Here is a 60,948-nt window from a genome sequence, read left to right on the forward strand (position 1 = left end):
AACACATACAAGAGGCCAAAACTGAATTTATTCCTCAAAGTCTATGCTACATACCTTAAGCAACTCTGAGGCTGACAGCAGATTCATATGCTACAGATACCTCAGGATCCCAGCATCATCCTTATTGGATTCTTTATGTAAGTAAAGATTCATACATTTATTGTACCCCCCAGGATTGAAAGTCGATGAACAGAGAACTTACAGTCCTGTCTTTATCTTCTCTTAGAAATCACTAAAAAACAATGAGCATAACTGAGGAAACACAATTAAAAATACTTTTATCTTTCCAAAATTACAGAACATTGTAACCCTAAACTCTAATATTTGCTGAAGAACCACCAAATGTACCAAAGGAGGGACAGGTATGGGAAAACACCAAATGAGAAAGTCTGCAGATCCCAAACACAGCCAGCAGAGCATAGTTATTCATAAGTAAAAACTTCATCTGAGGAGTGAAAGCAATGATCTTCTTTAAAATCATTTGTTTTAAAACAGAAGAAACGGAATGCCCAGGCTAGTGGGAAAATGCCATATGGTACCATGATGTATCAGGAACTCCTCAAGGAAACACAAAAACATATTTGGCATGATTGGAGAGATTGGAGACAGATTGGAGGAGAGAAACTTGGGATTTAAGAGTCTCCTATAGCTGTTGATCTTTATTGGCTCTGGAGTCACGACTAAAATAAATCTCTCACACATCCAACAAAGCATCTTGGGTTTCCTTGTATACCAAGGTGAATTCTTACCACCCCATAGTATTACCATGATCCCTTTTTCACAAAAGCTTCTTGCAAAAAGCCATGCCAAGAAGAATTCATTCAAACAATCAAACTGAACCAGTACAGAATCTCCCCTCCCCCAAATACAAAAAAGTAATAACTGAAGGCTAGAAACAACTAGAAAAAAATAATAATCACAATGCCAAACAATTTTTCAAAATTAACAAAATAGCCAAAAGAGTTCAAGGTAAGTATAACGTAGGCCTTAAGGAAAATATATGATGGGTACAGAGAAAAAGGAGCAGAAAGAGCTCAGGAAAGTTGAGTTAAAAAAAAAACAACAACCAACAATTGCTAAAGTGTCACTGATCACACCGCAAATGGAAAACATCACGCTAACCAGACAAAAGAAGTAAATGGAGGTCAAGATTGGGGGGGGGGGGGGAAATGTGCTATATATAGAAACGATGACTTTCAAAAGCAGTAGCAATGATTGGGACGGAAAAATATTTTAAAATGTAATTCAAGAATATTTTTTTAGAATTCTAAGACTAACCTACAGAGTAAAAGGGTAGAGCCACTCTCCAGGAAAACATGGATACAGAATGATCAATGCTGAAACACAGACCATAAAGGTGTCAGTCTTCTCTAAACAAAACAAATCAGAAAATTCTATTGGGCTTAAAGTCAAAAGTACAAAGTCACCACATTAAGTGAAGATTCAGGCCAGCCTTAGAGGCTTCTGCTCAGCATTCTCCAATGGTAATTGAGATTGGCAAATGTGTACAGTGTTTTCAGGGAAAAAAAGTATAACACAAAAACTTGATAACCAGTAAACTGTGAATGAAAACAAAGCCAGAAGACAGGCATCTTTACATGTGCAAGAATTCCAACTCCCATGAGTCCTTCTTTAAGGAAACCAATGGAGCCAAGGAAAAGATTAATAAAGAAACTATGGGAAATGATTGGTTAGTACATTGAATTCAAACAACTGAGAATAAGACCAAATATTTGATAAAATTACAGTTATAAAATCAAAAGAAAATATAACAAACCACAAAAATAAAGCAAATGTATATGAGCAAAAAATTCAACACGAAAGGAAGAAATAAGAAAAGGAGTAATATAAGTATTTTATTTCTTCATTGTTAAGCTGGTAACTAAAATATATTTTTTAAAATGGATAAAAATATAATAGAAATACAATTGTGTTTAAGTATATAAAGGTATAGAACAGACTAAGAAAAAATGCTGTTTACCTATAATTTCAAATGGAAATAAAAAGAAGAGATTGGGGAATTATGGCAATTTTGTTATTGCACAAAATGGAGATTCAATAGTTACACCTAAAGATGCAGAGTAGTAAGTATGTTATATAAAATGATGGTATAAATGTAATCACTAAAAGAACTGACAATACAGATACAACTTACAACTTACCAGAGAGAATCTACATACAAGACAAAGCCAAGGAGAAAAACCACCATATAATACAGGAAAAAAAAATCAAAGACGTCATAAAAAGTGAAAGTATCATATAAAAGACTATGAAAGAAGTGAAAGTATCATATAAAAGACTATGAAAGAACTAAGCCCAAACAAATCTGTCACCTCAAGAAATATAGATAGGCTAAGCACTCCTATTAAAAGAAAAAGAATTTCAGGTTGAACAAAGCTTACAGAAACACAAACAAAAACACAATGTGTCAAAAAAATTGAAAATAACATGATAGGGAGACATACAAAGTAAACGCAAAGAAAAATAAGGCAGGATTAGCAATCTTAATAACCAGACAAGGTTACATTCAGGGCAAAAAGAAAAAAGAGTCAAAGCAAATCAGAAAACTGGAAACTATTAAAAATCATAACACTTGGGGAAATAAGGCTTTTAGATTATCTCTATACAAATGGTATGACAATATAACTAGAAAATCAAAGAGAATTAATGCTAAAACTAGCTTACAGAACAGGAATTCATTAAGATGACAGGATTAAAATCAGTATGTAAATATATATACTAATATATACTTACTATATGTTACTATACAAAATTATATAGAGATATATAAAATAACCAATTGAAGAGAAAACCATTTATAATAATAGCACAAAAATTAAACATTTAGGAATAAGCTGAATAAGAAATGTGGAACAAAAGAGAAAACTGTAAAAACACTCCTGAAGACACAAAAGTAGACTAGAACAAATAGAAAGCATTCCTCGCCATTAGAAAAGATTATTTTGGGGGGCACCTGGGTGGCTCAGTTGGTTAAGTGTCCAACTCTTGGTTTTGGCTCAGGTCATGATCTCATAGTACATGAGTTCAAGCCCCAAATGGGGCTCTGTGCTGACAGTGCAGAGCCTGCTTGGGATTCTCTCCTTCTCTCTCTCTCTCTCTCTCTCTCTCTCTCTCTCTGCCCCACCCCAAGTCACACTGTCTCTGTCTCTGTCAAAATAAATAAACTTAAAAAAAAAAAGATTACTTTTCAAATGTATTTTTCCCAAATAATATAGATTAAAAATTATTTCAAAAACATGTCACCAGTTTTGTTTGGGCTTTTGTTTTGAAGATAGACAAGTTTATTCCAAAGTTCATTTGGGAAAAATAAATGCAAGAAAAACTGGCAAAAAAGAAAACCCTACTGCTACTGAACTCTCACCAGATTAACCAAAATTTAGAAACAAAAACAAAAATTAAGCAATTGAAATTCACATACATTAGATAAAAGAATTGGCAGTTCTTTATTATACAACTAACCATTCACCTGTCTCATGCCCCCCCCCACCAATTTTACTGCTAGGTACTTACATAAGAGAAATAAAAACATATATCCCCTAAATAGTTATTTAACAGTGTTCATTACAGCTTTGTACATAATAGCCAAATATTAGAAACAATCCAAGTGTCCATCAGTAAAAGATACATAACCAAAGTTTGGTATAATTATACAATGGAATACTACTCGGCAATTAAAAGAAATAATTTAGGGGCGCCTGGGTGGCTCAGTCGGTTAAGCAGCCGACTTCAACTCAGGTCACGATCTCGTGGTCAGTGAGTTCAAGGCCCACGTCGGGCTCTGTGCTGACAGCTCAGAGCCTGGAGCCTGTTTCAGATTCTGTGTCTCCCTCTCTCTGACCCTCCCCCATTCATGCTCTGTCTCTCTGTCTCAAAAATAAAGAAACGTTAAAAAAAATTTTTTTAAAGAAATAATTTACTCATGCACACAACATGGATGACTATCAAAACATACTGCCAAACAAAAGAAATTTGAAACAAAAGTTTACATAGTGTATGACTCAATTGCATGAAGTCCAAGAACAGGCAAAACTAACCTATAGTGTGAAAAAATCTAAATAGCAATTATCTTTAGAACATTACTAGGCATTTGCTGGGAAAGACAATGAGAGAACTTTACTGTATCACAAGGCATATGGATTTGTGAGAACTTAATGGATGCTGCACTAAAGATTTATGCATTTCATTATATGAAAATTTATTTTAAAGATAAGACTCCAACCAATATTTAATTCTATTTGATATTATAGATACTGAAGTATTTGGGAGGATGATAGTGATGTCTATAATTTACTTTGGAATGCACCCCAAAAATAAGATGGGCTGATGTATACACAGAGGGATGGACAAATGAACATATATGTAATAAAGTAAGATTAAAAGAAAATTAATATTATACTATGTGCGCTGCTGTATGAGTGCTCACTGTAAAATTCTTCCAAATTTTCTAAACATTTGAAGTTTTTAAGTGATAAGATGACCAAATTTGGGGGCGAGGGGAGAACAGAAGTGAAGGGCAGTAGCCCTATCAGAAATGAAAATGTATTATAATGTTCCTAAAATTTAGCAAGTAAGGTCTTATTGTTGCAAGAATACATATGCCGGTAGAATAGAACAGGCTATCTAGAAATTGACTTAAGTAGAGATGAAAGTTTATATATATGATAAAAGTGACCTCTCAAATCATTGAGAAAGGATAGACATTTTAACAAATGATGCTGACATACTAGATAACCATTTGAGTAACAGATAAGACAGGAAACATGTCACCAAACATCATAATAAATTCCAAACGGATAAGGTATGTATGTTAGGGTTCTCCAGAGAAACAGAATCAGTCGGGTATGTCTATATACATAGAGGGAGATTTATTTTAAGGAATTAACTCTCGCAATTGTGGAGGCTTAGTGATATGATGATATGATGATATGATGATATGATGATATGATGGGGTGGGTTGGCAGGCTGGAGACTCAGGGAAAAGTTACAGTTTGGGACCAAAGACAGTCAGCTGGGAGTATTTCTTCTTGTTTGGGGGAGGTCAGTCTTTGTTCTTTTATTTATTTATTTGCTTGTTTTTATTTTTTAGTCTTGTTTTGTTTTGTTTTGTTTTGTTTTTTAGTCTTTGTCCTATTAATGCCTTCAGCTGACTGGATGAAACACACCCACACTATGGAGCAATCTACTTTACTCAAAATCCAGTGATTGAAATGTTAATCTCATCCCCAAAACACCTTCATAGAAGCATCCAGAATAATGTCTAACCAAATATCTGGGCTCTAGATATAATACAAGTAAAATATTAATAATTTTGAATACTTACAACATTTTGCATAGCAAAAAACAAAACAAAACAAAAACAACCACAAAAGAACATTATAAGCAAATTCAAAAGAAAAATAACCAAGAAGGAATGAACACTTGAATATACATAACAAATAAAACAATCTTCCTGATATATAAAGAATTCCTAAAAATTGAGGAGACAAATAGTTAAAACCAAAGAGTGAAAAGAATAAACAAATAGTTCATGGGGAAGGTGTAAAGCTTACCCTTACACATATAAAAAATATTCAAACATAATGAGAGAAATTCACATTAAAACTAAGCTGTAAAGATACAGTTTCTTATCTGTCAGATTGAGCAAAATATTCAAAAGCTTGAGAATACACTATTTCTGCAAACTTTGGGTAAACAGATTCTCTTTATACTGTTGGAAAATGTGCAAAATGAGACAATTGCTATAAAAAGAATTTGGCAATATCTAACAACACTCTATATATGTTTACCTTTTAACTTAGAAATCTCACTTTTAGAAATTTTTTCTTGAAGGTATAGCTCCAAAAATGTGGGAATAAAACTATGTACACATTTTTTCATAGCTGCATTATTTGTAATAAAGAATACTGGAAACAACCCAAATGTCTGGTTATAGGAGAATGACTGAATGACTATGGTAATTCACATGATGAAATACATTACAGATTTTGTAAAAAAAAAAAAAAAAAAAAATCCTTATGAAAAGACATCACTTCTTACACACAGGTTTAGATTTAATTATAAATATAGATAAATATCTTTTTTTTGAAATGAAATATAGAAAGGATATGGTGAAATATAGTAAATTGGTTACCTACAGGTGCCTACATAGGTGTGTGTGGATATAAAAACGTTAGGGAATGACTAAGACTATTCTTAGTATACCTATGTGTTAGCATCCTGTCAGGAAAACAGAAACCACATAAATTATATTCACAATACAATTTAGGAGCTTGTCTAGATTGTTGGAAGAATGAAAAGGCAACCATGGAACACTTAGGTAACATAGAGATTATAACTGCCTGAAGCAGCTCCTACCCAAAAAGCTGGGATAAAAGGAAGGAAACTGAAGGGGGAAATTCGCAAAGTTGGAACACATTTTTCTGAAGACAGAGCATTCCCCAGATGGTGCTAGAACTTCAGGAGCTCTGAGGAGGGGCATCATGAAACCCGGACTCAGACCACTGAAAAAATAGAGTTCTTAGTGGTAGTCTAAAAGTATTGGAATAAGTAATAAGCTGAAACAACTACTACTAGAAAGATCTCTGTCTGGGTAAAGGGTTATTGCTGGAGAAACTCAGAAAGGATCAAGTAAACGAAAAGAAGCAAGTCCTTTCTCCATCTTCCTTCTTTTCTCTAGTCTCCCGTGATGCCCTATGGTAGAACCTAACAGGACAATGGGGGTGGCAAGGGTGAAATACAGTTTAGAGAGTGCCAGCATCATAGAGAGGAACATGAAGGGGGTATTTGGAACTGAGAGACAATAGCCGGCACAGCCCACGTTTTTGGCTACTCAACAGCCTTACACACATTTCTATACACATGTGATATCCTATGTAACAAAGTAATAATTTTAGGCTTTGATGAACTTGATAAAATGTATTAAAATTTTATGTACCTAAACCTTCATTCAAATATGAATCTTCCCTCTTTCTCCCCTAAAAAGGTAAACACAAAGTCTTCATTGTATAGACATACATTTCTGGACAATGTTAATTACCCCCAAAGGCGATCACAGTAAACCTGAACATTAAGTAACCTAAGCCAACTATTCTTATATAAAATAAGAAAAGGAGAAGGGATTAAAAAAATTTTTTTGAATAATGAAAACATTTTATAGTTTCAAAAAGAAATCAACAAAGATGTACTAAAACCAGCAAAATTAGTTATACACAGAGACAAATGGAGACAACCATATCAAATGGAAAATATAATTACATAGGAATAACAGAACTAATTAAATATCTTTGACCATAGTATTTCAGCTGTGCACCCTGGATATATTCTAACTACAAAAACAGCAAGAATAGCTTCATCTTTACTCAGCAGGGGTGTGTTTTGAAGGGTTTTATTTAAGCCTCCTAATAAGTGAAAGAAGATGATCATGATCATGATGATGAGGGAGGAGGAGGAGGAAGAGATGATGACGGATAAGTGATAGATAGATGATAGATAAGTCAATAGATAAATCGACAGATGATAGACAATAGATAGATAGATAGATTGATAGATAGATAGATAGACAGACAGCTAGATAGCTAGATAGATACAGGGCCAATGAGTAAACAGATGAATGTTACTTGGGAACCAGAGTTCTCACTGAGGAAAGAAGTATATGAGAGAAGGATGGGAAGAAACTGGAGGTCCCTGCAAGAACACGTGATTTTTATATTTTGTTGGTTTCCTGGATCTGTTCAAAGAAAAGCCCTAGAAATGGAATGAATCCCAGGAACAATGAACAAAGTGGCACCAGATCTTGGCCTGTAAATGCCATTTTGGTTTGTAAATACCATTTGAAGGACATAACTGATCACAAATGTGGGCAAAGAAATAAAATACCTTTTTATGCCTGAAAGCAAACGATCAAAGGATTTAAGAGGTTTCCACTGACTAAATTGGGGGAATCATAAACATATAAAACTAAAATAATTTTAATAAATTACACATCAAATTTTTAAAATCCCTGATTTCTACCCTTTGCTGCCCCTCTCCCCAAAAAAGGCAGAGAAGAAAAAAGGAAAGAAGGAAGGCCCATCATTACATCTTTACAGAAGACTTCCAGCTAATAAACATAGAAGGAAAAAATTAAACAACGATTTTGCAAACTCTAGGATAAAAATAGATTTAGGCAAGGATTTTCAATGGATGTTAAAACCATTAGAGAAGGTTATTGAGAACATAAAATCCAAAGTTTTAAAGCCTTGGTGAAACAGAGTTCCCTACAGATTATGTATTAATTATGAAGGATAATAGATAGCTTACCAGTGAAGAAGTCTCATTGACACTACCTTAACTAAGTCATCAACTTAATATCACCTAGATGCACTGAGGACACAATATCACATTTTTAGTATTATTTACAAAAATGTTGAATATGAACATACTCATGAGGAAACACTCACACAAACCCAGGTTGTGTGGCATTCCACAAAACAATTTTCTGAACTCTTAAAAAATATGATTAAGAAAGAGGAAAGTGGGAGAGCTATTGTAAATTAGAGAAGACTAAAGACACAAATACAATCTGTGATCCTTGACGGATTCCCAGTGAGAAAAAAACAGCTATCAAAGACATTACTAGGACACTGGGGAAATTCGAATATGGACTGTATATCAGGCAGTTGTATAGTATCAACGTTACATCCCTTGAGAGCGACAGTATTATTACGGCTATGCAGCGGAGTGTCCTTATTCTTGGAAAATAACTGCTGACATATTTCAGGGTGATGTATCGTAATTTCTGAAACATTCTTCTCAAAGTTTAGCAATTTGCACGTGTACGTATCTATATGAAGATAAACGTGGCAAATGGGCGAATTTAAGAGATGCTTATATGCCTGTTCGTTGTACTTCTCTTTCATCTTTTCACAGGCAACTCTTAGAATGGCCCTTCAAAATTCCAAGCTGGGCTAAGGTATCCAGGCTTTTATGTCCCTCCACCCATATCATCAGTCATCTGATGGGGGCTGACCTAAAAAAAGCTTGGTGTGAGCAGGGTCACTCTCCACCTGAGGCAGTCCCGGAAGGGGATTCCTGAAAGCTTTCTGTCGGCAGCACTCCCAGCAGCTGGGCTAACAAGTGCCCCTTATAGGGGCATCTGGGCAGCACATCACAGTGTCCACTCTGAATACTTCAAAATACACAAAGAAACTTCAGAAGTTATTGCCAGAGGGGACGTTATTTCCCCAGCCAAAGAAAAACAAATGGGAAGGCGGATCCTCTGCCCTGATGCGACTCTTGATAACACTCCACATTCTCTCCTGGTATTGTTATTGCTGCCAAGGATTTATTTTTGCAGCTATCCATTTAAGCCAACTTGTGTTTAGGTGATTCTAAAGAAAACAACTCTTTTCACCCTGAAATTATGTGCCTGGTTTAGCTGAAAGAAATATGGTAATACATAATCTTAACTGAAACATAGTACAGCAATTTTCCTCTGAGAAGGTCAGGGTTAACCTTCAACGCCCTTACTCGCATAAAGAAACATCTTTAACTTGTATCAGCATATTTTCATTAAGTTCACATCGCCCTTCAAGGTGCAAAAGGGCTTTCATCTCTAAGAAGGCAACAACTAATTAGAAATAAAGTTGCAAGAAAGGCACACGCATTAAGCTGTAAGAATGGCACAGCCATTGCAGGCAAAGCATTCCAAAGGATCTAGAAAACACTTAGAAGTGCAAAATAGAAACCAGAAACTGGGCTCTTTCACGTGAAACATTTCAAAGGTGCAGTGGCCTTTTTGTTACAATTCTAACATTCATAAAGGATGGGGGTGGGGGGACGCACACTAATTAAAAGGCATTTTTTTTTCTGGGGGTTTAATGGGATGAGGTCTGTGAATTTCAGTTTGTGTAGGACAATCACAACTCCAAGTGTTCTATCCTTTTGTTCCCAGAGCATAATCCATTATTTCATCTGGAAATTCCAAGTTCGACATTCAGAATACAAGTATCGGTTGGTATCTGTGACCTGAAAATTAACTTACCATTCACTGCATATTTAGAGGTTGGAGATTACAGATGATATACAGGAAACTGCAAGACCATGGAAAGTACAAAAAATTCTACTTCCAGACTATGTGTCCGGTTTAAAATTTTTACTTAGAAAAACAGCAATTATGTTGACACACTATGACAATTATGCCTGGCACATTATAGGTGTGCGATATGTATTTGTTGCATAAATTTTCAAGAGAGAAAAAGCAGAGAAAACCCTATCATTTTTTAGGAAGTATAAAAAAAATGTTACTAATTAACATGCTTTACATGTTCTGAGCAATTTTAAGGGGTAGAATCTCATTAAGAGGACCTTATTTAACTATTGATGTTTTATTCTTCATAAGCTCCATCAAATAAATATTTGCCTAGCTTTTTGGATAATATTGTCTATCTTTGTTTAACAAAATATAATTTCCAAAAATCAACAAGCACATTGAGTGTCTACTTCATATCTTGGTCCAGTGAGTTTTTGTGTTATTTTATGGCCATGTGACTAGTTCAGAAGATGAAGGAACTACAAATATATTTTTTCTTTCTTTTTTCTTTTTTCCCCCAAAACCCCTATGGAGTAGGGAAAAGCTTTCTGATTATTTTTCAGTCTGATATCAAAGGTACATAAGATCATACTTAGAAGTTGTCAAATTGAATCAACTTTCCCAGTTTACCTTAAAGTGGCTGTTTATACAAATTGAATAAATATGTCCACATAGAGATAGGGGAAAAAAGTCAATAGATTGGAAAATTCCTACATATATGTATCTTGAAACAAGTTGCAAAAGCTATCGAAAGGTTAATATTTGTGAGATATAGTTTTAATCACAAATTTTAGAACTACTGAGATTGACAAAACAGTCTTAGGGCAATGTGAGTTATTACTATTTACTTTCTAAATTTATTTGGTACTGTCTTGACAGGACAGAAAAGATGAGTTGTTTGAACTTGAGTATAAAAGTCTGTTTTCTATCAATTAAATCTGCTCCTTTCCATCGCCGCCCCCCACCCCCCACCCCCTGTCTCCTTAAAATGTTTCTCAGTATGGTACTTGTTCTGGTGTGTTTGATTTTATTTTGAAATGAATTTTTTTGTAGTTTGTTTTGTTTTGTTTTCCTGCTTGAGGTATTCATTTTGAATCTCTGTGTCAGGAAATAGAAGTGTTATCTGTAAATGAGAAGCGTATGCAAGAAACTCAGCCAATGTTGAATTTCAATGAGCTTAGTGGTTCTAATGTCATGAAACTCTGTCAAATGTTAACAGAAATTACAGATAGAATTCTTAAGGAAGCTTTCAAATCACAGCCTTTCCTGTCAGATTTGATAATAACCTAACATCTATGATATCTATCAAGATACTGAAGTGTGATACTGAGCCCCTGCGGAAGAATCATGACATTGTTAGGCCAGTATAATAATAATATTCATTTCAAATTTCAATCATTTCTAAATTTTCTGTGTTTTTTTAATCTACTGCATGGTAAATATGAAAAATAATGAGAAATTAAAATATTATTGCATTTGATATTTGGAAATACTTCTCATTAAAGTGACTGTATGTTTACTTAATGGTTCTCTCTTTTCACATGTTAAGAAAGAAAAACATACGAAATTGTATAGGCTTTTCTTTATTCAAATGTTCTAAATGGAAGCACAATAAATGTTATTTAATAACTCAACCACAGTGTTAAAATACACATTTTTAAATAGTCTTTTCCACTTTATGTGTCAACACCATTAGATTTCCTTAAAGACAAGTTTGTCGTATAGATAATGTTGCTTACCTTAAGTTAGTCTGGTTTTTTTAAATGATGCAAAAATCTGTGGAAATCAATAACCAAGTGGTAGTGAATGCCTTGGAATTCTTGTCACGGTTTGCAGAGTTCAAAAGTCTGTCACTTTTACTTAACTAAAACCAACCTCATACTTCTTCTGCTTCAACTAATTAACCTCCTATATTCTTGAATATTCAAGCTGGAGAAGAAGAGCCATGAACAGAAATTAGGAAGCAATGATGATTCAAAGAAAACCGAGACCAAGGACTATCTTTTTTCCTACCCTATTGGGCCCAATAGCAAATGATTTCGTGGCTGCTCATCTTGGTCCAAGTCATTACTTCCATCACTGTGAGGGAAGCTCTGGAATACAGAATAGCTATCTCCAAGAACAGGTGATGGAATTGAAGAGCCAACTTATAATGAACTGCTCCATAAACAGCTGCAGCAACAGCGCTACACCATCCCATTCTTATATGCAGGGATAGGGTTTTACAGCAATATATTCAGGTGAATTCAAAAGAAGATATGCTGTAAGCTCTGAAACAAGGAGGTCTCAGCTAAGTTCTGTTTACTGCTATCCTCTGTAATCACTGCTCCTAGAACAGTGCCTGAGACACTAAATAGACGTTCAAAGAAAAAAAATGCAGCAAGGCTCAAGAATTTCTGTTACCAGCTGTTTGGGTCCCTTCTTTCCTCATGGGAAAAATTCCAATGAATTCCAATTCTCCAGGTCAATTTCCTGAAGCCAAGCATACAACCACAGTAAATATTCTCAGGTAGATATACTGCGTGCATGTGACTATTATGAATGGGACACAGCAGTGATATATGAATTAGCAAGAATATGAATTAGCATCTGCTGATAATGCTTTAAGATACAGCTGTTAAAGTTATGCAACTTGAAATCAAAAGCACAGAACGATGCCATATTTAGAATTAAGTCAGATTTTCCCCGATTTAAAGGTATTATTGGAATTATTTACATTTTTCAAAACTCCATTACTAGTTAACAGGGATTTAGGTTTCAATCTTAACACTACTTGGAAGACTTGGGAAATTATTGCAACCAAAATAATGATTAGTTTTTAGAAGACTTTAAGCCGAAAATCAAATCACAGATTGAAATTGAAATCAAAGAGAATAAAATATTTACGTACAATGGGGATAAATCTTTGCAATGAGATTTATTTGGTAAATCACAATACAAACATAATTTACTATTTATTTAGAGAATTGAGTCAAACTCACAACTAGTGTATTATTTGAATTATATTTTTATATACATCAATAAGAAGGAAGGGCTGTCTTCTTCTACTCATACTTTAAATGACAATGCTTCCTACCTTTTATTTGTATGAGGCGTTTTTTGCTATCTTCACAGTTTACATTAATTAGGTAACTTCTCTCACAGCTCTAACTCTTGCCCATATTCCTGAATAACTTCAAACTGTTCTTGTCCAAGAACTCTTTTGAGACATTCAGGCTTATATATCTACCTAGACATCTCCATCTGGATGTTCTACAGGCTTTAAAGTCTTCATGTCAAAACTTACCATGTCATCTCCTGCCCAACCCCTAGATCCCAGTACTTTTACTGTATTTATCTCGTTATCTACTTAGTTACTCCAAATACTGCAAAGCCAACACCAACCACTTTCCTTTCCTCACTCTCTATACACAATTTAACCATCACTTCCTATCAATTCTACTCCCTAAAGGTCTCCTTAATTTATCCACTGCTGACTCAGGCCATCATTGTCCCTGGCCTGGCAGGCTTCCCTGCTCTGTTAACCTGTCTCTCTGCATCTGAGCTTGTCTCTGCCACTGGCCCCGCCTTCATTGCTCTCGCATCCTGCAGCAAGAACGATCCTTAAAAAGGGCAAATCTGATCACAGTAGCCCATTTGACAAAATCCTCAGTGGTTCCCCAGTGCCCTAAAATTTATTAACTTAGACACACAGTCTGACATTCAAGCATTATATGATCTTTCTCATTCCTTTACTTCATTCACTAGACTTGAGTCCTTTACTCTCTGTTATGGATGAACTGTGTCACCCCTACTTCCACCAAAATTCATATGCTGAAGCCCTAACTCCCAATGTAACTTAAGCAAGATAATCAAGCTAAAATAATATCATAAGGGTAGGGCTCTAATCCAGTAGGACTGGTGTCCTTATAAGAGGAAGAGACACTAGGAAGTCCATGCAGACAGAGTTTAGGTTATGTGAGGACACATTTGCAAGCCAGAGAGAGAGGCCTCACAGAAACCAATACTGGCGATGCCTTGAACTTGGACTTCCAGTCTCCATAACTACAAAAAAAAAACACAAATTTTTGCCATTTAAGCCACTAGTTTGTGGTATTCTTTTATGGTCACCCTAGCAAACTAATACACCCTTCCTCTATTCTGACCCTAGAAATACCCCACTTCCCCTTTTCTGAATCCCCTATGGCCTCCCCTCCCCCCTCCACTGGACAGGCTAATTCCTACTGGTCTTCCATGCCTCAGTGAAACTACTAATACACTTAACAATTTTGACCCCCCCTCTAAGGCAACACTGATTTTAATTTTTTAATGTTTATTTATTTTTGAAGGAGAGAGAGACAGAATGTGAGTGGGGGAGGGGCAGAGAGAGAGAGAGACAGAGAGAGAGACAGAATCTGAAGCAGGCTCCAGGCTCTGAGCTGTCAGCACAGAGCCGGACGCGGGGCTGGAACTCACAAACCACGAGATCATGACCTGAGCCAAAGTCGGATGTTCAACCGACTGAGCCACCCAGGCGACTCTAGGCAACACTGAATTAGTTGTTCTTTGTAGATTACAGACACTGTAGCTCCATATTGTTGTATTTCAACGGTCTAAATTTAAAATTCTAACTGCAAGTTATTTGCAAGCAGGGAATGTATTTGATACATTCTTTTATCCTCAGGGCCTAGAACAGGCAACTCCTCATATCTGTACAGCATCCCAGCACACAGTGGATGCCCAATAACTAAAAAGTAAGAGGAAGACAAGGATATCAAAACTTTCATCAAAACTAAAGAGAGCGTCAACGGACTGTTGTTGTTAAAGAGCTACAAGTACCTGCAAAAGTTCAGTAAAATGAGCAAGTGAAGGAAAAATCAAGCACTTCAGTTTGGTGTCCAGACATACAGGTAGCACAGAATGCATAAGTAACAGCAAAGCAGAGATCAGACAGCAAATTTGGAATCGATTTAGACATAAGTAATTGTTCTACATCAAATAGCGTCGTGCATTTGTACAAGAGTGCAAATTTTATCTCCTTGGTTTCTTTTTCCTCTATATACACCTTTAGGAAAAATGGTTATAAAATAAACCTGTTAAGATTTCATGAGATATTTCATGTTTGGTCCTTCTAATGGTTCTATTAAGTCTCTTCAAAGGGGCACTTTTGTACCAGAGCAAACTTGAAAGAACAGAACATTTATCCCAAAAGCAATTTCCTTCCTCAGTTATTTTCTGTATTCCCTTGGCAGTGTTTTTCAACAGTTTTACTTGAATAAGAGCTTATTTGGTCCCAAACCAGTTTCTCCTGCTGCTTGAACCTATATTCAAGTCTCAGACCTTTGTGTGTCATCCCCGATCTGCTACCCTGGAAATGATTACAATCACACGAGTACATATTTTATTGCAAGATGAGCTCAGATATTTATAAAGAAAAAAATTAAAGCAAACTCTGACAATTTTTTTTCATTCATTGTGCGTCTCTCTTTTAATCCATTCAAAGAAACTGAACGGTTTTCCAAATGGAACTTTTTATATTTATAGGAAGATGTTAAAAACAAAGTTTCAATGGTGATGATAAGTACGATACTGATGATAATGTTTCCTTTTAATTATATAATGTAGGAAAGTTGGCAACAGGATGGTTTACAACACCCCTAGGAAGAAAGATGGATTAATTTCAATATCCCTATTTTGTGGATAAGAAAACAGATTCAGAGAAGTTGATTTACTTAAAATTTTTAAGTTTTCCAATCAGAAGAGGCATTATAGAAATGTCTGGTGCCAGTACCTTCAATCTGATATAAGTAACTTTCCCACGATGAAACATCTAGTAAGTTGTGAGCCTCTCTCCTGACTGCTGTGTACAGAGAGCTGTGTAGGCAGCTGGGCTCTTCCGGTACATAAGCTCCACACCAGGAATAAAGCCAGTCTTAGGAAAGGTATGTTTATTATGTCTTGGCCACTATTTACAAGATCTGAAGCAGCCAAGTGGCCCCAAGTAGCCATGAGTGTCAGTAAAAGAAATCTTCCTGGAAAGTATAGACAGCAATTAACAAAAAGAATCTATAGACGATTAAAGCCTTTGAGGGTCTTTTGACGCAGATCTTGTGTCCCAATAACTGGTTTTCAGCACAGTGTTTCCTGAGTCTTCTGGAATGCCCCTCTGGGAGGAGAGCACATGAACTGCAGGTGGGTTCTTCAATTTCTTCCAGCTTTGCATTTTCACCCTCACTCCCTTATTACCACTCCTACTGGAGGTTTCAAAAAAGTTTGTAGGAAAGGAAAATGAGCTCCTCATTAGAAAATGGTCATGGGTTCATGGTTTCTGAAAGCTTTCTGAATGCAATCAAGTTCAGCAAGCCTCCAAGGAATACAGTAGTTCCCCCTTATCCATGGTTTCACTTTCCTTGGTTTCAGTCACTTGTGGTCAGTTGCAGCCAGGAAGCAGATCATCCTTCTGACGTATGGCCTGAAGGTCAATAGTAGCACAATGCCTACCTCATTCACCTCACTTCACATCATCACAGAGGCATCTCACGTTATCACAAGAAGAAGAGTGAGAAGTACAATATCTTGGGGGGGGCGGGGGGAGAGGGAGACCATGTTCATTTAACTTTTTTATAGTATTATTGTGATCATTCTCTTTTATTAGTACTTGTTGCTAATCTCTTACTGTGCCTGATTTATAAATTAAACTTTGTCAGAGGTATGTATATGTAAGAAAAAGACAGTATATATACTGTTTAGTATTATCTACAGTTTCAGGCATCTATAGGAGGTCTTGGAACAGATATATGGGGACTACTGTACTTTTATGTATTCACAAAAGTATTTTAAACTATACCACTAATAGCCTGGCAGAAATAGTGTGATTTTTAAAAAAAAATATGCATATATTTTCCATACAAGGAGCTATGTAACAACTTGCTTCTGTCTAAAACCAAACTCCAAATCTGTTGTCTCACTCAAACACAGACCATAACTTTATTTTTTTATTTTTTAATGGTTATTTATTTTTGAGAGAGACAGACAGAGTGCGAGTGGGGGAAGGACAGAGAGAGAGGGAGACAGAATCCGAAGCAGGCTCCAGGCTCTGAGCTGTCTCAAACCCACGAACTGTGAGACGGTGACCTGAGCCAAAGTTGGATGCTTAACCGACTGAGCCACCCAGGCACCCCTGCCCATAACTTTAGAATTTATTTCTAATGTTAAGAGTCTACCTTCCAGTCAGGCAGAGATTTCCATCAAGGGCAGCAAAAGCAAGCAGTGCAATCCCTTCATGGTATACCTTTAGGTTTTTAGGCTACTCTAGGACGTTTCCAGATCATTTCCCTTTCTAACCAATCACATATGCCAAAGTAGCTTGGATCTCATCAGGTAGGGAATAATTACCATTTGGTTCTAGACATACACTTTGCATATCACTCAGCAGACTCCACCTGCCCCCTAGTTGTGAATTCTGGGAAGGAAATGGAGGCATTTTCCATGCTTCCAGCTCCACAGTAACACTATCTTTATGAAAAGACAACACAGGTACTATTGAATGCAAGATTCTAGATCCTCTACCGTGGTTCCCCAAAGTCAGCCTCAGCCTTTGAATATGCTTCCCCAAATCACCTTTCCTACTACATCTCCTCCTCCCTTCTTTTTTCAGCCCCTTGAAATAGTGTTGCTAGTGTTTGCTTTCCAAATGGTGTTTTAAGGTTGCAGTCCCAAGACGCTCAAGTTAAAATTCCTGGGGCAGAGAACATTTATAGTTCAGCATATGTTTTCATAGTCAGTGGGAAAAATGTCTTCCTCTACTCCTAACGGACTTTCTTTAGTAATATGCTTCATGGCACCCCTGGATGTGTGGGGAGACTGACGTTGCCAGAATATTTCTTTTTTACGGCTTTTGTTGCTTTGACAGCTTTGATTTTATGGCAACTTTAATCATGTGTGTCCTATTCCTTCACCTCTGGCATTTTGCAAATATTCCATTTTTCTATCGCTGCTACCATTACTGCCTTCAACAAATTGTGATTCATCAAACTGTTTCCCCTATGTCCTTCTACTACATCCACAGAGGAAACCCCCAAAGGGAATTGCATCAAGCAAACAAGGTGATGCTAAATGCTCATGAATGAGAAGATCTATTAATTAAAAAGGGGAGGCGAGAGGGAAGAGGAAGAAAGAAAAATTACATGTCTAAGTTAACGCAGCCCCAAGACACCATCGGCAGTAACTTACATGCTGACACTTTAAACAGGCTTTATGAGTCTGTTTACTCTATTCACGACTATTCATGAAAAAAAAAAAAAAACGTGCTATCAAGTATAACAACACAATGTACATGTGTTATCTTAAAGATACAGTGAGTCAATAAATCATACCTGAGCTTTAACAATATTATATTTCCCTTTCTTGTATATTCATAGAATAATGGAAGTGGAAATGAACAAGAGCTAGAGATGGAAAGACCAAATTGGTTATCCATTCAATCTTGCTCCGACAGAGGATCAGTCTAGAGCAATAATACATCTTAGGTTTTGTCATCTGGAAATGAGTGCCTTCTCTGTGTCTTAGCTTTCAACTGCTTTTCCTAGCAGCTTATTTCTGAGAAAGCAGAGTTCTTAGACTCTAGTTGTTTTCCCTTAAAGCCTGAACTTAACTTTGACTTTCCTAATTTTCTCTCCCTCTCTCATTCGAATTCCCTGCAATCTGTATAAAAATTTTCTCTGTTGTGTGTATTTGTACTCTTCTAATATGCCTTGGATTATTCCCTGGTTCTTATTACTTATCCAAGATAAATCCAGTGGCTGGTTATATATAGCAAGTATATATCACCCTTCATGCCTACTGATCTGTGTGTACTGTTTTCCCAAAAGGGTGGGAGGTGAGATTAGGACAATTCCAGAAGATCTTTGTGAAAGGCAATGCCTCTTCTCAGCCACCCTGACTCCAGCACTTACAAAACTAGGGAGAGATTTGGCCACGAGCCCCTGCAGCTAACTCTCTTCTCCCCAGAAGCCATTTCTGCCTGTTGCACATCTAGGTTTCTGATGAATTTGTCCCACTTTGCATTTAAAACTTACCTAGTGGTAAGCCCCGTTCCTGGTCTAAGGCAGTGTGGTCCATGTTTAAGAGTCTCCTTTTCTTGCAAATATTGGCATCGTCTTCAAATTCCATTAAAATGCTATCTGCTCCCCTTTATAGATCATTAAAGATTTTCTCACTGAGAGTGAAGTTAATGCTACAGTTTACTAACTACCTCTTCAAATTGATCAATTCATGCCATTTTAAAGCATTGTGATGTTTTGTTTGCAAAGCTAAGCCAGTTTTCAAGTTGTTGGCTTTGAGGCCACTCATAAAAAGGAAAAAAAAGAAGATATCATGCTACAAAATACTTTACAGAAGTCATTATTATTATCAAAAGTATATAAATTTCTAGTAAATGTTTTAGAGTGTGTCAGTGATGCAAAAAATATAGATTAAATGCCAATAGTTTATTCACTTTTTACCTCCAGATCTGGCACAAGGTAGTTATTCAATAAATACAAAATTAAATGTGTATTTTTAAATAAGTCCATTATTTGTTCAGAGCCAAATAATTCCAAGTGTGTTCATTTTGCCATACAAAAACTTAGTCATAACTTCACAAACATGAAATCGGGGTTTGAAGATGCCTGTGTAGATGTCCAGAAATTGTGCTGTTCAATTTACATGTATTAAGTCTAAACCTTGCAAGAGCCCTACAAGTCAAAGCAGCAAACCAAGGTACAGGAAGGTAACTTGCCTAAGATCACTAGAAAGATTAGGAGACACAGACAGAATTCGAATGCAGTTGTGTCTCCCTAAATCAGGCAGAGTGTACAGAATGTCAATTAAAAGAAAAGATTGGAGCTAGGCGTCAAATGAGGGAGCTCTGTCCGTGGGCCACAGTGGTGCAGAAGCATGAGGCAGCCTGGTACATATTGGGAACATGATAAATTAAAGATAGGTATGAATGGGAGCTGCAGTGATTACAGTGGGAGAAATAAATAAATGGAAGCTTGGGTAGAAAGACCTTGCTCTTTGCTGCTAAAAAGAGTTTAGAGTTATCTTATTGGGAAACAGAGCCATTAAACACCTTAAGCAAAGACTCCTGACTGGTAGCATCAAGAACTGATTTGAAGAGAATAAGGAGAGATGAGAATAACAGTGATTATGCAATAGTCCAGGTAAAGAATGAGGAAGCCTTGCATTAAGGCAGGGACTTTGATAGCAGAAATAATGAGTAATGTTAATTCATTTGTGGAGGGGAAATGAGTGAAGACAAACCAGCTTATTGCTGAGTATATGGTGACAGCCTCTACTGACACAAATGTAGAACCTAGAAACTCTTACAGAACAAAACATATACATATGGGGGTGGGGACATTGAAGGGAAAGGAAAAGATGGACTGGACGAGTTTGTTTGGAGATTTTAAGGTCAATTTGGTACATGTTGAGTCTGATGGATAGTCCAGTAGAATACTGATGGTTGGAAGATCACAGGATTGACTGCAATTACTCACGAAATATTTAAAACATTGTGCTCTCAATTGTGAGGATTTTCTAAAATATGTATGCCCATGCCTTTTCTTAGATATCATGATTCAGTATTTCTGAGGTAAAGCTTAGGCTAATAAAAACAAACCAATAATAATAACAACAACAGCAACAAAACACTGCCCAGCCCTAACAAAACACATCTGTAGGATTTCCACTGGATAGAGCCCCAAAGTCTCTAGGCTATCCCTGTTTCACTGTGTTTTTTTTTAATGTTTATTTTTGAGAGAGAGAGAGAGAGACAGAATGAGAGAGAGTGGGAGAGGAGCAGAGAGCGAGGGAGACAGAGGATCCAAAGTGGGTTCCGTGATGACAGCAGAGAACCTAGCGTGAGGCAGAGAGCCCGATGTGGGGCTCAAACTCACAAGCTATGAGATCACGACCTGAGCTGAAGTCAGATGCTTAACTGACTGAGCCACCCAGATGCCCTCACTGCTTTTATACTAGTAGAAGGAGTAGCACTGGTAGAACGTAGTAGTGTGTTAGAAACTATGGGTCACAAACTATTGGTCATAAAATCAACTTAATAAGTTGCAACAAAGGTTTTAGTCAAACTTAACAAAAAAATGTCAGAACTAATTGCACATAGAATAAGTACGTTTAATAGTTTTTTATCTGTTTTCTATATTTCTATTTGTGTAGATGTATATGTAGTCTGTGTGTACAGGCACCTGCACGCATGTACTGGCTTATAATGTAAAATTATTATTTTTTCTTTCACAATCAAAAAGTTGTAAAGCCACTGTTATCCATGACAAAAGGAATTATAGCTAAATGTTACAATTTATTTTTAATGTCAAGGTAGTCAAATCTTATGAAGAAAACTGAGCCAGGTATGAGGTGTGATTCTATTTCTAGCTTGGTTACCTATACAATGTTGGTTCCATGAAAATCAAGATTTCCAAATGGCTTTATTTGTAAACAAGAAATACCATAGCACTTGTAAACCACCTCACTAACATTAACTTAATAAGACCACTTATGTCAAGTGCTTTGAAATCTGAGAGAAATAGACTAACAACTTTTGAATTTCATTTTATTGTTTACAATGAACCTTCACAGATGTAATCATTTTGGCTCACAAAGGAAGTCTATGAGATAGCTAGGAAAGGTTGCTTTATCCACATTTTACAAATGAGGAAATCAATCACAGAGACGTTAAATGTACCTAGGTAATCATAACATTAACACTTCTCAAATATTAATAGATATTTCTGAAAAAAAATTGCTTCCATTTGTATTCAATAATCACATTAATCAACGCCTACAAAGCTAATGATCTCATGACATTTTTCCTCCATCACCCACAGAAGCCAATATTGTAGACACATAATCTAACCCTATTTTGCTAAGAAAATATTTTTCCTTCATATTTTTGTTCAACTCTTACAAGATAGATTAATAGTTGCCTACCCATAATTTCCTCATTCTTATTTGCTAAGGAGACCCCAGTTTTATGCATGTACCTATACCTCAGAAAATATATTTCTGTTCTCAGCTCAAGAGCAAATCATGAACAATTTAACTCTATCAAGTTTATACAATTCTCCTTAACAATGATTGGCTTACAAATGGATATGACCCATTCGGGACAATGGGCTGCGAAGAGAGGTCTCCTACATCAAAGGGGAGGGACTTAGAGTAAGAAACACAGAGAAGAGACTGTCATTTTATTCCTCTGGATGGTCACATATCTGAATGCCTCCTGGAACTGTAGCATCCATACTGGGACCACAGGAGCAGCTGGCCTGACAACCAAGGCAATTCCCTGAAATCGTGGGAGTGGGAAGATGCAGAGAACCTTAATCTCTGCTGGCATTGTTGAACTGCTTAACTACTTGACTTTGGAGTCATCTTGCATGCCAGTGACTTACATGTGAAGTGATAAACTTTCTCTAGAGTTAAACATTTTGAGATATGTTTTTGGTACTGGCAGCCAAACACATCCTAATCACTAAAAGTCCCCATCCATTTGGCAAACTTTTGAGATTAAATACTTTAAGTTTCCACCTAACTGATTTTTGTTTACCACTTTAACAGTAAGTTAGGAATATTCTAATTTTGCCTATGTTTTTTTTTAATCCAGTTAATCTAAAATACTATTCTACACCTATTATGTTTATTTATTGAGGGACTATTTTCCAAGATTTTTTATATATTCAGGGAATCCAATGTTTTTATAAATCATTCAGAGACACACTGGATAAATAATGGCATCCAATGTATAAAACGCATTCATATGCTAATAATATCACCGAAGTGTGTAATTTTGAAAATATTTAGTTGACTCATTTCATACTACTTTGACTTACTACCCTTTGAGTAACGTGGTATATGTGTGAGAAACATGATATATGTGTAACCGAGCCAATGGACATAAAAGAGACACGAATGGCCGCAGGGTGCATCTAACACTTTTTAAAATTTTATTCAAAACTGTTTATGTGTGTTTACACATATTTCTCTAGGTAGACGGTCCATAGCATTTATCAGTCTCAAAGGATTAAGAGCCACTATGTATGAGAAAATTAATCTTTTCCTTTACTATTTTTGAATCAGATTGACACAAGCCAACAACCATTCATTCAAATAGAGAAGGATTTGATCTCTGATTTGCCACTTCATATGAGCATAGCTCATATACATAGATTATATAGGAGGCTATACCACTTGGTAGAGTCTGAAAAATACTACTAAAAGCATTCGACGCTTTTTAAGAAAGGAAGACATAAATTAGGCAATTGGATTTTTGGTTCTGCATCATTTCGTCCACAGCAATATAGAGTGGTTTAATTTTCTTTCCAATAAAATTTCTTTCTCAATAAAATAAGCATATGAAAAATGTAGAAAAAATCCTTGGAATGGTACAGTATTCATACAGTTATACTGCTAAACTTTGCAAGAATAAACCTAACACATTTATCATGGTGTCTACCATTCAAGGTTTATCTCTGAAAACTCCATCACACTCCCTACTCCATCCATACTTGGGCACTAGCTATAAAGAAAGTGCTCTTCCCCCTAGAATTAAAACTTCCATTTCTCTGTGCACCTGAACATACCATTCCCTCTTCTACAATGTCCTCTCCTCTCTTCTTTACCTGTTGCCTGCCATATGTCCCATTATTCAGTACTTGTTTCAGAACCACCTCCGCTGAAAAGAATCTCCTAGGGAATATATGGCACTCCCTGCTCTTTGCTCTCATAAGATCCCAGGCACTCATTCAACAAATATTTACCTAATGCCTCTAAGCACTGGGAACACAGCAGTGATCAAGCGACATTCTTGTTCTCATAGAGATAATATTGTAGTGGGAGTAGATAGATAATATGCAAATAAACACATAAAACAGAAGAGGTAATAAATTCTCTGAGGAAAAAGAAATCAGGGTAAGAAAGGGTGTTAGGGGCAGAAGACAACCATTGCAGGTAAGGTAAGGAGAAAAATCCTCCAAGAGAGCAGAGCATTTGAGCAAATCTCAAAATTAAGTGACTACCTAGAAGAAGAGTATCCGAGGAAGAAGGGGCAGTGAACGCACAGGCTTGGATGTAAAGGCATTCGTGGAAGTTTAGAGAAAAAAGAAGGAACAGAGGTAGTGGAAGAGGGTGAGAGAAATGGGAGATAAGGTCAAAAAAGTAGCCTGGTGCCAAATGGCAAGGACTTGCAACTTGTATGTTAGTTAAGATAAAAGCATTGGGAAATTCTGAGCAAGATGTGACTTGACCTTATTTCTAAAATCTCACCACAGCTGCTTTGAGTAGAGCACGTATTTGTCAGTGAGAAAGCAAAGAGACATACAAGAGGCTACCGTGGTGGTCCAGATGGAAACTGGTGGTGGCAGCTTGTCCTGGGATGGCTGCACAGGCAGGGATGTGAAAACTATGAATACTGGCAACTCTTGAGGGAGTTTGTTTTAGCAGAGAGAAGGGAAATGGTTAATTCACTGGAGAGGGCAGTGAGGGCAATGGATAATTATCGTTACAATATATTACAACATACATTATGCCAATGGGAAAGAATGCTGGTGATGTGGAGTTGAGAGGGGCTAACTGCCATGTCCTTTAGTAGGAGAGAGAGGGTGGGATCCAGGATGAAAAAAAACCGAGATGGCCTTTGTGGGCCAGGGACATATAGTTCAACTACTGTAGTGGACAGAGATGCAGAATACTTGAGTGCAGTGCCAGTGGGGTAGTAGACTTTGTGGTATAACTATATAGCCATCCTGTAGACGAGGAGAAGAGAGGAGAGAGAAGAAAAGATCGTAAGAAGCCTTTTATTGGGTGTTCTGTTACTCTTAGAAGGAGAAACATACTATGGAACAATAGTAGGCAATTCACAGGATTTTGGGGAAGGTCAGAGAATCACTGGAGGTGATCTAACTAGGACAATATCCAAATTACAATGACATAATTGCTCACAGAACAGTTTTCCGCTGCTGGGAACCCCAGATTTTCCTGCCTATAAATCCCCAGGCCTAACTGTTAGAACTGGGACATATAACACTGGCTACTTCTCAGTCACCTTCACCAGAAAAATAGATACTGCGGGGCGCCTGGGTGGCGCAGTCGGTTAAGCGTCCGACTTCAGCCAGGTCACGATCTCGCGGTCTGTGAGTTCGAGCCCCGCGTCAGGCTCTGGGCTGATGGCTCGGAGCCTGGAGCCTGTTTCCGATTCTGTGTCTCCCTCTCTCTCTGCCCCTCCCCTGTTCATGCTCTGTCTCTCTCTGTCCCAAAAATAAATAAAAAACGTTGAAAAAAAAAAAAAAAAAAAAAAAAAAGAAAAATAGATACTGCACCGTGCTTCTTTCTTCCTGCAGTATGTTTCCTAATCAAAACCTTGCTTGGGAACATTTGATGGGAGAAATCTACAACAAATTCTTGAGCTATAGCTGTAAACGAAGTTTAAAATTTAAGTTTCTGGTGTCTGCCTTGGAGATTGAGATCTCATAAAGGGAGAGACTCCCCATGCATAAAAAGGGTACCCAGAAGACGGTGGGCAACCAAAAATACAACAAACTTAAACTACAAGTGTTTACATATTTGCTGTTATACCCCCCCCCACCCCAAATGTTTTCAACACACAATAAAAATAAGCATGTGATAATTTTTGTTGCATAAAAAAAGATAAATGAAATGAGGAACTTCATTTTTATGCACGGCCATTTGTTATTTCTTTAAATCTTGGTTCCCACCCCAAATTATACAAATAATATAAACTAGGGGCACCTGGGTGGCTCAGTTGGTCAAGTGTCTGACTTCGGCTCAGGTCATGATCTCACAGTTTGTGAGTTCAAGCCCCACATTGGGCTCGCTGCTGTCAGCATGGAGCCCGCTTGGGATTCTCTCTCTCCCTCTCTCTCTCTGCCCCGCCCTGCTCACGTGCCCTCCCTCTTTCAAAAATAGAATAGATGTTAAAAATAATAATAATATAAACTAAACTGGGGTATTAGAGCATAAATTGGGGAATCTTAGAGCATTAAAATATGACCTTCAGTCTCTAGGACTGTTCTAGAAATTAAGACTATTTTGGGGGGCTGGATCATTTTGAGCTTCTGTTCATTTCAACACAACTGTCCTAAGAAGGTGCTGGCTCTCTGGTATGGTAATGTTTGAGAATAACAGAACAGAGTGAGAATTCATTCATTAAACAGATATTTATTAAGCCCCTAATTATAGTTACACATTCTTCTAGGTGTTGAACACACAGCAATGAACAAAAGAGATAAAAATCACTGCTGATGGCATTACAATTCTAGAAAAAAGGGATGTGCTCAATATCACAATTACCTTTAAGTGATGACAAAATTAACACCTGTTTATGACAGAAAAGCATAAGAAAAAAAATCACCTATTATAGCACTAATGTAACTCTTGTGCTTTTTGACACATGGTACTGTGGGGTTTTTTTAAGTATCTAAATCTGCATATTTGTTACAAAAATAGAATGCTACCTAAACTTACAGTTTTCCATTTTGCTTTTTTCACTTGATACTAGTTCATGAATATTTTCCTATATGATTATGCATTTTTTTATAAAATTTTGTAATGTGTACATATTACTCTGTCATGGAAAAGTATCATAATAAGGTCCTTTTTACTGACCATTTAGGTAGGTTTCCAATTTTCCATTATTATAAACAATGCTACAGTGAACATCCTTGGACTTCTATATTTGCACATTTATCTGATTATTTCTTCTGAATAATTTCACAAATGTGAAACTGCAAGGTCAAAGAGTAACCACATTTAAAGGCTGCTAATATATAGGCCAACTCTTGTCCAGAAAAAAATTGTGCCAATTTTGTTCTCAGCTGTACTGTGTAAGTGAGCGCCTATTTCCTACACCCTAGCAGATTCTACTTGTTTGATTATTAATCAACTTCTGATGATTCAGCCAGGGACTCTCGCAGTAGGGAGAAAGGTAGTTGGGCAGCTGTCGCTAAATGATAAGTCAACAGATTTTTCGATATGTACCATTTATCCACAAGGATTACCCTGTGCCCAGTGGGATCCTCACCTGTTTCGTGCTGATAGGAATGCTTACGAAACTTCTGAGGGAAGAAAGGAAAAGAGGAGAGAAAATATGTCAGTAATTCTCACCCTTCCAATCCATTTTTTCATTGATAAACAATATTAATTGCATTGAAAAAATATTTAAATAACATCAATACTGACAAGTACAATTTAGCTCTATGGGTATGTTTGTATGTAGTACACAGAGTTATCGAAGGCAAATGGAAATACAGTTGGGATGACATATTATGCATCATTAAATAATAAACACTGAACAATGTGAGAAAGCATCTTCTATCTCTTGGAATGCCTATATCTTAACTTGACATAATCTGTAGAATCCAAAGGAAGAGATGATACTAAATGGATAGTCATTTTTCTTAATGTCTGCTCCACTTCCCAAATTGTACTAGTTTATACTTACTGATTTTAGTTCATTAAGTTAATGCTTATTGTTTAAGCTTTAGGTCAGACTGTTTCCTGAGATGTGGCCAATAACCACTTAACAGCAGGGATAAAAGGATGTTCTAGTGAGACAACTCTAGAAGTCACTGGCTTCTAATTCAGAATTAGTACCCCTAATTCAGAAATCTCTATCACATAAGATCCCATGAAAACAAACAAACAAAAAAAAGAGATCTCCCTCAGCTAGGAGAACCTAGCTAAGTTGTGTCAACTGGGAAAACCACTCAGAGTACACAGCCCTTTATTGTTATTATTGGTGCTGGCAGGATCCCATCTCTCTCCGCACAGCCTAAACCCACAGCCTTTAACCTCTCATACCAAGAAAGCTGTTCATAACCAGAACAAAGGTTAGAAAGCCCCTATCGTCATCCCAAGTGACATCTCTGCATCTTTATAGATCCACTAAATAGGTAAGTCCTAGTTATATCTGTATCCAGGCTCCTAGTCAAAATCCTCTTGTTTCTTATTAACTACACCCTTCTCCCTGGCTTGAACTTGTGCTTACTGAACAAACCCCACCAAGTTAAACCAAAATCTGTTTATGGCTTCCACTTTGGCCTCAGCCTTTCCCATCCATTTGCCACAGACCCCAGTGTCTCCAACAGTATAAACAGGTCCTCTGCTGGCACATTAACTCTCTGCATGTCTTAGCAGAACTAGATGATTATACAGCCTTTAGAAAGTGGAAGTTCAGTCTGAACTGCTTCAGGATTCAGACCGAGCATCTTCTGGATGAGTATGGTGTTAAATAAATTTCTACAAATTTCCTCCCTTAACTTTCATAACAATTCTAAGCAATCGATTCTTACTCTACAAATGAGAAAACCGAGACACGGGCAGATTAAGGGACTTGTCTAGCTTTTACATAATGGAGCCACGATTTGAATCTAGGGTCTCCTGAATACAAACCAGTGTTCTTCTGCCTTATGATATTGAGATGGAATCACTCAGCCCAGGCTTTAACACCTTTTGAAACAGAGGTGGTTTTCTCCCGTGGCTTGATTTAGTAATTTTCAGCTGAATAAAAAATTCCTGTGTCCTGCCCATGTGAGTCCCTCGCCCACGGCACCAGACCAAAAGACAGACTCAGGAATCTGACAGGCAGCCACCCCCTTGCACATGATCTATAATGTCAGATATGAAGCACAATTAACAAACAAAAGCAGATCTGGCCAATGCTTAATAATAGATGGAGGAGTTAATTGACCTATGCAAAACTTAAAAAGCGCAGAGAAATTATTAAAGTGTAAAAAGTATTTTCCCGCCTGTCTTATACCCAACATGGTCCCCTCAGCAAGATATGTCATCCCTACAGGAGTCCCACGCAAAGGTATCCCAATTAGTAAGAGACCTTAGGCATGTGAACATGTAAAATAGCATTCAGAAGGACTGTGATTATATAACATACCAAATTTTTTCCCCCCAAAAAATGAGCAAAAGAATAATTCTACTTTATGGCTCTTGCTTAATTGCCCTCATGGACTAATCAGGAAAGAGAATGATGCTATCTCCTCTTGCTAACCTTTGATCTGCTCCCTGCCAAGGTTTGTTTCATTTCCTCAAAACCGCAAAAAAGAGTAAAATGAGGTGATCAAGGCTGAAGTCACCCCCTTTGCAGTTTTTCCCGGCTTAATCATGGAAGATTTCTGTTTAATAAACCACAGGGTTATTGCTGCTGATTGTCACAAAATCTCTTAACAAAATGCTCCTTTATTTCGGCTAAACAATGTTTTTCTTAAACCCGTTGCAGCAGTTACGTTAACTGACTACAATTAAAATTCTACCTTGTAGTAACATGGTTTGACCTCTATCTCAACATACTCAAGAGTCTTGGAGTTGACATAGCTAGCTTACGGTAAAAGACGAGTCAGTTTCTGAGACAGTCCTTATGCCAGGCAGAATATTACTGGAAATTCTATTAGGCTTTAAGAAGACACTGTGCTGTATTATGAATACCAATACTATTATTCCCCAAGTTTGCACACAAATTGTATAATCACTCAAGACACTACAGGGGTTACTTAGAAAACAAATGTGACATCATTTATCATATTGATCCTTGTCTATAAACAAAGAACTTGTATCTTTCCTCACAACAGCATTTTCCTAAATGTCATTCAGCATTAACCAGAGAAACAAAATAATAACATTTTCAAAATCAGGATTAGCATTTAGGTTGTTGCTGGACATTTTAAGATATGACGGAAGTAGCCTTTAGTCCTTGTCTGGGGGAAGAGAAGAGAAGGAGACTTTACCAATGCTCATGCTTATCTTAGTCTAGAAAATCTGTATTATACTTCTTTCCTCTAACATCAGAGAATGGTCACCTGCTTACCTGTTTTTGTCTGATTGAGTAATCTTCTCTGTAAGTTTAAAATAAATGAAAAGTGCTATACCTGTGGAATTAGAGAGTTCTTTTCATACCTTGAGTGCACCTTGGTGATTAGTGAATCTACATTGGAAAACTAAGATCCAGAGGGCAAATATGTCTGATTCTGCCTTTATTTTACCAAATACATGATTTTCCTAATCTCACTAGCAGCTTAATGAAGAGATTTCCAAGAAAACAACAACAACAACAAAACAAACAAAAAAACAAGAAGTGATAAACATGGTCAGTTATTGTTCACCAACTTACTATGGCTGAATAAGAACACATTAGGTTAAGAGAATTGCTTTCCTTAGGGCTCCCGGGTGGCTCAGTGAATTAAGCATCCAACTTTGGCTCAGGTCATGATCTTGCGGCCATGAGTTCGAGCCCCACATTGGGCTCTATGCTGATAGCTCAGAGCATGGAGCCTGCTTCAAATTCTGTGTCTCCCTCTCTCTCTGCCCCTCCCCCCGCATGCTCTGTCTCTCTCAAAAATAAACATTAAAAAAAAAATTGAATCCCCTGCTCGCACTCTGTCTCTCTCAAAAAAAAAAAAAAAAAAAAATCAAAGACAGTGTTTTAAAAAAGGGGGTGGGGGGTGGCGCATGGGTGGCTCAGTCAGTTAAGCATCCGACTTCAGCTCAGGTCATGATCTCATGGTTCATGAGTTCAAGCCCTGTATTGGCTCTGTGCTGACAGCTCGGAGCCTGGAGTCCGCTTTGGATTCTGTGTCTCCCTCTCTCTCTGCCCCTCCCCTGCTTGCACTCTGTCTCTCTCTCTCTCTCTCTCAAAAATAAATAAACATCAAATATGTGGGGAAAAAATGAAAAAAAAAATGTTTAAGAATTGCTTATCATTGCCATTTACTGGACATTTTACTTGATAAAAGAAAATATGTCTTTATGCTATTTGTCCACAATTCTTCACACCAATATAGCTACCCAAGTCAAATTAGCTGTCTAATTAGAACTGGAAGAGATGGATGTATTTTAAATGGCTCCAAAATACATTATGGTACATATAAATTTTCTTCTTTGATTCTACATTTCTATTTGTAATTGGAAATGGTCACAGTTCACATCAAGAAGGTTTTAGAATTCCCTCGTGACCCTTTCACAGAAGAGCTCTAATCCATACTGACCAATGTGTTATTTTCCATTCCCAAATTCAGTCAGAACACTGCCTCTTTATTATCTTGAAAAAAAAAAAGGAACATAAAACATGTTCTGCATCAAGATGGTTCTCTTTTTTCTTATCTTTCTCTTCAAAGTTTCTCTCTTCCTAATTTATACTTTTTACCTGTACTATAAACATTATTCCTTTGCATTTTTTATGATGATTTAATATCACAGTTCTCTCCCTTGTTTGTTCAGTTAACCTCTCCATATTGGCTCTTGTGTTTCCATTTTCAAAAGTTTGTTTTTTAGTAACTAGATGTTTGTACCTTTTAATTTCTTTTACCTATTTCACCTACCTCCCACCCTGCCCCAGAACTATCAGTTCATTCTCTATATTTACGACTCTTTGTTTTGTTTTTTAGATTCCACATATAAGTAAAATCCGATGGTATTTGTCTTTGTCTGGCTTATTTCAGTTAGTATAATATTCTCTCGGTCCATCCCTGTAGTCACAAATGGCAAAATTTCAATCTTTTTTATGGCTGAATAATATTCCATTGTATATACCACATCTTTTTCCATTCATCTATCAATGGACACTTAGGTTATTTCCGTATCTTGACTACTGTAAATAATGTTGCAATAAACATAGGAGTGCATGCATCTTTTTGAATTAATGCTTTCATTTTCTTCATGTAAATACCCAGAAGTGGAATTACTAGATCATATGATATTTCTATTTTTAATTATTTTAAGGAACCTCCATACTATTTTCCATAGTGGCTACACAATTTACATTCCCATCAATGGTACACAAGGGTTCCCTTTCTTTAAAGCCTTGCCAACATTTGTTATTTCTTTTTGATACTAGCCATCCTGACTAATGTGAGGTGATATTTCATTGTGGTTTTGATTCACATTTCCCTAAGATTAATGATTTTTGAGCATTTTGTGTATCTGTTGGCCATCTATATATCTTCTTTGGAAAGATGTCCTCTAGCCAGAAATACACACACACATATATGGTCAATTAATCTACAACAAAGAAGGCAAGGCAAGGCAAGGCAAGGCAAGGATATACAACGGGGAAAAGACAGTCTTTTCAATAAAAAGTATTGGGAAAAACTAGAAAGCTACATGCAAAAGAATGAAACTGGACTATTCTTTTACATCAAACACAAAAAAATAAACTAAAACTGGATTAAAGACCTAAATGTAAAATCTGAAGCCATTAAACTCTTAAAAGAAAACATAGGCAGTAAATTCTTGAATGTTGTCCTTAGCAATATTTTTCTGGATCTGTCTCCCCAAGCAAGGGAAACAAAAGCAAAAATAAACAACTGCAACTAAATCAGACTAAAAGGCTTTTGCACATGGAAGAAATCATCAACAAAATGAAAAGGCAACCTACGAAATGGGAAAAGATATTTGCAAATGATATAGCTGATAAGGAATTAATATCCAAAATATATAAAGAACTCATACAACTTAACACCAAAAAAACCCCACATAAATAATCTAATTTTAAAAGGTTACTGTGGTTTTAAATAAACTTCTAGCAATTATGTTCCATTAATTTAGCAGTAACCTCTTTCCAGTAATTCTAAATGGCATTTTCTGACTGATCTTAACATACTTTTTATGGAGATTTTTTTGTGCTTTGATTTCAGTGACAATAAACAATCTTAAGTTATTGTCTACTTTTATCTCTTTGATTGGCTTTTCAATCTCTTACATTCAGTTGTGTTTCTCAGGACCCTGCCCTGAGTTCTTTATTCTTCAATCTTTTTTTGAATCTTTCACTGATTTTAATCACTATCTTCAACTATCCCCTCTATATGAACGATTCTTGTGTTATTCATGGAAGGCCAACCCCTAAATTTTTGGACTGTTCATGCAATGATCCCATGAAGGTGTTCCTGGTCAGTCACTGAGTCATTTCTCCCACAATTTTCCCATTCCATCCATAAAGATCTCAGAGTTCTTCACTAGATCCTCTGTGAGAAAGGAAAGAATATAAAGTCTGAGTAGGAATTTTATATTTCCTTGTGTTTTGGTTCTGTTTTCGTTTTGGACACACCCTACAAGTTTTACTCATCACATTGAGCCTACATCATTTTGGCCAATACTTTGTGAGACAGAGAATCTAAAAGATTAATAAGTAACAGACGTAGAATGTGGACATGGTGAGAGGCTGCCTAATAGGGTGGTAAGGAGCACAACTTACAAAGCCATCTAGACAGTGGATGGGTCACTTAACCAATCCAGTTTCCAGTTTTCTCATATCTAAAATGGGACTAATGATATTGCCAAGCTCAAAGGGTTGTTATTATGATCATTAAATAAGCTAATATTTTCTGCAGAGCCTAGAACAGTGCCTTGCTCATGGAAAGTCCTGTCTAAGGACTTGTTATCTAGGTAAGTGCTAAGTGAAACAATAAAGCAGGGAAGATGGGAAGACAGTAGTTTTTAGAACTGCAGATCAGGTAGCCAGGGAATGGTTCACTGGGAAGGTGAAATTTGGGCAGAGTTGACAGAAGTCAGACAGCAAATTGTTTTGCTGTCTTAGGGAAAAACATTCTAGGGGGAGAAAGCTGCAAGTACAAAAGAACTGAGGCAGGAGTTTGCCTGCTATGTTTGAGGAACTCTAAGGAGGTCAGGTCAGTGAAAAGGTAAGAGTCCCATTAGACAAATCAGAGTGGAAATGAGAGTGGGGTGGGGCACAGGCCTATTAGGCTTTTTGATTGATGATTACACAGGTTCATTCTGGCTGTGATACTGAAAATAGTTTGAAATGAGGCAACAAACTACTTACGAGGCCTACTGCAACATAATCAGATGATAGACATTGATGGGTATGACCAGACAGGGAATGGCAAAGTGGTAACAAGGGGTAAGATTTGAGATGTATTTTTAAATGAAAGTCCATAGAGTCTGCTGTCAGAATAAATGTGAGGTGTGAGGCAAAGAGATGAACCAGGGATTATAAGAAGTTTAGCCTAAGCAACTGGAAAACAGAATTGCAATTAAATTAGATGAGAACCATTATAAGAAGCATAGGTTGAGGAGGAAGATTGGGAATGTGGTTTTCGATATATTAAGTGTGAGATGCCAACTGTTTCTCTGAATTAAGATGTAAAGTACACAGTTGAGTCTAGAGTTAAAAGGGATAACTAGACTGAAAATATATACTTGGGAGTTATCAGTGATATACAGCAATTAGAGCCACAAGAATAGATAAGATAATCTAGGAAGTGAGCATAATTTAATGAAATAGAGAAAGAACATATCCAAGCATTGATCCCTGGAGTGCTCAAAGGTTTACAATAGAAATGACAACAAACATAGGAAACTGGAAAGGACCAGTCAGTGAAGTTGAAGGAAAACCAAGGAAATGTGGTGTCCTAGAAGTCAAGTGAAAAAAAAATCATTTTAAGAGGAAGTGATCATCAAGTGATCAACTTCATCAAATAGGTTAGTTAGAAAGAGGACCAAGAATTATGAGTTAGAATTAATAACTAAAAGGTCTTTGGTGAACTTGAAAAGATGAATTTGCAATGGAGTCATGGAAACAAAATCTTGGGATGAAGGGACAATGGAAAAGAAAAATTAAACAGAATGAACATAAATTTTTCAAGGAGTTTGTTATAAAAGTAAGGAAAGAAATGGGGTGGTAGATGGAGAGTTAAGTAAACAAAGAAAAATTAAATTTTTTTGTGCAAAAGAATTTTTTGCTAATGGGAAGGGTCCAGCAGAAAAAGAAAGAAAGAAAGGAAGAGATCAGTAACATTTACTTCCAATTGAATCAATGAGCCCATCCCATCCCTGTGAACTACACTTTTACTGCTGCTCCTATCTACCTATTAATTTATTCAGTCCAATCATCAAAGGTCCAAAGCCAAAGCATTGGCATACCAATTTTACAAGCACTCCCATTTTTTGCTAACAAACTTGGAAATCATGAGAATCTTTTCCTAAAACATTACCTCTACTCTTTACTCTGCATGAAGACTGATTTTCCCAAGATGGTGCCTCTTCTCCAGAAATTTACACAAGTGAAGAATGCTCATGGTCTCAGGCTCACCTTGATCAGTTGGTCAATCTTGATTCATTTATCTGACTACTCTCTGGGACCCTTTGGACAATCACTTTGACCAAATCATTGTTACCAAAAGTTTAAATTCTCTTTTCTCCCCTTTTTATTAGGTCACACTTACCTCCAGCACTGGTTATACCCATAAGAAAGGTCTCCAATCTCAGTTGAACTTATTCCTATTCAACATTTTTCCCCCATAGTCTGCAGTGACTGCTCAAATCTCTTAGGTTTCCATTTTCATGTCTCTCTCTCATTCTAAGATTATTTGGTTCACTCATTTTACCATTACAGAGGCCCTGCTACATTTTCAATTTGGTGCTTGGCACTAGTTATACAAAGGTCCTTGACTTCAAAGATCTTACAGGATCAAAAGGAAGAGAACAGGATTAAAAGAAAAAGTCAAAGAGAAATAATGGAAGAGAAAAGAATAAACAGAATCAAATAAACAAAAACATCTAATACAAACTGGTTCATGTTTTAACAAAGGCATTAAGCAAATTAAATCAATGTAGAAGAAAAAAGAACTCTGTAAGAGGAGAAGAAGAGAAGTCTGACAGAAGACATGGTATTTGGTTTGGGAGTTAAAAGATAACCATATGTTTTACAAGTTCCATATGAAGAGATTGGACAGAAGGTAATTCTAAGAGGAAGGAATTTCTAGAGCAAGAAAATGAGGCATAAAATCATGCCTTTCTCATGAAATAACCACTAACTTCAATGTTCCTGGAGTGTGCAGTACAAGCTAAGGATTTTGGACTACTTCTTTAATAATGTAAGAACCATGAAAAGTTTTTGCAAAGAATGAGTAGAGATGTGTATGTCTGTTTAGGAAATATTCCTGGGAGAAATGTGGAACACAGACATAAGAAGGAAAGAGACTCAATACAGTTACTGGAACTGGAATACTGGAAACTGTGGCGGGACACCTGGGTGGCTCAGTCAGTTGAGCATCTGACTTCAGCTCAGGTCATGATGTCACAGCTCATGAGTGCAAGCCCCATGTCGGACTCTATACTGAGCTCAGAGTCTGGAGCCTGTTTCAGATTCTGTCTCTCTCTCTCTCTCTGCTCCTAATCCACTTGCATTCTGTCTCTGTCTCTCTCAAAAATAAGTAAGCATTTAAAAAAAAGAAAAAAGAAACTGTGGCAAGTGTCTAGAAAATAAATGGCAAAGGTCTCTAGAGCAATGTCATAAAAAAAAAAAAAAAACCCAGAAAGAGTTTGGCTTGGTAATTTTTAATGAAAATATATAATTGAAAAGATTTGTTGATAAATTGGATTTAGCAAACTATGAAAAGAGAAGAGTTAAGCTTCACTTTGATACTCTTAGCTTGGGCGATTAGGTATATGGCAGGTGCATTAATTACAGTAATGAACACAGGAAGCTTTGAAATAGAGGGAATAGGAATGCAACAAATAGGTTAGGTCTGAGATGCCTTTAAAACATCTAAGTACATATGTCCAGTCAAATTCAGAGCTGGAGTTTCTGAGAGATATTGAGGCTGGAAATATTTATTTAGATGTCATCAGGACCTAGGTGCAAGTTAAACTGGAAACATTGGACTAAATCCTCTGAGAGAATGTCAAGTAAGGGGGAGAAAAAGGATATCATGAAAAAGATATACGCTTGGAAGGCCGTTAGGGCTGTATCCAGAATATAGTCTCCTTACCACCTATCCTTGGCACCTATTTCCTCCATCTTATTAACCAATAAAAACTGACAAGGCTTAGCTCCTAAACTTAAATCTTAAAAGTACTAGTCCCTAGCTTTTTTTTTCTCCTAGCTTTCTTCTTTTTTTCCTTTTAAAAAATTTATTTATATTTTCAAAGAGGATCAGATGATTTCTTCAAGTATCTCTCCCATAACAGCTAGCAGAAATGCCCTAGTAGTTGCATATTAGAGAATCCTTTTATCATTTGTTCCTACTAACACTGTTTAATTTGACAATTCCATGATTTTAGCACATTATCACCTGTTTTGTTTTTCTAATGGAGACAAGTACTTTATTTTCAGATTCTTCTATATACCAGCACATTTAACGCTCCACATCGGGTCACATCTCCATCAGACACCCAGTAACCTAAGCAGCTTTTTTACTATAAACTTTCTGGATAAATTAGCCAATGTCACAAAGTACACAATCACAAAAACAACATTTTTTTTCAGTAAGACATACAAAGTTTACACCCTCGCATACAGTACAGAAAGGCTACACCTAGATAGAGTATGACTTGATTTCAGCAATCAAATGTCAGTCGACACAAATAGGCAAAAAAAAGAAACCACTGCAGTCTTGAACTGGGATATTTTTAGGCTTTCATTTGAGCACATTCAGATGAGAACCCATCCTTATTAATGGATTAGAAAGTTAATTGATCTGTATTATGCCTGAAAGTGGCCAGAGAAAATGAAAAATAAGGGTACTCATTCTGTGCCCTACTCATATATTTAAACTCTCTCTATGTACTTTTAACTTACACCATCAGCACTTAATATACAGATAACTCATTTTAAAATTGAAAGGGTTATAGGGTTATAATTTTTATAATTTCTCCTCAGTAATGCTTTATATATTACATTTAAAGCACCCGGTAAAATACATCCAAGGATTTCAGTACCTCACAAACTTTACAGAAATTTCTTGGCCAGTGACTAAAACCCTGGCTTATTTGAGACTGAATATAGTATCTACTAAATGAGGTAAGCAGTAAAATTATTCTTATGTGTATGCGTTCTCAATAATTTTTAAACTCCTTACATATCTTAGGAATTTAAAAATATGTATTTTAAATCTGAAATTGGGTTCTGGGCTTCTACCAATACTCAATCTAAATAGTCTTGTATCACTAGCAGATTTTGCAATTCACCCCTCCCTCTCTTCCCTCCTTCTCTCTCCACCCCCGCCCCCTGCCCCCAGGTCATAAATATCCTGAACCACTTTACTCACACCGCAGCCTTCAGAGTATCCATTTACCTTGTATCACATACACAGTGGCCCAAAGCATCTTGTTTTTTCTTCAATAAGTGGTTTTTAAATCCCTAATAGTACCTTCAATTTCTGATCTTCTTTCACTACTTGATCTCTAAGGGCTTTATGAAAATTCTGTTAAAGTTTTCATCAATCATATCCTGTAACTTTTTTTTGCATGTAAAGCTTTTCAAAAACAGCCTTTCATGTGAGTGAAGCAAAATTATTTTAGAGGAAATCTCCCATAGTTGTGAGTGGTTACACACAGCCACGTTTGATAACCAATTCCTACTTGTGGTACTGTGGTTTTGAGAATATACACATGAGGAATGGGGAGAACCAATGTTGGGCTGGTTATTGCTGAACAGACTCAAGGCTACTTCGGTACTATTTTCAGCATCAGTGATTTCAATATTGTGTGATCTAAAATTCTTTCCTGCCAGGATCCTGTCTTTCCTTCCAGAAGATAGTGTTTCTCCGCCAACACGAAATGACAACATTCCCTTCCTTCACCAACAGCTGTACATCTTTCAATTCTTGCGTTGGATGTCACAGGCTCTACCCGGTGCCTCCCACTCTTCCTGCCATTGTACGGTGAATGTGGAGAACGTAATTCTCTTAGTCGTTCATAAAGGCTCAAATGACAAATGAATTTTTCTACCCCTGCTGCTCTCTAAACTTTGGGAAGTATCAAGTGAACCATTAGCCATTTCATGATATTCAACTTGGGTGACCATGCTGGGAAGAGTTGCAATTTAATGCCTTTTTAAATGTATGGTTATGGGTTATATTGTATGTAGTTCTATTACATTTTTCTACCATGTTTTCCTTTTATTGTGCCATTAAAAATTTATTTTTTATTTTCATCATCACATTATGATAATTGTTACATTTCCATTATTGTTTTCTCATTTCTTTTTATAATGGTTGTAAGATTAATAAAATCTTTGACATTGTCTTGGGAGGTCAGTAGTCCATGAATTGCCCTCTGCAAGCTTGCCATTTTGCATACCTTGCTTAGGTCTTATGTGGGCATCTCCTGTATGTTTAACAGTGAACAATGGGTTACTCACTCAATTTACTATTTTTTTCATCTGTAAATTGTACATACTATATAAATCTAACAGCCAGGTGATGGTATTTATAAAGTGAAACCATTTTTCCTGGCAACCTAAAAAAGGCTATTGTTTCTAGGAAAAATAAAGATATGTGTGAAAACTAGATACCTCAAAGATATTACTTAATGACATCTAAAGAATGTTAAACCACATAACAGCTAACCCATTGTTGGTAATAACATTAACAGTGCAGCTGAGGTCTATTTTTAAAATTATAAATTAAGGATCAGAGGAAAGGAGAAGTTTAACTTTTGTTAACAGTAGGGAACGATACTGATTCAAAATAGGAATGAAAAAAAAGATGCCCAGGCATGGTATTTAAATTTATTTGAGATTAGTTTCTTTCTAAACTAAAGAGGCAGTCCACTGTTTTAAAAAGACCTTGATTAACAGGAGTTCTATTTTTCCATTTCTGTCTAAATTGTCCTAAATGGTTGCATTCTTTGTGGAGAAAACTGTTCACATCTACAGCAAATGCTTAAGCGTGTGTACTGTTCACGAGGGTAGAGAGACCATGTTGAGCTCACTGCTGCAGCTCTAGCGTCCACAACATCAGAGATTCTCAATACATATTTGCTGAAAATCATTAAATAGGATAAATAGGTGTGTATGACATATCATGGATATGCTAATTTAATATATAACTGACTTACACAAATATCATATCACATACACAGTAGTGCACTCAGAAAAAAGATAGCATTCGGACAAACTCTGTGCAATGTTACCAAAGTTTATTATGTCGATGTTATTTGAGATCATACAAGCAAGGACATACAGTTCTTTGTATACCAGAGTGTCAGACTGTTTTAAAATTTATCTTTCACAGAGAACACATAGAAATCAAAGAAAAAAAATTTTTACTCTCTATAAAAATATAAAATATGATAATTTTTTGCATTACAAAATTACATGTCATTGCATATCAGATATCTTTCTGATCCAATGCCTAGTGCCCTTTTGGCTGCAAACTGAGGAACTACCAACACTAATTAGCAAATAAAATACACATCTAATAGGGCTCCTAAAAGATATGCTGTAGTATAACCCAGTACTTTGAATTTTAGCAGAGCAGCCAAAGATAAAAGAAAATAGCATGTCAGTCTCATAATTGATCATTATGTCACCTACCTTTCCTTATACAAAAACCATGCTTGTAAAATATTTGCTAAAGGCCATTTGATTTCACTCAGATGTGAACACCAGACCTAATTAAAGAGTACATTTAATTTCTAATAAACCTCCTTTCTTTGTATGTTTTATGTTCTTGAATATATTTCTGCTCAGGTGTTGATTTCAGATCTTTGGAATTTTAAGTGATGCAAAAATTAAAACAATAACAAATTCCATTTACAATTTACTAAAATAACCTAACCTTTTATCTAATGTTTGGGTTAGTGATATAATTATATAGTTAAACAAATACACATCGAACATGAAACCTCACCATAATTCTATCTTGGAGGTCCATAACTGAGAGCATCTTATTTATAAAATCCATTGACAATCAGCCACTACTTTCTAAATAAGAGATCTTAAAAAAAACCATTATGTATCAAATTCCAAAATATATATTATTTCACTAGCCAGATTCCAGCTTATATATTAAGACATGAAAAATGTATTTGCAGATTACTCACCCACTAGAACTCCTAATAATTAGATGATTGAAACCTAGAAATCTGAGTGATCTATACTGAGATATGTATTATTTAAATGTGCTTTGATTTTCTTATAAATTTGAAACTTTCTAGATGTAAGATAGGTGCTTATATTAATACAGAGGAAAAAAGATCAAGAGTGGTAGAATCCAAGAGCAGAGGCAGTATATCCTTCCAAGCATCCTAGCTTGAAAGAGATAGCGCGTTGAAATTGGGTAATTAAAGAAGAGTTTTAAAGGGAGATATTTATAAAGATCTTGGCCTAGTAACAGTGAGGAGCTATTCCTTGGTCTGATGGGAAGTGGAAAGAAAGTATTAGCCTGAATGAAGAGACAGAGCCATGTGGAGAGAACCACCTAGCTTCATGCATCCAGTCCTGGTGACCCCATAGGAAGGGAGTTGAGGAAATAAACTCCTCATATTCACTTTTTCCTTTGTTGGTCACAACTCCTCAGATGCTCTCCTAATATACTCGAAAACCAGCCCCTTTTTGCAGAAGGTAAGAGAGACCAGAAAAAATGAGAGGCAGACCGCACCAGACTGGTAGGTGGCAGGTTTAATAAGTAAGGGGACTTCTCTAGGATGCTTGTCTTGGGCAGCTGATAGATCTTCACACCCACCTACCAACTCTTGAAAGTTTATGTACAGCCCTTACCTAGGTTCAGTCACATATACCACCTGGGTGGTCTCAATACCACATCATTATCTCAAAGGCTATGTCCTTGGGGCAGCTTCCGGGAAAAGGGAAAGCAAATGGAACACACATTCCAAGGGCAGAGGAGGGGGTAAGGAGCTTCTGATTGCTGGGGTCCAGTTCACAGGTCAGCCAGTCATCACATGCTCTCAAGGATCTTCCCCAGCACCCTTTCTCCACTGGCCAAACCCATCCAGAAGCCAGAAAACATGGGGATCATTGATGTAGCCCATTATTAAGGCAGAGCAGAGGAGAGGAGAAGGCAAGTGAATCTACAGGAGCCAACAGAAGATATTGAGCACAAAAGAAAACTGAAAAGGACATGTGTCAGAGGGTCAAGAAAGTAAAATGCCCAAAGGAAAGCAATGGGTTACCAAGTAAATACGCAAGAAAAATGAATGAGAAGTCATCATGCTCTCAACTGGATGTCATAGTAGGGTATAAGCAAGAAAGTATCTAAAGGAATAATAGAAGAAATTCTAAAGAAATAGATAAAGGAAAGGAAATTAACAATTGTAGCACAACTACTGTGCCTCAAACATTTTGTTAGGTAGTTTTTTTTTTTAATAAGTGGTATCCTTTAATTCTCACAACAGACAGTGAAAAAGTCTAACAGTTGTAAAGAAATGGAAACTATAACCCATAAGGAAATTTGCCCATGTATCTCTATTATACATGCCCCTGTATATTACCACTTAGTCGCCACAAAACAGTTTAACTACCAAAGCAAAGAGATCCAAAGTTGCCTTTAAATTAAGCCTAGTCTGGTGATGAATCATGCCCTCATGATTCTTCTGGCCTAAGAGTAATGAATAAAAACTTGTCTCCTTTCCAACAACTTCCGCATCTCCTTGTCTCACCAGGATCTCTGGAGACAATGAGCATAAGATTGTACTGCTCTGTATGCCAAGTCACCTTCTACTAGATCTCTCATTCCCCTCCCTTCAAATGGAGCCAGGGAAAGTAAGTCAGGCATATAGTCTTACATTACTAATGTATGGAATCCATTAGGCAATTCTATTTGGACCTAAAAATAATAACGCTGCTTTTCTTCCAACATAAAATCGGCTGTCGCAATTCCACACTCTTTCAAAGCTATTTCCAGCAAGTTTACATTGTAGCTATGGTAGCATATATGTCTTATCAAATCCCTTTTATCAACAAAACGAATTTTATATTCTTTGGCTCTGGCTTTACAGTTTTCCTCAGCATTCCCCCATACATAACCACAACAAACTTCTGAGGTTTAATAACAGTAACAGCTAACATTTAAAGTGGGTCATGCCCTGGACTAAGGATCAAGACATGGTTTATCTCATGGAATCTTCCCCATGGATTTATGAGGTAGGTGTTATTATATAGCCCCATTGCAGAACTAAGTAACTGAGGCTTAGATTAAGCAGTCCGACATTATTCTCACAGCAGGAAGTGCTAAAAATAAGTTTTAAACCCAGGAATTCTGGCTCCACAACCTGCATGTTTAATCAGTGCCCTCTCTTGCTTCCTGATGTTTTAAACAAAACTCCATTCCCCACTTCCCCTCCCTTTGTCTCCCAAGCAACTGACAGAAGGCTGTGAAACTTGGCTTCTATTCCCTTTCTCAGATAGTCACATTTTCTTTTTCCTCTTGATTTATTTACTTATCACTTTCCCCTCATTCCCTTTCTGGTTACAAACAGAATTTATTTTCCCCTACACTTAGCCCAATATTAAAGCATCTCCCAACACACCCAGCTGTCTACAACTTTCCCAGCAACGCCAATTAGGCAACGGACATTATCAGGCCATCAAGTCATGTTCAAATTTGTCAATATAGCAAAACTACATTTTGCAAAATGGTACGTTCAGACAAATTGTTGATAAGCACTACTTCATGAAGTGCTTGACCACTTCTGGTCAGGTAATTACCAATCAGGGAAATTGTGAAGAAAAACAAATGTGCCAATTCTGATGACTACATTAGTGACATGAAATTAAAACCAAAAATACTTCAGTCCTAGAAGCACTGAGGAGACTGGTTTCAATATGGAAAAAATCAAACCTGCTTCACTAATAATTAAAGAATCCTGTGTGGAATCTGAGACCTAAAGGCAAAATCATTTTATTTGAATTTTCAGTATAATAACGTTTTCAGTATAATAATGTTTGAAATAGTGACTAACCAAACTCAGATGTGAGAAAAGACAGCTTCAGAAATACCAGACAAAAGAAAATGAAAGACTGTCAGCATTCTCAAGGGAAGACACCAACATTAATAGTCTCATTTTGGTCTATACAGTAACATAAAGCTTCTCTATGTATACATTTTCCTTACAGCCATGATAACGTACCCAGAAGCTTGCTTTCTCTACGGCACTGATTAGGATTATTGTTTTTGAGTCTGCATTTTCACCTCTCCTTTCAAACACAGCTCCAAATCATTGTTTTTGCTCATTTCTTATGTTTCATCGTATGTAATTAGTATAGGTACTCACAGGAGTGTGGGGCAGCTGGACTCACTATCAAGTTGGAGAAATAAATTTTGCAGCCAGCCTGACACGGATTTAAAATGCATTTCAGACTGATGAAAGCTGGTGGATTCACAGTCCCCGAGACTGAAGTTCTCTGGTTCTCCACTGAACAAAGAACGCCCGGGGAACTGCAGTGCCCCATAAACTTGCTTCAGCTGTGAGGTGACATTCACCATAAAGAGGCATGTTGGGTAGGTACAGCTGAAAGAACTGGATTATCAGAAAGCCACTCATCACTCAGGTCTGAAAAGAGTAGTTGGATTGCTTCTGTTGTTACATGAGTCAAATTAGAGCATCTGCGTTGTCATTCATTCAACGATGACTTTAGGATTGTTTATCATGTTTTTCCCCCTCAAAATACCTAGAGTTCTCAAATATAGGAGATTGCCTGGAAGTTTAAATTTGTCTTTATTCAGAACTTTTCAGTAACCTGCTGTGTAAAATTAGGCAAATTCCCATGTCTATGATTTAGTTACTGTGCCTATTAAATGGAGGTTAAACTAGGTGGTCTGTAAGACATCCACCAGCTCTAAAACACAGATATACAGCCACAGTGTATCACAAGAGGAAAATGTGCCCCATGATCCCATGGAGATACCTTGACAAACTATCACATTGTGTTCTGTCATATTTTTTGGATTGTAAAACAGCTAGCGTTAGGAATAAAGACAATCTCATGTGACTTTCACAATACTTTGCAGAGATGTATCGCAATAAGTTTTAGTTTTCTGGTCCCATTTTTACATGCTGGATGGGCATTCTAGCCATTTCCTGTCTCATTCGTATATAATTTCAATTTAGAAAAAAGAGAGAACAAGAAGACAACTAGACCTTGCCCCTTTGGCAAGATAGATAAATGTTTTAAGACTGAGCTATAAGGAATCAACTCAGAAAAGACAGCTGTTGGAATATGCTCTAACAAATCTGGTTCTCCATCATTCAGAAATATTCTCATACTATGGGTCATGCTATTTGCCTCCAAACAGATTTTTCCAGTTACATAGACCTTATATTGAAATAAAACTGGAGGAAAAAATACAGCTCAGTAGAGTTGTCTTATTACCCAACAGATTTAAACCAGATCTAATGGAATGGCAGGAGAATGACAAGCAGAGCAAGAAAAAGCACAGCAAGAGACATAAAAAGTGTGCGCTCCTTTGGATCCTGACCGCAATCAGGGCTTAGGGTTTGGAAGCATTTGGACTCTTTGTGTGAGTCATGTCATCTTGATTTTCTTCTCTCCCCGCCTCTTAATTCCTTCTGCTCTAATTCACCTAATTCACACACACACTCACACATGAAATACTCCAACACACAAACATTTAATTCAATCCGCCTGTTGTTTCCTTACATCCTTATGTTGTTGAAACCAGTCATCACATCGCAGCATGCTATGTGATCCAAGACAACATACTCAGGTTGCAGGGAACTTCCAGTTACCTCCCTGTGTCACTCAAAAGATCATACTAGGCTTCTTTTAAGTGTGGTAAAAACTATATACAAGGAAAATTTTATCAGAAAGCCATCTACAGTCCCCTTAATTTAATCCATCATTAAAGCAAAATCTGTTTTTTAGAGACACTAAACACATGGAGGAAATAATGCATTTATCTACTAGAGAGGTCAGGCTTAACTGCTTCTTTTTTTTAAATTTTTTTAAATGTTTATTTATTTTTGACAGAGAGAGAGAGAGACAGAGCATGAGTGGGGGAGGGGCAGAGAGAGAGGGAGACACAGACTCTGAAGCAGGCTCCAGGCTCTGAGCTGTCAGCACAGAGCCCGACGTGGGGCTCGAACTCACAGACTGCGAGATGATGACCTGAGCTGAAGTTGGACACTCAACCGACTGAGCCACCCAGGCGCCGCTAACTGCTTGTCTTCTAATAAAAGTCTATTAGATGAGGAAAGAAAGGAGGGGAGGGAAATAATGGGCAAGGAGAAGTGATTATCAAATAGAGAAGGAAGCTAGCTTTAATACCAAGTCCTTAACATGTACAGGGATACTATATGCTACGGGCAGCATTATATTTCTGGTGACCTCAACTCTATGATTATGTGCTTTTGAGTCAACTCTCTGAGCCAAGAAGGACCAGAACCAAGTAGGATAGACCTCTTGTCTACTGAACAGGAAGCGTGTACAGCAATCATACTTCTCTGTTTCCTTCAGCATCTGTTGCAGTGTGCTGTGCACATGATAGGTTACTGCACATCTTCAAATCAAGAAGATACTCTAAATTAGGTCTCCTTCACATCTAGACAGGCAACTGCAGGGCTGAGAAGCAGCACTGAGTAGTGGAAAGAATCATCAACATTCCATTATGGACAAGAAAGCCTCCAACTAGTCCTGTCTCAGTTTCTTCAACTGTGAAATGATAATAATAATACCTTCCTTGCCTGCTTCACAGGTTTGCCATGAGCATGAAATAAAATAAATAACAGCATCTTTATTTATTGAACACTTAGATAATAAACATACAAAAGATTTCACAAGCATTATCTCAATTAGCTGTTAAAACAAACCGATGAAATGAGCAATATTGATCCAGTTTTGCAGTTGAGAATAGTTAGGCCCAAAGGAATTAAAATCCTACAGATTATAAATGGAAGCAGAGAGATTTCATACCAAGGAGTTTATTTTATTTTTTTTAAGCACTTACTCATTTTTGAGAGACAGAGACAGACAGAGCCCAAGCTGGGGAAGAGCAGAGCAAGAGGGAGACACAGAATCTGAAGCAGACTCCAGGCTCTGAGCTGTCAGCACAGAGCCCAATGTGAGGGTCCAACTCATGAACCACGAAACCATGACCTGAGCCAAAGTCGTATGTTAAACTGACTGAGCCACCCAGGCGCCCCTGATCCCAAGGATTTTAAGTGACATCTTATGTAGGTGATATGAATGAGACTTTATCTATTCATTGAATACCAACAAGGAGACTGTTCTGTTCCTCTAGCCTCTTTGTTTTCATATGATAATGACATTTAGTGATAGTAACTGTACTTCTGATAAAAAATTTCCACAGTCAAGTGCTAAATAAACAGGACACCAAATCACCAAAGTTTAAGTAAAAAAACTCGATGAAAATTCAGAGAAAGGAAGTTTCTCCTTTCATAGGTAAAGCTCTTCCCCCCCCCCCCCCACTTTCACCTTCTATTAAAAGGCTAAGGGAAGGGTCTTGCTACTTTTCTTTCTTCTTCGCCCTTGAATGCTGCTAATAATTACCTTCTGTCCACGACACTGTCCTCTCATGTACCTAAAGATGGAACTTTTTTTTAAATTAAAACCTTCAGTAGAAAAGGTGATATTAGGCCGTCTAAGGTCCCATCTGCCTTTCAAAATCCGGTTAAGGGCATTTAATTTCTCTTATTCAGGAAAAGATGCAAATAACCCCTTTGACCAAACTGCTATCTAATTAGACCAAGAGCACTAAAAAGTCACTTGCTCTCCACTTACTCAATCCAGCTCTAAAACAGACAAAGGTCTGTCTGTTTGGGATGGTTTTTCCCTTAGGTAGATAATTGAAATGCTTCTAGTCTGGCGGCTTAAGCACTAAAGTGTCAGTGATGAGTGTCATAAGATAATATAGGGATAGCTTCTTACAAATATATATATATATATACATATATATTTTTTTGCAATCTGGTGTTGCATATGGATGCCGGGAATAAGTAATATAAACCGGTCTCTTCTAATTTACATTTAAACAGGGGCTTAAGAAGGATCAGGGAGCACCACTCTGTCTTGAAAAGCTACAGCCTAAAAAGAGTGGCAGGGATTGTCATCTGTATTATAATCATTACCAAGTTCCAAAAAAAAAGACCCTTGTTAGGAATGGATCTATCTCTGCAGGGGATATCCAAGACTGTGGTGCTTGGATAAAATACAAATCAAGGACTAATGTCAAAAATCCAAGTTACATTTAAAAAAAAAAAAAGATGTTACATTAAAATAGCAATAAGCTTAGGGTAATTATAGAGAATTTATGTATCTTTTAACATAATTAGTGATACAAAACAGTGAAGTTTACATTTAAAGTCCATCTATTGTAAATATGCCTCTGAATTTACATGTATCATTAGAATAAAAATAAAAGTAGAAAGGTGAGATTAATAAGCATAATCTAAACATGGATTTGATTTTTGTCCGTTACAAAAGAAAGCAAGAATTTCTTCTTGTATTAAATAGATTCTAGTTAACTGTAGGGCATCTGCTAAAACTAATATTAATATTATCTTAGTTAACTTTTCCTATATAACAAGTGCTGGGTAAATAAACCCTGTATGAAATCTGGAATGTAATTTATAATGAATTTGTGCTAATGATATTTAATGTGCCTAGTTAAAATGGAAGCTTTATTGAGAATAAATGTTGCTCATTTACTTCAAAGGGAGTTACCAAACATGTGTAATTTGATGGTAATTGAAGAAATAAAACAATGTTAGCTAATATAAGTATGATTTACAAATTTCCTTATGAAAATGCAGTACATATGTTACATATCTTTCTTAATTCTTTGCTAGTAAAAAATTTAAGACTCTATGGGCACACCGAAAATTCACACAGATTACTATTTGAGAATACTATTTGTGGTAGGCAGAATAATGCCTCCACTCAAAATTTGTACACCTGAGTCCCTAGAACCTGTGAACACGGAACACTGCAAAAGGGGCTTTACAGATGTAATTAAGGTTGTGGACCTTAAAACAAGAAGATTCTCATAATCCTGGATCATCCAGGTGTGCCCAATGTAATCATATGAGCCTTTAAAAGCAGAAAACTTTCTCCAGATGAAGTCAAAGAGATGTAGAAGAATAAGCCAAAGACATGAAGCCACAGAAGAGGTAATTGGGAAGTCCAAAAGGGCCCCAACCACCTTTGCTGGCTTTCAAGATGAAGGTTGTATGGGTGGCTTCCTGAAACTGTGAAGGGCTCTTGGCCAAAAGCCAGCAATACAGTGGTGATCTCAGTCCCACAACTGCTTGGAACTGAATTCTACCAAGAACCCAGATGAGCCTGGAAAGAGCAGATTCTCCCCCTGGGGCAGCCTATATAGAAGGCAATTGAACTGCCACCATAGTTTTAGCCCAATGACACCATGCTGGCTTTCTAACCTACAAAACTGTGAGACAAGAAATGTATGTTGTTTTAAGCTACCAAGTATGTGATAATTTGTTAAGGCATCAATAAACAACGGATACCTCGTTGCATTTACATCTACAACATAAATACTTATTAGTAAGTGGATGTTAAAATGATCAGAACTCACTTTCACAGAACCTCATGGTATCAATATGAACTCGAATTTTGAAATCCTAAAATTATATAAATAAATACATTTATATTGAGTTTTATAAACAAATTTTAAGAAATTTCAAGAAATATTTGAATCAGCTCATGTGAAAGATGCTCTAATTTTAATTAATTTTAGGCTTACTCTGAACCAAAAATATGATTTGGCTTTATGACTGTAATCCAATCTTCTAGAAAATAAAATATGAAGATCAGATAATAATAATAACCACTATTTATTAAAAGCATAATATCTAATATATATTATCTCAATAACTTTTAATACTCTACGGTTAGGTATTAATACTCCATTTTACAGAAGGAGACATAGGTTCAGGGGTGTTTATTAACTTGATTAAATAAAAAATGAAAATCTTTCCTAGTGTGTTCTTTGTCTTATAACATGCAAAGAACTTCTTGTCCGACTGGAGTCTATAAGCATTCGCCCAATACCTAGTAGGTTCTCAAATTTAAAAACAAACAAACAAACAAACAAACAAAAATATATATATGGCTAATGCCACTAGAGCCATGATAGTTAAATAGCATGGCTTTTATCCATCTGACAATTTCTTTTTGGATAATAAAACTAAAATGTTCTGTCTTTTAATATACTTACCATAAATTTGTTCTGTTTTGATCTTCAACTTTACTTCTGTTTTTTTAGCCTTACCTAAAACTGTGGAATTATTACCAAAAAAAAATTTTATTTTAGAACTTTGCATTGATCATTGATTTTTGTTGGCATACTCTAATTCTTTTTTTTTTAATTTATTTATTTAAATTCAAGTTAGTTAACATACAGTGTCATTTTGGTTGCAGGAGTAGACTCTAATCCTTAAAGAAGAAAGTATTTTTATACCAGATATCTTTGTTGTTTTATTCAAAATAAAATATGGCACCCACATACCCATAAGTTCAATTTCCAGAAACTTCAATCAATTATTCAGTTTCAACTTGCTGCATCATTCAGCTGTGCCCCCACAGCAAGCTCATCCCTATTTCTCAAGCTTCCACAGACAGAGAGGAAATTCTTCTCTCCCTAAAGAAAACAAAGAGCGTGGAGTGAACACTATTCTCCCTCTCCCCATCAGCACACATCCCCCACAGAAGAGAGAAGTTTTCTCTGCATGGTGAGATCAGAGGGTCCAATATCTATGGTGTGCCTATAAAAAATATTCACTTTTCTAATTCTGTTTTTGTATTTGGAAATCAGCACTGAATAATGGATTTCAATGTATATGGGAGTTTTGATAAAATAATAAAACATAAAGATCATTCAACAGCTATTTAAAATTTGTGTTTTTGGTGAGTAACCACCTGATTTTTTTCAGAGGGAAGCATAGGAAAAATAATCTCACCATTATTTTCAGTCTCCCTATTTTGGTTGTGTAAAAATAATAATAATAATAATAATAATAATAATAATAATAATAATAAATAAAGCAACAAATTTCCAAACTCTATAAATGGAAATTCCCAAAGATCCTTAGATTGTTTACAAATACATCCCCTCCTCTGAGCTCAGTTTGCAATTTGTTCCTATCCTGGCAATAAGACTTAATACCTTGCATTGTTTTTTGTTCTTAGGTGTATTTCCTGTCCCTCTAGCTTCTGATCTCAGAAGTTCCTTGCTACTCCTGATACCTTTTCTCCTTTACATTCATTTTCAATTTTTGTCCAAGTCCTATAGATCTTATTTCCCAAACACGCTAAAATCTGTCCCCACAACTGCCACCAGCTGCATCAAAGCTTCATCACCTAACCCTGCAGCATAGGAATTGCTTCCTCACATCTAATCCTACGTGTCAAATATATTTTCTACTCTACAGACTTGGAGAGCTTTCCAAAATGGAAACCAGATAATTTCTCATGCTCTTCGCTACTTCTCAGCCTCTTCTTGAGTTTTTACCCTCTAAGATTTACCCTTTATAGGTTGAATTCTTAGCGCATGCTGAACACATTGTGTCAAGTGCTTTACATATATCATTTCTCTTAGTCCCCTCACAGACCACTCCGAGGTTACTATGTAACTTGTGTGATTCCCTTAAACATTTGATAAAGTTGATACAGAACGTGGTTAAATAATTTGCTCAAAGAGCAACAGCTAATTACTAGTAGCTCTTTGTTCAAAACCAAGCAGTATGGGTCCATAGTCTACACTGTGAATCACCACTCCATAACTGAGCTTTCATTTAGTTTTTTAAATGCTTCCTGTTCCTCTTCATTTTCTTTGCACATCTTTTTTCCCCCTACCTGAGCCACCCTCCTCTCCATCTCTACCTAGATAGCCACTTCTAGGATTCACTGTATTGGCTTAAGTGTGACTTATTCACAGAAGATTTTCCTAACTCTCTAGTCCATCCTGTCCCTGGACCCTATTCCTTCCTTCACAGCACTTAGTGTCTAATCAGTCACTCATGGTTATATTTACTCCTTCAGTGCCTTGTCTTCAACACTGGACATTTCATTAGCTCATACACTCCAAGAAGCAGGAGACTTGACTGGTTCTGCTCACTTTTGTGAGCCCTTAGTGCTTATCACTATCCAGCAAGCAGGTGCTCAACAAACAATAAAAAACAAAGTAGTTTCTTCCTACTTTCACCTGTATTCTAATTAACAACCTGATCCCATCACGTGGTACTGTGCAAACTGTGCAAACTGCTGGTACTTTTTGAGCATCACATCTTTTAGCTCTGCCCTCAGAGACAGATTCCATAAAGCTCTTTCTCCTGCTTTACTTTGAAAATGTCTAGGTTGGGATCTTGTTTGGCATGACTTGAATCAGGTCCTATTCATACTCTGATTGATTCTGATCAAAGAAGCCATATCATGATGCACTTCTGACTATCTGGACCATTCTGAGAAAGGGGAACATTACCCTTTGTTAAGAAGACACTCTATCATATCCACCACAACATCTAAGTAGATATACATGACTAGGTCTCAGAAACTAGTCCAAATGAACTGAATTAAAATGATGATAATATAATAACCAAGTACTATAAGCAAATCATGGCTAGATATTTTGCTTATGGTATTCAATTCATATTGATGATAATCTTGCAAGGTAAGGATCCTTATATGTATCATTATCCCATTTCGCAAATGAGAAATTAAGGCTTAGGGAGCTTAAGCCATTCACTCAGAATCACATAGCTAGAAAATGCAAAATGAACTCAAAATTGTCTAACTCTAAAGTTGGTTTTGTGTTCTGATCTGCTAAAAATCCTGCCTTGTTAATAGCAAAGCTATTTGTGTATAGAAAGTGAGCCAAAATTTACTAGATGATTAGCTGTTATCAGGACACAAACACAAAGGACAGAATCTGCCCAGTAATTAATCCCCGAGTGTGTACAAAGGTAGCATGTGAGGAGGAAGAAAAAGATGTCTACAAAATACAGTGGGGGTTATCTCTGTCTAATAATAGTGAAGGGGTAAATGTAAATAAGATTATGTGAAGCTGTATTAACCATACTTATGCACACACAAACACACAAGCAGGGGTGGCTGGCTGGCTCAGTGGGTGGAGCATGCAACTTTTGATCTTAGGAGTTGTGAGTTCGAGGCCCATGCTGGGTGTAGAGATTACTTAAAAATAAAAACTCAAAAAAAAAAAAAAACTATATGCAAGCAAACACATAACAAGTAAGCAAGAAATTTCAGTTTATTCCAATACTGTGTTTGTTGTGCACGACCCATCCTGGAGGTTGAATAAAGTCCTTCTCTCAAGATGGCACAAAAAGATAAATGCATATATTGATCAGAAAACCATAATTAGGTGCACACATTTTAATTTTCAAATTTGAAAAATTTATTTAATTCCCCAAAGCATTGTATTCTAAATCTAGTGTAGATAAATTTTTATAGGAGAAAATACAAATTGAATTTCATATGCTGACACTCTTTATTTTAGGGATTCAGGAATAAAAGATAAAAGAAACCAATTCTCTATAAATCCTGATACATTATCAAAATGGTACATTAAATTTTTCATGTTAAATTATTTAACTATTTAGCGTATTATAAAATTTAAAATGACACTTCTGTTTTAAATGATTACAAGGCATTGAATTTGAATACAATTTAATAAAAGTATGCAAAATGCATTACCATATGAAGTCAATCTGATCAATTTCATAATACTACATATTATGATGTAGAATATCATTAAAAATGTATTAACATAGTTCCCTTAAAAGCATTTTTTTCTCTGCTGTTGGGCATATGACCAAATGCTTTAATTTATTCCCTAAACATTATCTTGACACTATTGATTTCTGTAACTGTTTTTTGGATTATTTAACTATGAAACATTTTAAGATATTAGTTTTAAGAAGTATGTGGTACACAACTAGTAAGACTATGTTAGAGATCTTAGAATGTCCCTACAATTAAACCAAAGAAGTAATTTATTCTAAATCAGATGTTTTTAAAAAAATGAGATGAAAATAAGTTTAAAAATCTGAGAAATTTAAAGAAAATGGTATATTTAGGAATCAGGTTTTAAACATCTATAGTGGAACATTCAAAAGAGATAGTTAATTTAAAATAAAATAATAACAAAGTCAGAGGCTTTTAACATAATAGATTTGGTTGACATTTTTATTTGTACTTTCAAACAATCAATTACCGCATGTATATAAAGTTCCTTCTCTGTAATAAAATATTTCTATATGCATTGAAAGCTAGAAGAATATTCAGTTATGTTTCAGTTATATTCAGTTCAGTTCAAATGACATCTGACTCCAACAAAAAATTTCTAAATAAATGAAAGTAGTTTTCTTTCAAAAAAATAATAAAGCAGCACAAGTACAGAGTAGTTGTCAGATCAATGGGCCCAATCAATGGCATGGTGCCCTCAGTCCAACATTTGGGCATAGCTCATTAGTGGGTAGTATACAAACCTCTATGTTTGCATCTTCCACAGTGAAGTTCTCTGTGCCTCCCCATTCCTCATGTCTTCTTCCTTAATAACTCAGCCCCCCACAAACATTCTACAACTAACAAACATCACAATGAGGCTCATTCTAAACCCTACATCTAACCAATGGCATTCAATTAATTCACGTTTACATGTGGTGGTGATGTGAATTGATATCACCAACCCTAAAATTTTCCTTTGCTTTTGAGAACTTACATATTTAAAATATGGCCAAATACCAGTCCATATACATATCCTATAAGCACTTTTTAGTTAACATCTTAAAAACTGAAGTCACACTATCTCTACTCCCTACTCTATGCCTGTTTCACCTGCATCCCCTGATTCAATGCACCAATATATAACCATTGCTCAAGGCAAGACTCGGGAGCTATTCTAGGTGCTTTCCTTTCCTCACTCCACATTTCTCATCCCCTGCATTAATTAATTACCTCATACTGACTGGCTTCATTTTAGATTTATGACCACTAAACTCTAGTGTGCTCTTAGCAACCCTACAGCACCTAGCCAGTCAGTTCACTCTCTCTCCTAAATGACTATTTCACTATTTCTCCTTCTCCTCAAACTACTAATATCCATCTCTGGTCTTCATTTTCAGCTGGTAACTGCATATTATGTCACTAAGAAATAGAAGCAATTGAAAATACTTTTTTTTTAAAATATAATTTATTGTCAAGATGGCTAACATACAGTGTATACACTGTGCTCTTGGTTTTGGGGGTAGATTCCCGTGATTCATTGCTTACAACATCCAGAGCTCATCTCAACAAGTGCTCTCCTCAATGCCCATCACCCATTTTTCCCTCTCCCCCGACCCCCTTCAACCCTCAGTTTGTTCTCTGTATTCAAGAGTCTCTTATGGTTTGCCTCCCTCTCTGTTTGAAACTATTTTTTCCCCTTCCCTTCCTCCATGGTCTTCTGTTAAGTTTCTCAAGTTTCACTATGAGTAAAAACATATGATACCTCTCTTTGTCTGACTGACTTATTTCACTTAGCATAATACCCTCCAGTTCCAACCACATTCTACATCTGCCTCCACATCTGCCCTCTGCATCAAACTCACCTTCATTGTGTCTTCTGAAGCCAGTCACTCTGTACCCATCCAGCCTCCATTCCTTTTTTAAGAGGAGGGCTCAGTCACCTACATCATCCATTTTCTCTCTCTTTCTCTCTCAGATTATTCCCATAAACATACGCTCTACTATTAAGAAATAATTGCGGCTTCTCCCTGCATACCTCTCCAGTTACTGCTGTTTCTCCATCCCCTTTAAAACAATCCTTCCTCAAAGGATAGTCTAATCACTGTCTCTAATTTCTGTTTTTTGGATTCTCTTCCTCTATGCCTATTTTTGTATTTATTTTTTATCAAAGTTTTACATGATAAGTAAAATTTGTTAAGAAAACAATGCTAGCCTATATGCTCTTCCTGAGTCAAAAGAAATTTTAATTCATTTAGGTGAGTTGTTTGGTATGTTATGAGTATAATTCATGGGTGACATTCATATGCTGAAGCCTGAACTCCTAGTACCTCAGGACGAGTTTGCATTTACAGGCAAGGTCTTTCAAAACCTAATTAGGTTAAAATGAGGTAATGACAATCTTAGTATGAATTACTCCTTGACCAATAACATTTATAAAACACCATTTATTGTAAAATGCTCCTAATTTTTAGATATGCTAAAATTTAAGGTTTGAATTAATAAATTTTAAAATGTTATCATTTGGTTATATACATACACACACACACACACACGCACATATATATATACACACATATATATGTATGTATGTATGTACGTATTATATATATATATAATGTATATATAATGTATGTATTATATATATATATACACACACACACACACGCACATATATATACACATATATATGTATGTATGTACGTATTATATATATATAATGTATATATAACGTATGTATGTATTTTATATATATATATATATATATATATATATATGTATATATATATATATAATGTTTACTTATTAGATCCATATAGATGTTAATCACTGCATAGGTGAATTTACTGTGAAGTTAGTAAAGGACCCTTCACTGGGATGAGTACTCTCAAGTCTGGGGGAGGAGACCCAGAAATGGGTTTGCATGATGATGTTTTGTTGTTGTTGTTTTGTTTTGTTTTGTTTTGTTTTTGTAACAATTGCAAAAGTAAGGTATTTTAATGAAACCAGTTAAGTTCACAGGGCTTTTCCACTCTGAGTTTACATGTATCATCTATAACATTACTCCTCGTGATCGGTTAGGCATAATCATATCTGTAAGAGAAACTGACATGAAGATAATTTGAGTTTGGGTTTCGAGGAATATCTTTATGTAGTTTGCTGCCACTTCCATGTGCTATCCACCCTGTTAAGTTGTTATTGGTGCTGCTTACTGCCTTAATTCACCAGGCATCATGACCTGAAATGCAGGGTAAAGTCCTATTGCTGTAGAAATAGGCTTTAGGGCACCAACCACTGAGAATATATGGTGGAGAGAGTTTGAAATGTATGGAGCCTGAAATTAGTAAATCACACATGGAGGATTCAGTTCTCATTAAAGCCTACTCAAAATACTATTCTTTTTTTTAAGTTTTTTTTTTTTTTTTTTTTTTTTTTGAGAGAGAGGGAGAGAACATGAGCGGAGGAAGAGCAGAGAGAGGGAGAGAGAGAGAATGCCAAGCAGACTCCACGCTATCAGCGCAGAGCCCAATGCGGGTCTCAATCTCATGAACCTTGAGATCATGATCTGAGCCTAAATCGAGAATCGACCACTTAACTAACTGAGCCACCCAGGCAGCCCAATACTATTCTTCTTTTAGAAATGTACCCTATAGGGGCACCTGGGTGGCTCAGTAGGTTAAGCGGCTGACTTCAGCTCAGGTCATGATCTCACGGTCTGTGAGTTCGAGCCCCGTGTCGGGCTCTGTGCTGACAGCTCAGAGCCTGGAGCCTGTTTCAGGTTCTGTGTCTCCCTCTCTCTCTGACCCTCCCCCGTTCATGCTCTGTCTCAAAAATAAATAAATGTTAAAAAAAATTTTAGAAAGATACCCTATAATGCAGTACAATCCTGGTGTTCACAAATATAACACATAATTTATAATATGCTACTACAGTAAGGGCATCATTGACAAACTGCTTAGGAATTGTTGAATCAATGTACTGAAGACCAGTCTCTGCTTCAGAAAATTTGAAATGTCCTGAGATATTACTGTTAATATATGAAGAAAGATTGATACAAATTTTTTCCCAAATTTGACAAAAATCTTAAACTTAACGTCATCGTTAGTAAGTTGCTTAAATAAAAGATTTTATCAATTATCAATAATAAAGCAACTATTTTTTAATGAATAAGATTTTTTGATGTTTATTAATTTACTTTTGAAAGAGAAAGAGAAAGCACAAGTGGGGCAGGGACACAGAGAGAGAAAGAGAGAGAGAGAGAGAGAGAGAGAGAGAGAGAATCTGAAGCAGGGTCCAGGTTCTAAGCTGTCAGCACAGAGCCCAACATGGGGCTTGAACTCACGAACTAAGATCACAACCTGAGGCAAAGTCCGATGCTTAACTAACTGAACCACCCAGGTGCCCCATAAAGCACCAATTTTTGAGGAGAGACTGAAAAATCTTTCTTTCCTCTCTCTACAGAAAATATTACAATATTATGTTCACAAGAAGAAAATACCCTAATACATAGCCAAAAGGGTAGGAAAAATGTATTACAGAGGTTTGTGTCAGGCAGTTAGTTAATATAAGTAATGTTTTATTTCTCTGGATTTTGTGATGTCTGCAGTATTTTGTGTGTTTTTAATTCTGTGATTTTCTGTAGACTATTTTATCACAACTAATTTTTGCAACTTTGTTATTTTTTTGAAAGACGATACTCATAATTGTATTCACTTCAGCCCCTAGTAAACCTGGAATTTTCCCCAGATATGATTACTTCTCCTTTCCTGAAAACTGGCCTCCTTTCTGTCTTTGGAGACATCATGCTCCTTGTTCAGGCCTTTGCCCTTGCTGTTCCCCTGTCAGCATGTTCTTTCCAGACATAGCAACAGGACTCCCTCTGCACTTCCTTCTGGGCAATACTCAAAGATTACATATTAGAGAGACTTCACTCACCATCCTCTATAAAGAGTACCTCCACCCATATGTAGAGTAGTTAGATAAAATACAGGAAACCTGGTGACACTTAAATTTCAGATGAACAGTGAGTAATTTTTTAGCATAAATATGTCTCCCCAAATGCATGGAGTACACTTATAGTAAAAAATATATACATTGTTCATCTGAAATCTAAATGCAACCAGGTGTCCTATATATATATATATTTTATGGTTAAATCTGGTAACTATCCCCGTACTTTCTCTCCCCTTACCCCACTTCCTAGCACTTATCATCATGTAATATACTACACATTTACCTTTTTCTTATTGCCTATCATTCCCACCAGAATGTAAGCTCCATGATGGCAGGGATGTTTGCCTGTGTGGTTTCCTCCTGTATCCAAGTACCCAGACTGATGTCTGGCACATAGGTACTCCATGAATATTAATTAAAAAACCTAATGCATAAGCGATCTAAACTTCACAAACTTACCTCCCAAACACTTCTCAAATTGACTTTTTTCTACCCTAATAACTCCTGCTCTAATCAAGGACCCAGACTGTCACTATTGGGTTCCAACTGGTCTCACTGCTTCCAGCTCTGCTGTTATGAAATCCATTAACTATAGACAGCCATACTGACTGACCTAAAACACAAATCTAACCAAACAATTCCCCTGCATATACCCCTCAACAGAATCCTATCAACTCAAGGGAAAAATCCAAGCACTTTGGCATGGTGCTTATGGTGTTCTTCATGGTACTCCCACCCATTTCTTAATGTCATCTGCCACAGCCCTCCCATAGTTTCCTCCATAACCTACCCTCCACATCTCCACACAAATATTGATGCACTAAATTCTGCCAATAGTACATTCTAACCTCTTTTGCATCTAATTCTTTCATATCCTTAAGGACTCATTTTAATCACCATTCTTCTATAGGAATCCTTCCCTTAGATGCATAGGCTGGACTAAATGTGTATGTGTGTGTGTGTGTGTGTTTCCATAGCTCTCTGTGTGTAATTATGTCATGGTATAGTTTGTGTTGTATTAAAACCACCTATATGTTTCTCCAACTAGAATTTAAATACTCAAATACAAGGACAGTGTGGCATTTATCTTTGATTCACGGCACCCAGCATAATGCACTGCACAAACAGCCTTTCATTGGTGTTTGTTGAACTAAATAAATTCAACTAAGTTACCCAAATTAAATAGATACTCAAGTATAGCACATGCAGACTGCTAAATTGAGGTTATTGAAAGATCTTTAATGCCCAGGAGCCCTAATAAAAAAAGATATCAGTAGATTTATCAAAATAAAGGGAAACAATCTGTGAATAGGCTGTATTTAGAGATGGCAAAAGCTTCCATATCAATGAGATAATGAAGTCCAGAATGTGATTATAACCACAGGGACTAAACAGAAAAGAGTAGACTCTTGGAAGGGACTGAAACACAAGGGTAGTGTCAGGTGGACAAGTGATGGTAGAATTGGTGAGATCCACAGTAGGAGATGGTATAGACAGGAAAGGTATTAGGCTGGTGCTAAAATTATCAACCTCAGTGCAGTGGCTCTCTGAAAGCAGTAGACATTAGTATTTAGGATTTGGAAGGTCCAGAAATGTTGGGCTTCAAGTGAAGAGAAGCAGAGTGACAGGAGTTGGCTCGTGGTATATTATCTGTCAACTAGAGACAAGGGACAGGCTCACTCTACCCACCTAGGCCAAAAAGGATATGAACAGACCAGGCTTTTGTGGGATAAATTCGGTGAGGGAATAAAAGAATCACCTCACAAGAATACATTTTTATTTTTAAAAATAAGTCTTAGGTTGGTCTACATGGTACATTTTCTACCCAAATTTCACAATATTTCTATAATCTCCCATAGAACAAAATCCCTTTTACAGTCTTCAAAAATAACCAGGATGAAGTCAGGAAGGCAAAAAGAAGAAAAATGAAGGAGGAGAAGAAAGAGAAATGCACAAAGAAGTCCTAGTAGAAAAAAGGATTTACCCTCTTCAGTGCCTGAACAACCTCTCATCTACAAGGTGGACCATGGTCTCTGTCTTTTATGGGAGAGCTGAGGGACAACAACAGAGGATTCCCTAATGAGGGAAAGACACTGTAGTCCTCCACTCAGTAATTCATAAACCTTCTCTGCCTCAGAATCTGGAGGAAAGCTTTAAAAATTGAATGGATTTCTATGTTGTGCACCCCCCGCCCCGCCAGCTATCGTTCCTATTGAATCTGATTTTTGCATGCAGATCTCATGACTTTGTATTTAGAAATCTCTCAGATGTTACTAGATGTGGCTGGGCTACTTGAAGGTTTTGATGACATGCTCATCCCAAATCCTAAACCATCTTCACCTGCTGTCTTCCTTTGCCAATGCCCCAGGAAACTGTAGTTGCCTGAAGAGCTTTTTCACTTCACAGCTCC

General features: G+C 36.5%; 1 long non-coding RNA gene across 1 annotated transcript; it reads right to left on the reverse strand.

Moving 5' to 3' along the window:
* Positions 1-27,158: 27,158 nt before the first annotated feature.
* On the reverse strand, positions 27,159-54,424 carry LOC132673317 (uncharacterized). Its single transcript, XR_009607983.2, has 3 exons — positions 54,350-54,424; positions 50,353-50,484; positions 27,159-27,192 (listed from the first exon to the last, which is right to left on the reverse strand). It is a non-coding gene; the product is annotated as an uncharacterized LOC132673317 (long non-coding RNA).
* Between the last annotated feature and the right edge of the window lie 6,524 nt (positions 54,425-60,948).

Source organism: Panthera onca, chromosome C1 (assembly GCF_046562875.1).
Source record: "Panthera onca isolate mPanOnc1 chromosome C1, mPanOnc1 haplotype 2, whole genome shotgun sequence".
NCBI classification, from domain to species: Eukaryota; Metazoa; Chordata; class Mammalia; order Carnivora; family Felidae; genus Panthera; species Panthera onca.